The 57,523-nt window shown below is 41.7% G+C and overlaps 1 protein-coding gene, 1 long non-coding RNA gene and 11 other non-coding genes across 14 annotated transcripts; all 13 read left to right on the forward strand.

Moving 5' to 3' along the window:
- Nucleotides 1–8,903: 8,903 nt before the first annotated feature.
- LOC123487076 lies at nt 8,904–9,868 on the forward strand. The gene is made up of 3 exons (XR_006659612.1): nt 8,904–9,042; nt 9,284–9,417; nt 9,833–9,868. It is a non-coding gene; the product is annotated as an uncharacterized LOC123487076 (long non-coding RNA).
- A 29-nt stretch (nt 9,869–9,897) lies between these two features.
- Nucleotides 9,898–12,454, forward strand: LOC123487075. Of its 2 annotated transcripts, XM_045218233.1 has the most exons (4): nt 9,898–9,969; nt 10,066–10,159; nt 10,276–10,375; nt 11,131–12,454. In XM_045218233.1, exons 1-4 carry the CDS (start codon nt 9,929–9,931, stop codon nt 12,369–12,371), a joined length of 1,476 nt encoding a protein of 491 aa, XP_045074168.1. In that variant the 5' UTR covers nt 9,898–9,928; the 3' UTR covers nt 12,372–12,454. The 2 variants fall into 2 exon arrangements, with proteins under 2 accessions (XP_045074168.1, XP_045074169.1); XM_045218234.1 differs by lacking the exon at nt 10,066–10,159 and having other exon boundaries at nt 9,904–9,969.
- Nucleotides 12,455–24,877: 12,423 nt separating this feature from the next.
- Nucleotides 24,878–24,950, forward strand: trnav-cac. Its single transcript has one exon. It is a non-coding gene; the product is annotated as a tRNA-Val (tRNA).
- A 3,173-nt stretch (nt 24,951–28,123) lies between these two features.
- Nucleotides 28,124–28,196, forward strand: trnav-aac. Its single transcript has one exon. It is a non-coding gene; the product is annotated as a tRNA-Val (tRNA).
- Nucleotides 28,197–30,595: 2,399 nt separating this feature from the next.
- trnav-cac lies at nt 30,596–30,668 on the forward strand. The gene has a single exon. It is a non-coding gene; the product is annotated as a tRNA-Val (tRNA).
- Nucleotides 30,669–33,855: 3,187 nt separating this feature from the next.
- Nucleotides 33,856–33,928, forward strand: trnav-aac. Its single transcript has one exon. It is a non-coding gene; the product is annotated as a tRNA-Val (tRNA).
- A 3,529-nt stretch (nt 33,929–37,457) lies between these two features.
- Nucleotides 37,458–37,530, forward strand: trnav-cac. Its single transcript has one exon. It is a non-coding gene; the product is annotated as a tRNA-Val (tRNA).
- A 3,183-nt stretch (nt 37,531–40,713) lies between these two features.
- On the forward strand, nt 40,714–40,786 carry trnav-aac. The gene has a single exon. It is a non-coding gene; the product is annotated as a tRNA-Val (tRNA).
- A 2,395-nt stretch (nt 40,787–43,181) lies between these two features.
- trnav-cac lies at nt 43,182–43,254 on the forward strand. Its single transcript has one exon. It is a non-coding gene; the product is annotated as a tRNA-Val (tRNA).
- Nucleotides 43,255–46,441: 3,187 nt separating this feature from the next.
- On the forward strand, nt 46,442–46,514 carry trnav-aac. The gene has a single exon. It is a non-coding gene; the product is annotated as a tRNA-Val (tRNA).
- A 2,395-nt stretch (nt 46,515–48,909) lies between these two features.
- trnav-cac lies at nt 48,910–48,982 on the forward strand. The gene has a single exon. It is a non-coding gene; the product is annotated as a tRNA-Val (tRNA).
- A 3,185-nt stretch (nt 48,983–52,167) lies between these two features.
- On the forward strand, nt 52,168–52,240 carry trnav-aac. Its single transcript has one exon. It is a non-coding gene; the product is annotated as a tRNA-Val (tRNA).
- Nucleotides 52,241–54,636: 2,396 nt separating this feature from the next.
- On the forward strand, nt 54,637–54,709 carry trnav-cac. The gene has a single exon. It is a non-coding gene; the product is annotated as a tRNA-Val (tRNA).
- The last annotated feature ends 2,814 nt before the right edge of the window (nt 54,710–57,523 follow it).

Consider the following 57,523-nt stretch of genomic DNA (forward strand, 5'->3'; position numbering starts at 1 on the left):
TCCTCCCGTAGGCTGCATCGGTATAGATCGATGAGGGCCCGATCATTCCACCCTGCATCTGCCGCCAGAGTCACGGATTCGGAGCGCGAATTCCTGGGCACTTCTCCTCCCCTGTCGGAGGAAGACCAGACGCTCCCCGCCGCTTTCCCTCCGGGGGATGGTCAAACACCGCCCTGAAGCGGCGGGAGAACTCGGTGTACGTGATGGTCGTGGCGTCGATCTTCCTCCACTCCGCGTTGGCCCACTCCAACGCTTTCCGGCCAGGCAGGAGATCAGGGCGGACACGCTCTCATGCCCTGAAGGTGCCGGGTGCACGGTGGCCAGGTATAGCTCTACCTGGAGCAGGAATCCCTGACACCCAGCCGCTGTCCCGTCGTAAGCCCTCGGGAGAGATAGTCGGACTCCTCGCGGTTCCGGCGCTGGAATGGGCGGGCTGGCCGATGGTGCTGGCAGGGCGGGCGGTGGTGGAGGCGAACCCCAGCCTCGGAGTGTGGTAATCACCTCCTGCAGGGCGTTCCCCATCTGCAGGAGTTGATCTTGCTGGTCCCGAACCTGGGCTTCCAGTCTTGTCTGGGCTGCTTCGGCTCCTGCTGATTCCATGGCTGGTGTATGATTCTGTCAGGGCGTGTGTAGGTGTAGTGTAGGAAATCAAATGCAGGACGCCGACGGTAGGTTCCAAATGCTGTATTTCTGGCCCAACACAGGCAACTGGACAACTAAGCCCAACAGCTAAACTACGCACAAGGCGAAAAGGCAAATGCGCACAAACAGGTGCGACAAACGAAGTGGTGCACGAACAAGTGCAACTGTGCTCCAGCGCAGTGGAGAAAATATGCTCAACCGAGGCAAAACACAACACTGACGAAAAACAATCATACACAACACATGACAAACACAACGAGAAACTTATAGGACACTAATTACGTAAAACAGAAACAGGTGTGACACAAACAGACAAAAGCAAACGAACATGAAACATCTATCGGTGGCAGCTAGAATTCCGGAGACGACGAGCGCCGAAGCCTGCCCGAACAAGGAGGAGAGGCAGCCTCGGCCGAAACCGTGACAGCTTCATGCTATTTTTAGCCAGCTAGCTAGCTAGTTAAACCAATATGTTAGCCAGCCATGTTAGCTTGTTATGCCTGGTATAGCTAGCTAGCACATAATAATATTATTCTGTTCATATTGTCAGGTTCAAGTTATAGCCATGTTTATGGACATTTAGAGTATTTTATGTAGCCTCATGCTATCATCAGGTCACAGTTGTAAATGAGAACTTGTTCTCAACTGGCTTACCTGGTTAAAAATAAAAATAAATGTATGTAGCCTAATGTAGCTAGCTAACATAGACGGGATGGAATTTAAGGATTTTGGGCACTGCCTGTCAGAGGGGCTAGTAGACGCCCATTTTTACTAGCCCGGGTACAACATCTGTGCTATGGGATATTTTAAAAGGCAAAGATTTCACTAACCGGCACATTTTCTACTAGCCAGGTCTGAAAAGTATTAGCTATGGGCTAGCTACATTTTCATCCCTGAGCATATAGCCTGCCTGTGCCTTTCCAAGTGGCGCAGTTACTATTCCACAATGGTTCATGGTCTCAGTGCAGGTGCGCAGACTTTGGATACATGTATTTACATTTACATTTACATTTTAGTCATTTACTTACCAGTAATTGGGTCTTTATCCTGTATGTGTCTCTGTGTGCATTTGGCTTTGGCCATTATCATGGCATAGCAGTACCATGTCTATTCTGTAAACCTCGACAGTCTTCGATATGGACATGTATATTTGTATGTCATGTAAGCCAGTACTCATGGTTATTTATTTATATTCCTCCATCATCATAGAACCAATTTTACACTGTTAGCAGTCAAAACAATGAGTGTGGTTTGGTTGAACTCAGTATCTGTAATAAACCTGTTCTGAAGATATCTTGGACTGGACAGATCTGGCGGCTGAACCGTATATCCACTGGCACCTACACAGTAAATTCCATAGTGTTAAATATGCAGTGTCAAAGTACATTGACTCTTACAGAGTTATTACTACAACAGTTGGAGTAAGATACCGCCCAGTGTTGGTGAAAAAGTACGTTGTTAAAAGACGCAGTGTCAGACGTACTCTGGAAAGCTCCGCCCACCTACGACTCGTCTCAAACGGACCACACATTTTCACGGCGCCATTTTTCTTCATGTGGAATGACTGCGGTAAGTTTCTCCTAAGCGACTATACACACATTATTTGTCATTTTAACAGAAGCAGCATTTAAGAATTACTTTATATCGTTGCTAACAGTGCACTCTAGTTGGTTTTAGGTCTTAAAATGTATAATTTTAAAAAGGCTAACGTTAACATGTTGTGACTGACTTCTGTCCAGTCCATGTGCCAGCAGTATTAAGCTAACGTTAATTAACATTAACTGGCGAACATAACGTTCAAACTAGACAATGTCAGCCCGATTTATTGTAAGTTATGTTAATACAACGTGGAGGGGGATTGTGTACTTCTTGTTAACGTTCAGATATTACAGGAACATAGCAAAGACTAAGGGGAGTTGGCTAAACTAGCTACAGTTAGCTACGTTAGCTTGACTGGCTAACTATGTGCGGGTGGCATGGATTTATTATGTTAACGGCGGGTAGACATTAACCTTGGACACTGCTTAGCGGTGTGCCTTTATTTTTTCCTGGATATTATACAAAATGACTTTCGGGTTTCAAAGCAGCAGCAGTACTGTTAAAATACTTAGCACTATCTTAGCACACACTTATGGTGTAACGTTTAGCTAACATTATTCAATTCAATGTTATTTATATTGTCAAATCATAACAAGAGTTATCTCAAGACACTTTACAGACAGAGTAGGTCTAGACCACACTCTATAATATACCAAGACCCAACAATTGCAGTAATTGTGCGGGCAAAGGCGTAACATTAATGTTACAAGGATGAAAATCAGACGTTATCCTTTTTAATGTGTTTGACAGTAACTTCAATTTAACTGGCCATTTCTGCAAAAGTGCTGATCATTTCTCAGCACTTTGGTGGCTTGAAACAATATTTTTCTTATATTTGAGGAAATACTGCTAAAATAAGACCATCAACTTTTTAACTGTGAGAAATTGTACTGATACTATTTGCAGGGAGCATGCTGCTTAAAGCTAAACTTGGAGATGTCCAAAATTTGTCAGAATAACTGAGCCAAATCTGAAAGACATTTTGATTGCAGGTAAGAATTTGACAATGTTAGTAATAACTGTCTGAATTTAGCTGTTTAAAATTGATATACTGGAATATTCCTAAAATGATGGGACATGTTAAGTTCTCAGGTTTTTGGAACTGGTCCATTTTTGTACGTCTAAATTTCTTCTGTTTTGCCCTTGGTAACTACACTTTAATTGTGGATGCATTGCTTAAGGTATAGTTATGATGCTACAAAAAAAAACATTTTAATCACTTAATAGTGTTTGTGTAACGATCCCGGCTGTCTGAGTCGGGTCCTGTCTGGTGACTAGTTTTTCCTGTTCGTAGTCTCCAGTTTCCCGAGGGTTCGGGAACGCTCCGGGGAGCGCTCTTGTTTTCCGCACCTGCATCCCATCAGCAATCTGCACACCTGGTCCTGATCATCACCCTTCTTAGGCTCTGGCCGAACATCCAGTTCCTGCCGGATCGTTAGCCATGAACAGTAGGTTTTGTCAGAGTATCAGTCCTAGAGCGTCTAGCGTTAGTTTTGTTGTTTTGTACCTTGTTGGGTTTTGGTTTACTTACCTCCGTTTTTTGTCCCATCTGCAGTCACTCGTCCGGAACCTTCACCCTACCTCTGCCTGATGGTCGGCGGCTGCCGAGCCATCACTGGACCAACAACTGCACCCTCAACAACTCATCCACGCCGCCCGCTCTGTCCCTGGATTATTCTGCACCTTTTTTGAATCAGTAATAAACCCTCACCTTCGTTCAACTCTCCTTGTCCTGGTCTGCTTCTGGGTTCTGTCTGAGGGAACCGTGACAGAACGATCCGGCCAGTAATGAACCCAGCGGACCTGGACTCTGTTCGCCATGCCATTACCCAGCAGGAGAAGATGTTGGTCCATCATAGCACGGTACTACAGGAGATCGCGTTGTCAGTTCGGAACCTTTCTTCCGGTCTGACGGAGGTCCAGAACCAACGCCAGTGTCCGGTGGAGGACCCACTACAGTTTCACCCATCTCGCCTGCCGCTTCTGAAGTTGTGTCCCTCCGTGAGCCCAAGGTTCCGACGCCGGATAAGTATGAGGGGAGCTGGGGAAGATGCCGTTCCTTCCTTATGCAGTGTGGATTAGTGTTCGATCTACAGCCCTACTCTTATGCCACAGACAAGGCTAGGATAGCCTTTGTGATTGAGTTGCTGCGTGGTCGAGCGCTGGAGTGGGCTTCAGCCGTTTGGGAACGACAGGATCCCTGCATGGCTTCATACCAGGGGTTCACGGCCGAGATGAGGAAGCTCTTCGACCATTCCGTCCGAGGGAGGGACGCAGCTAGGCGCCTGTTTTCTCTTCACCAAGGAACTCGCAGCGTGGCCGACTTCGTGATCGAGTTCAAGGCGTTGGCTGTGGAGAGTGGGTGGAACGAGGAGTCTTTGCAAGCGGCCTTTTACCAGGGTCTGTCGGAGCAGCTCAAGGATGAGTTGATCTCTTATCCGGAGCCTAGTGACCTGGACAGCTTGGTAGCCTTGTCTATTCGGGTGGATAATCGAGTCCGAGAGCGAAGGAGGGAGAAGCAATGGGGTCCGTCCAATCGATCAGCTTCTCAGTTCCCAGTCGGGTCGGGTGGGGGGACCAGAACACGTCGATCATTCTCCACCACAAAGGATTAGTGGAGAGGACCTCTCTCCCGATTCTGAACCCATGCAAGTGGGGCGGCACGGGTTAACCAAGGAGGAGCGTCAACATAGACGTAAGACCAACTGCTGCCTCTACTGTGGTCGCTCGGGACATTACATCTCCACTTGTTCCCGGCGGTCGTCAAACTGCCCGGCTCGCTAAAGTTGGGAGGACTGTTAGCGAGCCAGTTTCAACCTCTCAGTACCTCTGTCAGACCCCGTTTCCGGCTACCCTTGTGAACAGGAATCAGAGCTTAGCGCTTAACGCTTTTATCGATTCAGGTGCCGATGGAAGCTTTCTTGATGCCGAGTTGGTGGAACAGCTGGGGCTTTCCAAGGAGCAATTGCCGGAAGCCATTGAAGGCGACCACTCTGAGCGGCAGTAGTCTGGCACGTATCACGATGAGGACTGAACCGGTTAAGATGCGGTTGTCGGGAATCATTCTGAGATGATTTCATTCTTCATTCTGCCGTCTTCCCATGTTCCTCTGGTCCTTGGATACCCCTGGCTGAAGGAACACAATCCCACGTTCGATTGGGTGACGGGCAAGGTAACGAGTTGGAGCCTTGATTGTCATGCTAACTGTCTCAAGACTGCCTGCCCCCATTCGGTTCCCAGTCAGGTGATTGAGGCTAAACCCCCAGATTTGTCCCTGGTTCCCGAGACATATCACGATTTGGGGAAGTTTTCAGTAAGCAGAAGGCTCTGTCACTTCCTCCCCACCGACCATATGATTGTGCCATCAACCTGGTCCCTGGAGCTGTCTACCCCAAGGGAAGGTTATACAGTATCTCCCGACCTGAACGTGAGGCGTTGGAGACCTACATCAAGGAGTCCCTAGCTGCTGGTCTCGTTCGTCCTCGTCATCACCCCTGGGGGCAGGATTCTTCTTTGTGGGTAAGAAGGATGGCTCTCTTCGACCGTGTATTGATTATCGGGGGTTGAATGACATCACGGTCAAGAACAAGTATCCCCTGCCCTTGATGAGTTCTGCCTTCGACTCCTTACAGGGTGCTACGGTGTTCACCAAGCTAGACCTACGCAATGCGTATCACCTGGTCCCGGATCAGAGAGGGGGACGAGTGGTTGACGGGGTTTCAATACACCGATGGGTCACTTCGAGTATCAGGTGATGCCGTTTGGACTGACCAATGCTCCAGCGGTATTCCAGAGTATGGTGAACGGCGTCCTGAGAGATATGATCGGTCTCTTTGTGTTTGTTTACCTGGATGACATTCTGATCTTCTCGAAGGAACCTTCCCGACCACGTCCAGCATGTCCGGCAGGTTCTGCAGCGATTGTTGGAGAATCGCCTGTTCGTGAAGGCCGAGAAGTGCGAGTTTCACGCCCACCACGACATCCTTTCTCGGGTACATCATCTCCAGGGAGAGATTAGGATGGACCAGGAGAAGGTTAGAGCGGTTCTGGAATGGGCCCAGCCCGTGCGAGATTGCAGCTCCAGAGATTTTTGGGGTTTGCAATTTCTACCGCAGATTCATCCGGGATTACAGCCGTGTGGCCGCTCCATTAACTGCCTTGACTTCCAGTATCAGGACCTTCAAGTGGAATCCGGAGGCGGATCGTGCGTTTCTGGATTTGAAGAGGCGATTCACCAACGCACCGATTCTCTCTCAACCGGACACGGCCCGTCAGTTCGTCGTTGAAGTGGGACGCGTCTGATGTGGGAGTTGGCGCCATCCTGTCGCAGCGATGCTCCACGGACAGTAAACTCCATCCCTGCGCCTACTACTCTCGTCGCCTTTCGCCTGCGGAGAGGAATTACGATGTGGGTAACCGGGAGCTTCTCGCGGTGAAACTTGCCTTGGAGGAGTGGCGCCACTGGTTGGAGGCGGAGCAACCGTTTATTGTCTGGACTGACCACAAGAATCTTGCTTACGTGCAATCGGCTAAACGTCTCAACTCCCCGTCCAGGCCAGGTGGGCGTTGTTTTTGGGACGATTCAAGTTTTCCCTGACGTTCCGACCTGGATCTAAGAACGGCAAGGCGGGACGCCTTGTCCCGGATGTTCTCAAGACGGAGGAGAGTGGGTCCAAGACCGAGACAATTCTCCCCCGGAACTGCGTCGTGGGAGCAGTTAGTGGAAGATTGAGGAGGAGGTGCTGGCGGCCCTTCGGACTCAGCCCGGTCCCGGTAACGGTCCACCCGGTCGGTTGTTTGTGCCTGAGTCGGTTCGTCCGGCTGTCCTCAAATGGTCCCACGCCAGCAAGATGGCTTGTCACCCTGGCGTGGCTCGGACAATGGCGTTTCTTCGCAGACGTTTTTGGTGGCCTGCCATGGCCGAGGATACTCGGGGGTTTGTTGCTGCCTGTCCAGTGTGTGCGCAGAATAAGAGTACCAATCGGCCCAGCTCTGGACTACTTCACCCCCCTTCCTATTCCCCGGCGACCATGGTCGCATCCGGCCCTGGACTTCGTCACTGGGTTGCCCGCTTCTGAGGGGAACACGGTCGTTCTGACTATCGTGGACAGATTCAGCAAGTTCGCCCACTTTGTGCCAATTGCCAAGCTTCCCTCTGCCTCGGAGACGTCCGAGATCCTGGTTAGGGAGGTTTTCAGGGTCCACGGTTTGCCCAGTGATATCGTTTCCGACCGTGGCCCTCAGTTTACCTCTGCTGTCTGGAAGTCCTTCTGTTTGGCCATTGGAGCTACAGTCAGTCTCACATCTGGTTTTCACCCCCAATCCAATGGTCAGGCGGAGAGAGCCAACCAGAAGATGGAATCCACGCTACGCTGTCTGGTCTCTTCCAACCCCACCTCCTGGGTCTCTCAGTTGCCTTGGGTTGAGTATGCCCACAATACTCTTCCTACATCTGCCACTGGGATGTCTCCCTTCCAGTGCCTGTATGGCTACCAACCTCCCCTGTTTCCTTCTCAGGAGAAGGAGCTCTCAGTGCCTTCTGTTCAGGCCCATATTCGTCGTTGCCACCGGACCTGGCATCGGGCCAGAAAGGCACTCCCCCAGAGTTTCGGACCGGTATCAGCTCCAGGCGAATCGTGCCGGATCCCCGCTCCCACCTATGCCATCGGAGATAGGGTTTGGTTGGCCACACGGGATCTTCCGTTACGGACTGAGTCTAGGGAAGTTGTTACCGAAGTTCATTGGTCCGTTTGTGGTGGAGAAGGTGATCAATCCAGTGGCAGTTCGACTCAAACTACCGAGGACGCTCAGAGTCCATCCCACCTTTCATGTCTCCTGCCTCAAGCCTGTCTTCCTCAGTCCTCTGTTGCCTCCTCCGCCTCCTCCTCCTCCTCCTCGGATGATCGGAGGTGGTCCTGCCTACACGGTGCGTCGCATCATGGATTCCAGACGGCGGGGCCGGGGTTTCCAGTATCTCGTGGACTGGGAGGGGTATGGCCCTGAGGAGAGGAGTTGGATTCCGCGGCGACAGGTCCTAGATGCGGACCTCATCAGTGACTTCTACCGCCTCCATCCTGGCGCTCCGGGAGTCCGCCCGGTGGCGTTCTCGGAGGGGGTACTGTAACGATCCCGGCTGTCTAGTCGGGTCCTGTCTGGTGACTAGTTTTTCCTGTTCGTAGTCTCCAGTTTCCCGAGGGTTCGGGAACGCTCGGGGGAGCGCTCTTGTTTTCCGCACCTGCATCCCATCAGCAATCTGCACACCTGGTCCTGATCATCACCCTTCTTAGGCTCTGGCCGAACATCCAGTTCCTGCCGGATGCGTTAGCCATGAACAGTAGGTTTTGTCAGAGTATCAGTCCTAGAGCGTCTATCGTTAGTTTTGTTGTTTTGTACCTTGTTGGGTTTTGGTTTACTTACCTCCGTTTTTGTCCCATCTGCAGTCACTCGTCCGGAACCTTCACCCTACCTCTGCCTGATGGTCGGCGGCTGCCGAGCCATCACTGGACCAACAACTGCACCCTCAACAACTCATCCACGCCGCCCGCTCTGTCCCTGGATTATTCTGCACCTTTTTTGAATCAGTAATAAACCCTCACCTTCGTTCAACTCTCCTTGTCCTGGTCTGCTTCTGGGTTCTGTCTGAGGGAACCGTGACAGTTTGTTTAAAACCTATTTTATAGGGTAAGGTAGGTGTACACAGTGAAATTATTATATAAATAATGATTTACTTTTGTTTACACAAGCTTTTATCCCTGTTTTTTCTAGCATTTGCAAAGTTTGGTGTCCCAGCTGTAACAGAAGGTGTGAAAATTGTTGACAGTTCAGGGACTGAATTGGATGATGATGTTTTGAGGATATTATAAAGGATCCCTCAACTGGGGTGCTAACCATCAAATATGACTCAGGTTTGTTTCAGTTAATTAGACTAATTAATGAATACGTTATTTCTTTGTTTTATGAAGTTCATGGTGTCTATTAAATAAGTGTCTTAGATTATGAGGGAACTATATATAATTCTTTTTCTTCTAAAAATCATGGTTAGAATCTGTCTCCATGGTGGCCTCTTCTGAGCAATCCCAACCATCATCCCTTGATACCTTGGACTCTGAGGATACAGTCATTATTTCAGATAGCCCCTCCAGAAAACGCCAGAGGCTGGATACAGAAGCCAAGCAAGTAAGACAATTCTGACATTTTAAATTCTGTTCTTGAATCTGTTCTCAGAGAATTAAAATTACATTAATATACATTGTAAATTACATGGTTTCAAAACATTTTGAAGTCCTGATTAGGGATGTCCCGATCAAGTTTTTTAAGCGCCCTATCCGATTAAAAAAGTATCTGCTGATATTGAGTCCTGATCAGATACTTTTATTTATTTATTGATAATACAGTGCACACTTCGAGTACATTCAAGTTATTGTCGCTGTCTGGAGGGAGTTTCTTACCATTATTGGCTTTTTCATTGGATTTTTGTAGCACTTGCAATCTTTGAGATTGGATCGGGACATCCTCTGACATCATATTAGTTTATTTCCAGTTTATTTGCAGTGGACATAACATGCAGAATTGTTATGCATTTTGTTTTAAGTTGGTGGAATCAGCTCTTACCAACAAAACCGGTGGGAACGTATAATAAATGAATACAACCCGAACCAAGTCCTTGACGGATGAAACAAGACGCAAAATGGTGAACATGCTGGCAGCTGACATGACAGAAATGAATGGGTAATTTGTTAATAGTCCTTGTGTTCTCAATCTGTAAATCTAAATCTGAATCTAAGTGAATATGACTGCACAATCCTTTCTTCTTCAATTTTGCAGTACATCTCCACCCAGACAGGTGAAAGAAATGTATGCCAAAGGAATAGTGACCTTATTCCCGTACCTCAGTGACCCATTCTCTAAGAATGGCTATGTGAGTTGCACACAGTAATAGTTGTAATGTTAAATATTATTGGAAGTTTTTGAATCCTACCAGACCATGTTGTTTTCAATGAAGTATCCATTTTTGTTATCCTTTCATCCTTCAAGGAGCATTATTATGATGGCGAGAGTGGAACTGGGTACTTGGCCTGGAGGATTAAAACTATTCAGAGAGGCACCGCCAAAGACAGGCGATCATCATTCGGAGGTAATACTGGAAAATGTATGGAACAAAACAGTTGCTAGATCAATAATTGCATTTGTTGCACTATTTCTCAGACATATAGTATAATGTGTAACTACATCCTTCAATTCTGCTAGCTCCCTCCCTCTTAGCAAATTTAAAGAAAATATGCATCAGAGACCTACAAAGGACTGTGACATAAGGGGGGTTGCCTCGACACTGACTGGTCGAGGCAACCCCTGGCAAACTGGCCTTGCAAACTTTAGGGTGATTTAAACCAGTAGATGGCATTTTCATACATTTTCAACCCACAAACTGCAGATTTCATAAATTGTGAAGAAATAATGTCAATATTAACACCAGCATTGATGCAGGGCTCCACACTAACTTTTTGTCTTGGTTGCACTTGTGCGTCTAACTTTTATTTAGGTGCACCAGCACAAAATGTAGGTGCACCCAAATTTTTTCCTTGCGTCGCCATTAACGCCACAATTTCAAGGTCACCTTTTATCACGCTCCATATACATTCATATATATCATGTAACCACCCCCCCCCCTTTGCTGTCCTCTGCCCCTCAGATGGCCAACACCTGTAATTTGGCCTTCTTCCCATTTGGCCTTGGCTAAACCAGCTTGCCACACTCCCTAGCATCAAACATATCATTCATATCATTTAGTTTACAGCTCAAAAGTATATTTTACAGTGGAGTACTTCCTTTAAAAAGTTAGCCAGGCTACTAAAACTTTTGACATGATTGAAATTTTCCCGTGTTGTGTAGAATCAGCCAAAGGATCAACTGGTGAAGACATGTCTGGAGGACCGACTGTCAGACGAGAATCCCAGTTTGTTCCAGAGACTGCCCTGACTGATGATGAGTGCAACAAAGCAATCTCACTGATGAAACATTCTGCTGATGCAGACACAATCAAGAAGAAAATGGAACTGACGTTTGTGTATCGCCGCAAAATGATCCTCGACCCCCAGCAGTCAAGCAACATACTGTCTGAGTTTCCACGTTTTAAAGACGTCAAAAGCTTGGTAATTATGTTATTCCTAAATGCTGAACAACTGGCTGGTAGAATACATGCTTTTGACTATGGATACAATCAGCAGCGAAACCGTCCACCTAGAGTAAAGTTGTTTGATGGAAGTAATGATTTGGGGTTGAATGCTATACAGTCTTGGTGCTTATTACGTAATATGCCTTTGCTATTTGGTGATTTAATACAGTCAGATGACCAGCACTGGCATCTTCTACTTTTGCTTCTACACATTGTTAACATTGTATTTTCCCCAGTCCTTACAGAAGGCATGACCATTTACCTCAAACATTTAATCATTGATCATCATCAGCTCTTCAAGCAGTTGTTTCCTGCAATCAATCTCTTACCAAAGCATCACTTCATGATTCATTACCCTCGTAATATAAAAAACATCGGCCCAGTTCTGCACATGTGGTGCATGCGTTATGAAGCTAAACATAATTTTTTTAAGAAGCAATTAAAAAGCTTTAAAAATGTAACAAAAACATTAGCCAAAAAGCACCAAAGTTGTATGGCAATGTATCGAGAGTCCTTTAGCAAGGAAAGATTAACTTTAGGTTCGGGGAAGATGGTAACACTTAGTGAGCTCAAAGAAGGTCCCGAGATTGCTTTAAAATGTGGGTCTGTATTGTCTACCAGTGTGTTTTCTGCCAAGTGGATCAAACATCATGGTACAGAGTACCGCCGTGACTTCATTATCTGTACTGAGGTAGCATTTGAGATGCCTGTATTTTGTAAAATCAAAATTATTGCTGTGAAAGATGACTGTGTATTGCTCTGTGGAAAACTGATGGAAACAGTGTGTTTTGATTACCATTACTATGCCTTTAAGGTCAGGATGCATCCAGACAGGGTTCAAAAGGTGATCAACATTACTGAACTGTGTTACTTTAAACCTTTTGATGTTCAAATGAAGTATGGAACGACAGATTCCTCCTTGTATGTTGTTCCCTATTGCCATTTTATGGAAACCTAAGGTCAATGTTTTAAAAAGGGATTTGTATTCTTAATATATTTTAGCCTGACATAGTTGAGCTGTTAATAAAAATTTGAAATGCATTATTTTGTGGTAAGTTGTGATTTTTACTCACTTAATGGAGTATTTGGTGTAATTTGACACAAAAAAAGTGTAAAATGAATACTGCTGAGATTTATTTCCGTGACACTATACGGTGTTAGAATTTGACTCTATTTGAGCTTGTTTTTCACTGCAAGATAGTCAATTATCAACACAATAGTGTGTAACATCAACACTTATCAGAGTTATTTTAACCTTGAGTGTCAACTCCATGCAGTGTTAAACTGGACTGGAATCAAACTCAATCAGAGTTGATTTGTTATTTTAGAAGAGTAAATGATTAACTCTTCCAAGGGTAATATTTACACTCTCCAGTGTTATTTAACCTTTAGTGTAAAATTAAAATAACACTATTCAGTGTAAGCGAGTGTTAAATTTTTACTCTATTTAGAGTTAATTTAACTCTAAAATGTTAACACTATGAAAAGAGTCAAATTAACACTATTTCAGGGTGGGACCATATACACTCAGAAATAGTGTTAAATTTAACTCTTTAAGTGTTACTTTAACACTTCAAAATTTACTGTGTATAGCTCTCTACCAATGCCCCGTTCTAGGGATCAGTCTTTAGTATTTGTTTAAACTATTAATACAACTAAAGTGGATTTTATAGTGTTAAGTTGCGTCAATTCAAATCTGGTATAAGAACAAAAAGAGGTCAATACATGTCTTCTAAAATAGACTAGTATTTTAATTAATGCAAACACTTGAATGGTAAATATGATGTTCGTATATACGGGCCCACTGAAAAACCACGCAGGGCAGTCAGAGAACTGAGCCACTGTTATAAGTTCTTCTTTAAATACTCTGACAGAGATAGTTCCTGCTCCAAGCAGGCCTATCAGAGTAGAGACTGAGCGTGGTTTAGACTTACTCAGCCTATCGTTGGCGCACAGGCTGGTCCCAGCCCCTTGGCGCTTCACTGTTGTCAGGCATTAGTTGTTATCTCCACAACTTGTCTCGAGTCAGCAACCTCAGACATAGTCTGTTCCTCTCCACTGTAGCAGAACACATGTCCTTGAGCGGTTTAACAAAGAGGCAGTGTGTGTGTATGTGAGTCACAAGTCTTATCTCATCCTACCCCCTAACGGTTCCCCCCATTAATCACAGCTTGTTATATTAAACAATCTATATCAGTACAGTACAAACCTATGTTTAATCATTAATGTATTCTTTCTAAGCTAGGCATCACATCTAGTATTAAGAAAATAGACCCCCACAATCCCCCTTTTCACACCCGCTGGGTGTGAACCCCAAAATAAGAAATTTCAGGGAAATTTAGGATTCCCCCTTTTGACACCCACTAGGGTGTCACTCACTAAAATACAGTCACACTTTTATTAATAGGCAATGTTGAATAAAAATAAAAACCCTCAGTCCTTCCATCTACAACTAACTTGTACTAGGTTGGCTACCAGCCACCCAGGAACTTCAAACCTTCACATAAGGAAAGACAAACATTCACAATAGTTAAAATGGATTTATAAAACATAAAAACACAAACAGGGATAGTTTATCTAAACCAACTAGGGCTTTAGAGATACTCCCATCAGGACTGGTATTGTTAGGGATAAACGTACAACAATGGCTTACCATTCTATAGACACCACCCCTTTCTGCCTGATCTAGAGCCAACCTCTTTTTACTAAGTCATAAGAGTGAGATGGCAGATAATTGTTCAAAGATCCCTTCCGTTGCATCCCTAGTCCTGCCAATAAATCGTTGTTGGTCGTAATAGATATAATTAATCCAATCCACAATTTTGCCTGTCACCCACCAAAAGAACGTGGTAGTAAACCCTTCCCCTAATTGTTTCATAGCTCGGTATCCATCCGATACCCCCCTTGGTATCCCAATCGCATCCATCTAAATAGGGCTATTCTCCTTCTTGTTAAAACTCCTACATCTGTTTAATCCTTGGTTCCTGGTGACTAATTCTAACTAGCTGAACCAGTAGAACCAGGGCGCACGTATCTAGCCACCCTTTTGGAATTCTCTGCCTTACACTGCCTTTACTGGCACACGCCCACCACACATCGGTTACAGGGGCTGTAAGGTTTAGAATTCTCTCCTGTGCTTCCGAACTTAAATCTCCAATTGATAATTGGTGATGTCTTTGTTTCTCTTTACCCCCCATCTGGATGTTCAGTCCCCCTCGGTCTCATATCCCCATCCCCAAGTGTATTTAAACACCTGAGTCTAGGAACAATCCGCTGTGGGGGCCGAACACGAATATAAAGGGATTTTATAATCCCAAGCTGCTTATTGACATGTACCCCACCCGTTGGCTACGTCCCTAACCCTTATTTTGAATCTGACAGTCTGCCCTTCTCTGACTCCCATTTTGTAGGCCACTCGTCCTTGACGGTCAGTATGTCGGGTCGCTTCTCTTCTCTTTTACTTCTTAACAATGGTAAGGGCATAGCGTAATTGGTGGTGGATCTTGACATATCAAGACCATTGCCGAGACTATGATGCAACCCAAGTTATCCATATTCCCAAAAACCGCCAAACCTCTCCTGTCCTCAGTCTTTCTGCTTGGTACTACCCCATACTCACACCCTGAGAACACACTACAGTGATGATAGGTCGGGGTAGGAGATCTTCATTAACAGAGGTGATCCCCAGACCCTATTGGTCCAGTTCTTCTCTCTAACTCTGCATGTGTTCAGTGGTGCTTGCATGTGTTCTTACCTTTTTGCAGTGGGTAACGTGGACCCAGGTTGCTCTTTCTGCTATTCTAATGGCAAAGGCAGTGACCAATATAACCTGATAGGGCCCTTCCCAACAGGCCTGCTTCCAGTTTTTCTTCTTTAGGGACTGGATGCTCACCAGTCACCTGGTTAGATAGAGTGCGTCACCTTCTCCTTTAGTTCACCTGTGGGGCACAAAACCTCTGACATACGGGTGTGGTTAATAAACTATCTTCACACGTGTTGAGCTCTCAATTTCTATTTCTGACTGCATTCTCTTTCTAGACTGTATCTAAAAAATAGTTTTTGTTTTTTTAAAAGTATTTTGTCATCTCCTTCGTATATATTTATTATTTAATCCTACCGTCTCCTACCATCCCCCTTTTGACACATGTTTTGCCCATGTGTCAATATTACCACCTACCTAAACAATCACTTAGGTAATATTGGTAATTTATCATCCAATTGCCATCCCTTCTTTTTAAATACTGCCTAACTTCACTACTGCTCCCCCTAGCCCTGGGCAACATTCCAATGAGATAAACTAATATATTTCTCCTGGTTATACATTTTGTTAACCTTCAATTACCATCAGTAATCTAAAGATGGTAGTACACACAAAACATGATACAGATATCCCCAGTCCTAACCCATCAATAATTGTTTGTATCAATCTAATTCCTCATAACTAATCCATAAAACCACTCAAAATTCCTCGAGTATACAATGATTATTTAATTGATTACCCTAAATCTGCTACATGTGATCTCATCTCAAATGATCCATTATCAATTATTTGATCAACCCCTTAGGAAAATCTGTCTCCCCTTCTATTGTTCCTGTCCCCCCTGTAAATGTCATATTTCATTTTTTTTGCCAATACAATCACGGTTACATCAAATGTTCCCTCCTTTGGCCATTTAGTTACTATCTTTCTGGTCCTTTTTCTCATTTGTTAGAGATATTACCAATATCTTCACTATTTTCTGGGAACCTCCTCTTCATGATTGCTACTGGTGATCCTGCCATCTCTACTTCTGGTGTGGTCTAATGTCTATATTAGGGTGTAAGGTAAATTATTCCTGTTGTCTTTTTCAGCTAAACGTTTTATATCCCTCAGTTAATGGTATTTTCTCCTAATATATCTTCATACTCTTCTTCTTTCCCTAAATGAGATTTAATCCCTTGCCTTTCCTCTACTATCCTTCTATCATTACTGGATCAATGATAATAACTGTAATAACTATTAATAATAATTGTAATAACTATTTCACATTAAATTGTGCCTTTTTCTGATAATGTTATAATTGTAGCCTATTGCATTACTTTAGTTTAAAATATAAGTTTGTTTATTTAACAAATCTAGAACCCACTATAGGTTGGTGCTATTCCCTCAGCATAATAGCTAAAGCTACTTGCATCCCCTGGTCCCTGTAACGAAAATAAATTATCGTTCTAGAATTCACCAACTATTTGCATACACCACTGGTGTTAAGCAACCTATCGAATAAAGTAATAACAATTAGAATTTATTAAAGCACTGCCTTCCATTCAAGTATTTAGACCTCTACTTGAAATCTTACAGCTCAATCTAACTCACCGGACTGTCGCTATTTTTTTTCCCGCTAACCAGAGCCATAAATTATTCTCCTTTGTCCTCAACTCAATTTTCACAGCTCTATCGCCATTTCAGTTCGCTATTCAATTTCTTTAACTGTTCTCTCTGATTAGGCCCTAATTAATAAAACAAATACTTGCTATCGTTGATAAGCATACATTTAATGATATTCCTATCATTTGAACTATCTCTCACCCCTCCCCTTGCTCCTTCCTACTGTTACGTGAATTATTTAACAAACTATTTTAGTGTCTCTGTGCGTCTCCCAAAAAGTTGTAAGTCTTTTGGGATTTAAGTAACGGCCAGAGTCCCGGTCTGCATAGTCAGAGATATTTATTCATTGAGAATTCTGCCATCACAATTTCAGAGTCCATCTTTTATACTCATACGTCATACAAAAAAATCCCTCCCCTCTGTAGGCGGGCTGTAGTTTTCCACTCTAAAACTGCTCTACTGACCATCAGTTCACACACACACACACATATACACACATGCATACACACATACACACACACACACACACACACACACACACATACACACACACACACACACACACATACCCTACTCCCTGCATTACTCAGTTATTGCCGTTCTCACAATATTCTGCACCATGTTTTCATAACAGTTTCTCCCCTCCCTAAATTGGGAGGCCTCTTTATCTTAGTTTCTCAGTTGTCTTTGTTGTCTGGCCTAACTCTTACTCACATTGCTAAATAGTGGCTCAATGCCATAGCCTTTACTGGTCCTACACTCACACATTTCTAACACATTATACACAGTTTCAGGGTGTAATAATTAGTCATTAATAATTCATCTATCACCTACACAACGGGGGAGGCGCGTGGACCTTGTAACATATTTTCATAGACCTTTCTAGAATACTTCTACTTAAGCTATCTAATTCAACCTTTCACATTTCTCAATCCACGTAGTAATCTAGGTCTATAGCCCCAATGCGAAACCTTTACCCACTGTCCCTACCTGTGTTCGAACCAGGGACCCTCTACATACATTGCCAGTCACCCCACACATTCCGCGATCCTTTCAAAGTAAATACTTCCAGTTCATAGAGCAAGTGACATCACCAAATGAAAACCGCACTAGCGCTCACCTCATTCTAAGGTTGCTGGGGCCTCTTTCATTCCCGTAGATTAGGTAAGGCTATCAGTGGGTACTGGCCCCCTCCTACTCTCTCATCTCCTAACTCATAATGACTCCCTCCTGAGCTCAGGTCCTAAACATTTGATTCAACTTATAAATCCAGGTATTTCATTTCAATTTCCCAGATCAATATTGTGTGGCGTTAAATATAAAATATTTATATATTAGGGAATCTTAATCACATCAAGCCAATATCATGTTGTGTTGAACATCCAATGTTAAGTTGAATAATATATCAAATTTCAACTTAATTTCTTCTTTAAAACCAGTATAATGTTATTTCAAACACCAACGTTACAGTTTAATTATATCAGTTCAATACATTTCAATTTAGTTATATTGACTATTCATTATCTTTACCTCTATTTTCAATCTCAACCTCACCTACTATCCTCCTCCCTATCTAAAAAATACTCAGCTGAACCTAGCCGTACCCTCGTAGTTACGGACCTTGCCGGTGTAATTCTTCGAACCTAGCCGTACCCTCGTAGTTACCGACCTTGCCGATAGCAATTACTAATTCAATTATTCCCTGTATCTTCGAACCTAGCTGTACCCTCGTAGTTACGGACCTTGCCAGTGGAAAAATACTCTATGGTACCATGGTTTAACATCACATTCACCAAAGGTTTGCATGTCACAATATGGGGCTTATCTACTCATAATAATTCGTATAATAATTCATAATTTAGTTCACTTACATCAAACAGGTGTTTCACAAAATTAATTTGGATAAAGCTAATGTGCAGAACTTTAGTTATATAACAATAGGTGTCTGCTTACCTGTTTTTAGTTGTCCGGACTCTTTGTGAAACACACCGTCCAATGACAGAGATGTCCAATGGGCCGGACAATACCCAGCGAAGTCCCTTCTACCAGATCACGTCGGCGGTCACCAATTGTTAAGTTGCGTCAATTCAAATCTGGTATAGGAACAAAAAGAGGTCAATACACGTCTTCTAAAATAGACTAGTATTTTAATTAATGCAAACACTTGAATGGTAAATATGATGTTCGTATATACGGGCCCACTGAAAAACCACGCAGGGCAGTCAGAGAACTGAGCCATTGTTATAAGTTCTTCTTTAAATACTCTGACAGAGATAGTTCCTGCTCCAAGCAGGCCTATCAGAGTAGAGACTGAGCGTGGTTTAGACTTACTCAGCCTATCGTTGGCGCACAGGCTGGTCCCAGTCCCTTGGCGCTTCACTGTTGCCAGGCATTAGTTGTTATCTCCACAACTTGTCTCGAGTCAGCAACCTCAGACATAGTCTGTTCCTCTCCACTGTAGCAGAACACATGTCCTTGAGTGGTTTAACAAAGAGGCAGTGTGTGTGTATGTGAGTCACAAGTCTTATCTCATCCTACCCCCTAACGGTTCCCCACATTAATCACAGCTTGTTATATTAAACAATCTATATCAGTACAGTACAAACCTATTATGTTTAATCATTCATGTATTCTTTCTAAGCTAGGCATCACATCTAGTTATAAGAAAATAGATCCCCACAATAGTATGGTTATAGTATGAGGTATGATAATTATTATTATTAGCAGGGCTTGACATGAACTTTTTTAGCCACTTGTCCTTCAGGCAAGTAGGACTGATGTTTTACTGAGTTACAGTTCATATAAGGAAATCAGTCAATTTAAATAAATTCCTTAGGCCCTAATCTATGGATTTCACATGACTGGGCAGGGGTGCAACCACTGGGGAGCCAGGCCTAGCCAATCAGAATGAGTTACAAGTGGTTTGCGATTGTGAGGCCGGTTGGAAGTATTGCCAAATTCGAAAAAAATGAAGTTGAAGGCGGCTAATGGTAGAGAAATTAACATTAAATTCTCTGGCAACAGCTCTGGTGGACATTCCTGCAGTCAGCATGCCAATAGCACGCTCCCTCAAAACTTGAGACATCTGTGGTATTGTGTTGTGGCCTTTTATTGTCCCCAGCACAAGGTGCACCTGTGTAATGATCATGCTGTTTAATCAGCTTCTTGATATGCCACACCTGTCAAGTGGATGGATTATCTTGGCAAAGGAGAAATGTTCACTAATAAGGATGTGAACAAAGTTATGCACATAATTTGAGAGAAATAAGCTTTTTGTGCAAATGAAAATATTCTGGGATCTTTTATTTCAGTTCATGAAACATGGGACCAACATTTTTCATGTTGCGTTTATATTTTTGTTCAGTATAATTTTCTGCGCTTGCCCATAGACTTGTTCCACGGAGGGCCGAGTGTCTGTGTCACGCCCTGACCTTAGAGATCACCTGTATTCTCTGTTTGGTTAGATCAGGGTGTGATTTGGATATAATCTAGTTTATCTATTTCTATATTTGGCCGGGTGTGGTTCCCAATCAGAGGCAGCTGTCGATCGTTGTCTCTGATTGGGGATCATACTTAGGCAGCCATTTTGCCTACCTATGTTGTGGGATCTTGTTTCTGTTTGGCTTGTTGGATGTTTAGCCTCTTGAACTTCACGTTCTGTTGGAGTTTGTTATTTTGTTTTGAGTTTATAATAATAAACGACCATGTACGAATACCACGCTGCACCTTGGTCCGATCCTTTACTCAACGAACGTGACAGTCTGTGGGTTTTCGCTCCTTGTACACTGTAAAACCAGATAAGTTCTGGCTGCTCAAACACTTTGAGGAAACCGATTACCTCAAAAAAATTTTGTTAAATTAAGAAACTTAAATAGCTAAAGTGAGCAGTACTACCTTCATATGAATAATACAAATGCAGTATTTTTTTGTAAGGTATGCTTAAATTTAACGCCCCCACTAAGCCACCCTCCAATAATTTCCCAGTGCGCCATGGCTCTTCGATTGAATGGTAGAGTTACCACCCATGACTGTATTTGTTAGTGATAGAGATATGGTTGTTGAATTTGTTCATTTTTAGTCCTGTGACCTTCACCAAGTGAGTTCCTAGACAAATATTATCATTATATTTAAACCATTACATACACTACATTGCCAAAAGTAGGTGGACACCTGCTCATCAAACATCTCATTCCAAAATCATGGGCATTAATATGCAGTTGGTCCCCACTTTGCTGCTATAACAGCCTCCACTCTTCTGGGAAGGCTTTCCACTAGATGTTGGAACATTGCTGCGAGGACTTGCTTCCATTCAGCCACAAGCGCATTAGTGAGGTCAGGCACGGATGTTGGGCGATTAGGCCAGGCTCGCAGTCGGCGTTCTGATTTTTTTCCCAAATGTGTTCGATGGGGTTGAGGTCAGGGCTCTGTGCAGGCCAGTCAAGTTCTTCCACACTGATCTCAACAAACCATTTCTGTATGGACCTCGCTTTGTGCACGGGGGCATTGTCATGTTGAAACAGGAAAAGGGCTTCCCCAAACTTTTACCACAAAGTTTGAAGCACAGAATCTCCTAGAATTTCATTGTATGCTGTAGCGTTAAGATTTTTCTTCACTGGAGCTAAGGGGCCTAGCCCGAACCATGAAAAACAGCCCCAGACCATTATTCCTCCTCCACCAAACTTCACAGTTGGCACTATGAATTGGGCAGGTAGCGTTCTCCTGGCATTTGCCAAACCCAGATTAGTCCGTCGGGCTGCCAGATGGTGAAGCGTGATTCATCACTCTAGAGAACGCGTTTCTACTGCTCCAGAGTCCAATGGAGGCGAGCTTTACACCACTCCAGCCGACGCTTGGCAATGCGCATTGTGATTTAGGCTTGTGTTGCTGCTGCTTGGCCATGGAAACCCATTTCATGAAGTTCCAGACGAACAGTTATTGTGCTGACGTTGCTTCCAGAGGCAGTTAGGAACTCGATAGTGAGTGTTGCAACCGAGGACAGACGATTTTTGTGTGCTGCGCGCTTCAGCACTTGGCGGTCCCGTTCTGTGAGCTTGTGTGGCCTACCACTTCGCGGCTGAGCCGCTGTTGCACTTAGACGTTTCCACTTCACAATAACAGCACTTACAGTTGACCGGGGCAGCTCTGGCAGGGCAGAAATTTGACAAACTGACTTGTTGGAAAGGTGGCATCCTATGACGGTGCCACGTTGAAAGTCACTAAGCTCTTCAGTAAGGCCATTCTTCTGCCAATGTTTGTCTATGGAGATTGCATGGCTGTGTGCAAGATTTTGTAGACCTGTCAGCAATGGATGTGGCTGAAATAGCCGAATCCACTAATTTGAAGGGGTGTCCACATACTTTTGTATATATAGTGTATGTTGGCAACCGTTTTCTAAAAGCAATAAGGCCCTCGAACCCATGAATTATCAAGAATAACAACCTCCTAAGGGCTGTTTCCCTGGCCTTTGGCTTCACCATCGGGCCTAACAACAGTCCTTATACACGATAATTCCCAGGTTCTCAAGCCTTATTGCTTAATTAATGGACTAAGCTATTTCTGACTTCATTAGGTTCGGAGAGCACTAAATGCCCCACCCAGCCAAAATGACACCCCGACTATTCCCTTTGTTCAGTTTCCGTAGTGTAGTGGTTGTCATGTTCGCCTAACACGCGAAAAGTCCCCGGTTCGAGACCGGGCAGAAACACATTTTAAAAAATGAGACAGTAGGCCAATGACTGAAATTACAGTAAAAATCTAGTATTCTCTTAGGGCCCGATCCCGATTTAGGAATTTATGCCTTTCCTATGCACTTCTCAGTATTTGGTATTCAGACTGACCTTTTTCAGTCACGTAACGCACTGCAGGTGTGGCTCGCTTGGGCGCTCTGAATAAATTCCATTAAACCGCTGAAAACTCTCCCACTTGCTGGTCATCAGATTTTCTCTTGGCGTTTTCCTTCAATGGGTTTTTCAGTACATTTATCTTAAGCCATTCCTTTAAATAGGGTGTACCTTTAATTTGAATTTTGTTGACATACTCAATAGAAGACATTCAGAGAACGGGGTCAGATAATAGGGATCAATGAAGGAAAGCCATCTATGCATATTCATCTCCGTTTAGCACCAACTGGTAGATTTCAAAATACTTTGACCTTGTAGATTATTTAGGCATATTCACATTTTAGGGTTAGGAAAGTAAGTATGAATAATGAAAAATGGTTTGGAGAGCCTTTACGCACAACATATATTGATGAATAAAAAATACAGTGGTTTGATTCGTCCTGAAAGTTGTCATATTCAAGTTCAAACCATAATAAATGTATGTGGGAATTACTGACGTAGCTCCCGATAGTGGCTAAAATGTAACATGATAGAAATGGTAAAATAAAACTGTGAAAAGCCGGGCATATAATCAAAACATTTTAAAGCGCATACATCAACTCGGCAGGTTCAGCCCCTACAGAAGCCTATAGATTGGGTCTCCAAATTTCATCTATGCAAATTATGATGGCACACAATTAAAATTCCTTTCTAACCAGCTAATCAAATCATATCAAATGGTATTTGTCACATACACATGTTTAGCAGATGTTATTGCGGGTGTAGCGAAATGCTTGTGTTTCTAGCTCTAACAGTGCAGTGATATCTAACAATTCACAACAATATAAAAGTAAAAGAATGGAATTAAGAAATATATAAATAAATCAAATCCAATCAAAATCAGTATGAAAAAAAAATGTATGCACTCACTAAGTGTATGTTGCTCTGGATAAGAGTGTCTGCTAAATGACTAAAATGTAAATGTAAAAATGTAAATATTAGGACGAGCATTGTCGGAGTGGCATAGACTAAAATACAGTAGAATAGAATACAGTATATACATATGAGATGAGTAAAGCAAAAATATGTAAACATTATTAAAGTGACTAGTGTTCATTATTAAAGTGGCCAGTGATTTCAAATCTATGTGTATAGGGCAGCAGCCTCTAAGATGCAGGGTTACGTAACCGGGTGGGAGCCACCTGCACAGCTATTTATATCCAATTTAACTGTGGAAAAGGGGCCGCAATACATGTCATGTTGATATGAATTTCAGTTTGCTTCCATATGGCTGGTTTCACATTCGTCACCAGGGATCAAAAGGAAAAACTATCTAAAACAATTGCTATGTGTATTTGCAATCCCCTTCTCCAAACGGATAACTCATTTATCTAGCTCTTATCAATAGCTCTTATCAATTTATAAATTACAGTGCATGGAGAATGCTGTTATTTCTATTGGATAAAAGAAAGTAGATGCTTTTTCCACTTGGAACCGGCATGTTCGCTCAACCTTATTGATGGTTTCCTTACGCGTAAAGGTGTTGGAATTATGACGGAATTAAGTCAAGGTCAGAATACAGCGAATCTGTAGACAAACCTCCGCCACAACTTCATTTATTTGAGCTCCACGTCAAATGAATAGTGGGTGAATAGCAGGCTATTCTCATGCTCAGATTCGAAAATGCTAATGAGCATCAAAGTAGACATCATGCAAAACTACAAATCCCTGCAAGCTCCTGCACTTCATATCTAGCTGACACATTTGCTAACAGGTATTGTGTCAATTTAAAACTTGTACAAGACAGTTCACAGAATTGTCAATTTAAAGAAATGTAGCCAATTGAGTCATTACTTCATTTAGCTAACATTAGATAGTTAATCCAGAGATTCTTACCTTTGCCTCAATTTGGCAGTCTTGTCCAGATCATCATGGCAATTGTAGTTCTTTATGATAGCCACATTAGCAGCTAATTAGCGTTTCATTTTGGGGGGGTAAATACAGGCGAATATATTTATAAAAGTAACTTTGTCCTAGAGAGATTTACACGGTTACCATGCCAGGGTAAGCCTACAAGAAACACAGCCCTTATTTTAAGTGTTTCTAAAATCACCTATGGGGAAAATGAATGGTGGAAAAACAATTGGAACCATTTCCCTGTTCGACCGCTAGTTTTTATGGATGTTATTACTCTTACTATGGTACTCCAGTTGGAATATTATGGGTGGTAGACTTGTAGGCATTCCTAATGATTTCCATGACTTCGATCCTTTTCTGTCTGTTTCTGTAGTGTAGTGGTTATCACGTTCGCCTCACACGCGAAAGGTCCCCGGTTCAAAACCGGGCGGAAACACATTTTATTGAAACAGGTATGTTGATAACTGAAAAAAAACTAAACAAATACATAGGCCTACAGCATACATAAATAGACACGTCTTGGACATTTCTTTCAATAACCAGAGGCAATGCAATGTTATAAAACCGGTAGTTTGGATCCTGGCTGCTAATTGGTTGATAGCTGTGAGTTAAAGCACCACAATCTCCGCATTCTCCGGGTAGTGCCTGTTAACGGTGCCATTAGATGTATAAATGCGCATCCACTGTCCCACAGCCCAGCCAGTCAATTTATTAACTTAATCTCCCCTGGAAAAAAGCGTCTAGACCAATGGTATTCAAACCTTTTCAGCAGGGACCCCATTTTTTCCTCCAGAATTGGTAGACTTTTTTTCTCGTGATCCCACCCCAAATACAACTTTAAAATCGGTAAAATCAACAAATAACATTTAATTTTTTTCTAATTCTTTCTCAAACATTTCTATATTGTCTGATACAATAATCTGTACTCATAATTTTTTTATCCTAAAAAATAAATATATATAACCCCACTGTAGTTCCCGCTGACTTTAAATACCACTGGTCTAGACAATATTTCCCAATGCTACTAGGCTAGCATATGGTTTGCAACAGTTGGGGTTTGTCTAAACCAGGGTTGTCAAACCCTGTTCCTGGAGAGCTACCCTCCTGTAGGTTTTCGCTCCAACCCCAGGTGTTACTAACCTGATTCATCTTATCAACCTGCTAATTATTAGAATCAGGTGTGCTAGATTAGGGTTGGAGCAAAAACCTACAGGACGGTAGCCTCCAGGAACAGGGTTGGGCAGTCCTGGTCTAAACCTCTGCTGTCTGCCTCTCTGACCTGTGGAAAAATGTTGCTGATTTTTGGTGATCTCCACCCTGCAATGCGTATGAACGTGACCGAGACTGACAGCTTCTCTGAGCCAGGCAAATTCATCTATCAAGGTCATTATAATGGATATATCCAAAGAAATGGCAATAGAATCCAAGGTAAAACCAATGAAAGTACACATCGTTTTCTGTCATTTCAGCTGCTAAATGTGATTGTGTGTTTAGATTTAGTTGGCTGGCTAGCAAAGGAGAAGGAGCTAGCCTGCATAGCTACAGTGCATTCGCAAAGTATTCAGAACCCTTCCTTTTTTCCACATTTTGTTACGTTACAGCCTTATTCTAAAATGGATTAAATAAAAATAAAAAATCTACACACGATACGCTATAATGACAACGCAATCATTTAATAAAAAAAAAAATGTATTTATAAAAACACAAAACAGAAATACCTTATTTACATAAGTATTCAGACCATTTGCTATGAGGCTCGAAGTGGAGCTCAGGAGCATCATTTTTCCATTGCTCATCCTTGAAATGTTTCTACAACTTGATTGGAGTCCACCTGTGGTAAATTAAATTGATTGGACATGATTTGGAAAGGCACACACCTGTCTGTCTATATAGGTCCCACAGTTGACAGTGCATGTCAGAGCATAAACCAAGCCATGAGGTCGAAGGAATTGTCCGTAGAGTTCCGAGACAGGATTGTGTCAAGGCACAGATCTGGGGAAGGGTACCAAAAAATATCTGCAGCATTGAAGGTCCCCAAGAACACAGTGGCTTCCATCATTCTGAAATGGAAGAAGTTTGGAAACCACCAAGACTCTTCCTAGAGCTGGCCGCCCAGCCAAACTGAGCAATCGGTGGAGAAGGGCCTTGGTCAGGAAGGTGACCAAGAACCCGATGGTCACTCTGACAGATCTCCAGAGTTTCTCTGTGGAAATGGGAGAACCTTCCAGAAGGACAACCATCTCTGCAGCACGCCACCAATCAGGACTTTATGGTAGAGTGGCCAGACGGAAGCCACTCCTCAGTAAAAGGCACATGACAGCCCGCTTGGAGTTTGCCAAAAGGCACCTAAAGGACTCTCAGACCATGACAAACAAGATTCTCTTGTCTGATGAAACCAAGATTAAACTCTTTGGCCTGAATGCCAAGTGTCAGGTCTGTAGGAAACCTGGCACCACCCCTATGGTGAATCATGGTGGTGGCAGCATCATGCTGTGGGGATGTTTTTCAGCGGCAGGGACTGAGAGACTAGTCAGGATCGTGGGAAAGATGAACGGAGCAAAGTACAGAGAAATCCTTGATGAAAACCTTCTCCAGAGCGCTCAGGACCTCAGACTGGGGCAAAGGTTCACCTTCCAACAGGACAACGTCCCTAAGCACACAGCCAAGACAACTCAGGAGTGTCTTCGGGACAAGTCTCTGAATGTCCTTCAGTGGCCCAGCCAGAGCCCGGATTTGATCCCGATCGAACATCTCTGGAGAGACCTGAAAATAGCTGTGCAGCAACGCTCCCCATCCAATCTGACAGAGTTTGAGATAATCTGCAGAGAGGAATGGGAGAAACTCCCCAAATACAGGTATGCCAAGCTTGTAGCATCATACCCAAGAAGAATCGAGGCTGTAATCGCTGCCAAAGGTGCTTCAACAAAGTACTGAGTAAAGGGTCTGAATACTTATGTAAATATGATTTTTTCAGTTTTTTATTTTGAATGAATTAGCAAAAAATTCTAAAAACCTGTTTTGGATTTGTCATTATGGGATATTGTGTGTAGATTGATGAGGGAAAAAAACTATTTAATAAGGCTGTAACGTAACAAAATGTGGACAAAGGGGTCTGAATACTTTCCGAATGCACTGTAAATGGTAATGATTTGTTTAGCATAGCAACCATTGAAAATACAATGGTTAGAACGAACTATAAGCCCATTTGGCTAACAACTTCAAAATCTCAGAACTAACAACTGCCGTTTGCCCGGACTATATTGTATGGTGGAAGGATGAAATTAAATTAATTTACTCAATAACGTTTTTATGAAAACATGTCGTTAATCTTTTTAAAAATATGTTGGCAACCATTTTTTTAAAAGCAATAAGGCCCTCAAACCCGGGAATGATCTAGAATAACAATGTCCTAAGAGCTGTTTCCCCGGCCCTTGGCTTCCCCTCAGGCCTAAGAACAGCCCTTATTCAGGAGTTATTCACACGATAATTCCGGGTTCTCAAGCCTTATTGCTTAATTAATGGACTAATTAATTTCTGACTTCATTAGGTTCTGAGAGCACTAAATGTCGCACCCAGGAAAACTCACACCCTGAGTATTCGACTAATTAGGTTTCCGTAGTGTAGTGGTTATCACGTTCGCCTAACACGCGAAAGGTCCCCGGTTCGAGACCGGGCGGAAACACATTTTAACAAATTAGACAGTAAGCCAATGACAGAAAATACAGTAAAAATCGAGTATTCACTTAGGGCCCGATCCTGATTTAGGAATTTGTGCCTTTCCTTTGCATTTTCAGTATTTGGTATTCAGACTGTCCTTTTTCAGTCACATAACGCACTCTGCAGGTGTGCTCGCTTGGGCGCTCTGAATAAACTCAATTAAACCGCTGAAAACTCTCCTACTTGCTGGTCAACAGATTTTCTCTTGGAGTTTTCCTTCAATGGGTTTTTCAGTACATTTATCTTAAGCCATCCCTTTAAATAGGGTGTAACTTTAATTTGAATTTTGTTGACATACTCAATAGAAGACATTCAGAGAACGGGGTCAGATAATAGGGATCAATGAAGGAAAGCCATCTATGCATATTCGTCCCCGTTTTAGCACCAACTGGTAGATTTCAAAATACTTTGACCTTGTAGATTATTTAGGCATATTCACATTTTAGGGGTTAGGAAAGTAAGTATGAATAATGAAAAATGGTTTGGAGAGCCTTTACGCACAACATATATTGATGAATAAAAAATACAGTGGTTTGATTCGTCCTGAAAGTTGTCATATTCAAGTTCAAACCATAATAAATGTATGTGGGAATTACTGACGTGGCTCCCGGTAGTGGCTAAAATGTAACATGATAGAAATGGTAAAATAAAACTGTGAAAAGCCGGGCATATAATCAAAACATTTTAAAGCGCATACATCAACTCGGCAGGTTCAGCCCTACAGAAGCCTATAGATTGGGTCTCCAAATTTCATCTATGCAAATTATGATGGCACACAATTAAAATTCCTTTCTAACCAGCTAATCAAATCATATCAAATGGTATTGGTCACATACACATGTTTAGCAGATGTTATTGCGGGTGTAGCGGAAATGCTTGTGTTTCTAGCTCTAACAGTGCAGTGATATCTAACAATTCACAACAATATAAAAGTAAAAGAATGGAATTAAGAAATATATAAATAAATCAAATCAAATCAAAATCAGTATGAAAAAAAAATGTATGCACTCACTAAGTGTATGTTGTTCTGGATAAGAGTGTCTGCTAAATGACTAAAATGTAAATGTAAAAATGTAAATATTAGGACGAGCATTGTCGGAGGTGGCATAGACTAAAATACAGTAGAATAGAATACAGTATATACATATGAGATGAGTAAAGCAAAAATATGTAAACATTATTAAAGTGACTAGTGTTCCATTATTAAAGTGGCCAGTGATTTCAAATCTATGTGTATAGGGCAGCAGCCTCTAAGGTGCAGGGTTATGTAACCGGGTGGGAGCCGCCTGCACAGCTATTTATATCCAATTTAACTGTGGAAAAGGGGCCGCAATACATGTCATGTTGATATGAATTTCAGTTTGCTTCCATATGGCTGGTTTCACATTCGTCACCAGTTATCATAAGGAAAAACTATCTAAAACAATTGCTATGTGTATTTGCAATCCCCTTCTCCAAACGGATAACTCATTTATCTAGCTCTTATCAATAGCTCTTATCAATTTATAAATTACAGTGCATGGAGAATGCTGTTATTTCTATTGGATAAAAGAAAGTAGATGCTTTTTCCACTTGGAACCGGCATGTTCGCTCAACCTTATGGATGGTTTCCTTACGCGTAAAGGTGTTGGAATTATGACGGAATTAAGTCAAGGTCAGAATACAGCGAATCTGTAGACAAACCTCTGCCACAACTTCATTTATTTGAGCTCCACGTCAAATGAATAGTGGGTGAATAGCAGGCTATTCTCATGCTCAGATTCGAAAATGCTAATGAGCATCAAAGTAGACATCATGCAAAACTACAAATCCCTGCAAGCTCCTGCACTTCATATCTAGCTGACACATTTGCTAACAGGTATTGTGTCAATTTAAAACTTGTACAAGACAGTTCACAGAATTGTCAATTTAAAGAAATGTAGCCAATTGAGTCATTACTTCATTTAGCTAACATTAGATAGTTAATCCAGAGATTCTTACCTTTGCCTCAATTCGGCAGTCTTGTCCAGATCATCATGGCAATTGTAGTTCTTTATGATAGCCACATTAGCAGCTAATTAGCGTTTCATTTTGGGGGGTAAATACAGGCGAATATATTTATAAAAGTAACTTTGTCCTAGAGAGATTTACACGGTTACCATGCCAGGGTAAGCCTACAAGAAACACAGCCCTTATTTTAAGTGTTTCTAAAATCACCTATGGGGGAAAATGAATGGTGGAAAAACAATTGGAACCATTTCCCTGTTCGACCGCTAGTTTTTATGGATGTTATTACTCTTACTATGGTACTCCAGTTGGAATATTATGGGTGGTAGACTTGTAGGCATTCCTAATGATTTCCATGACTTCGATCCTTTTCTGTCTGTTTCCGTAGTGTAGTGGTTATCACGTTCGCCTCACACGCGAAAGGTCCCCGGTTCGAAACCGGGCGGAAACATGTTTTATTGAAACAGGTATGTTGATAACTGAAAAAAACTAAACAAATAGATAGGCCTACAGCATACATAAATAGACACGTCTTGGACATTTCTTTCAATAACCAGAGGCAATGCAATGTTATAAAACCGGTAGTTTGGATCCTGGCTGCTAATTGGTTGATAGCAGGGAGTTAAAGCACCACAATCCCCGCATTCTCCGGGTAGGGCCTGTTAACGGTGCCATTAGATGTATAAATGCGCATCCACTGTCCCACAGCCCAGCCAGTCAATTTATTAACTTAATCTCCCCCTGGAAAAAAGCGTCTAGGCCAATGGTATTCAAACCTTTTCAGCAGGGACCCCATTTTTTCCTCCAGAATTGGTAGACTTTTTTCTCGTGATCCCACCCCAAATACAACTTTAAAATCGGGTAAAATCAACAAATAACATTTAATTACTCAATACAATTATTTTTTTCTAATTCTTTCTCAAACATTTCTATATTGTCTCATACAATAATCTGTACTCATAATTTTTTTATCCTAAAAAATAAATATATATAACCCCACTGTAGTTCCCGCTGACTTTAAATACCACTGGTCTAGACAATATTTCCCAATGCTACTAGGCTAGCATATGGTTTGCAACAGTTGGGGTTTGTCTAAACCAGGGTTGTCAAACCCTGTTCCTGGAGAGCTACCCTCCTGTGGGTTTTCGCTCCAACCCCAGGTGTTACTAACCTGATTCATCTTATCAACCTGCTAATTATTAGAATCAGGTGTGCTAGATTAGGGTTGGAGCAAAAACCTACAGGACGGTAGCTCTCCAGGAACAGGGTTGGGCAGTCCTGGTCTAAACCTTGCTGTCTGCCTCTCTGACCTGTGGAAAAATGTTGCTGATTTTTGGTGATCTCCACCCTGCAATGTGTATGAACGTGACGAGACTGACAGCTTCTCTGAGCCAGGCAAATTCATCTATCAAGGTCATTATAATGGATATATCCAAAGAAATGGCAATAGAATCCAAGGTAAAACCAATGAAAGTACACATCGTTTTCTGTCATTTCAGCTGCTAAATGTGATTGTGTGTTTAGATTTAGTTGGCTGGCTAGCAAAGGAGAAGGAGCTAGCCTGCATAGCTACAGTGCATTCGCAAAGTATTCAGACCCCTTCCCTTTTTTCCACATTTTGTTACGTTACAGCCTTATTCTAAAATGGATTAAATAAAAATAAAAAATCTACACACGATACGCTATAATGACAACGCAATCATTTAATAAAAAAAAAATGTATTTATAAAAACACAAAACAGAAATACCTTATTTACATAAGTATTCAGACCCTTTGCTATGAGGCTCGAAGTGGAGCTCAGGAGCATCATTTTTCCATTGCTCATCCTTGAGATGTTTCTACAACTTGATTGGAGTCCACCTGTGGTAAATTAAATTGATTGGACATGATTTGGAAAGGCACACACCTGTCTGTCTATATAGGTCCCACAGTTGACAGTGCATGTCAGAGCATAAACCAAGCCATGAGGTCGAAGGAATTGTCCGTAGAGTTCCGAGACAGGATTGTGTCAAGGCACAGATCTGGGGAAGGGTACCAAAAATATCTGCAGCATTGAAGGTCCCCAAGAACACAGTGGCTTCCATCATTCTGAAATGGAAGAAGTTTGGAACCACCAAGACTCTTCCTAGAGCTGGCCGCCCAGCCAAACTGAGCAATCGGTGGAGAAGGGCCTTGGTCAGGAAGGTGACCAAGAACCCGATGGTCACTCTGACAGATCTCCAGAGTTTCTCTGTGGAAATGGGAGAACCTTCCAGAAGGACAACCATCTCTGCAGCACGCCACCAATCAGGACTTTATGGTAGAGTGGCCAGACGGAAGCCACTCCTCAGTAAAAGGCACATGACAGCCCGCTTGGAGTTTGCCAAAAGGCACCTAAAGGACTCTCAGACCATGACAAACAAGATTCTCTTGTCTGATGAAACCAAGATTAAACTCTTTGGCCTGAATGCCAAGTGTCAGGTCTGTAGGAAACCTGGCACCACCCCTATGGTGAATCATGGTGGTGGCAGCATCATGCTGTGGGGATGTTTTTTCAGCGGCAGGGACTGAGAGACTAGTCAGGATCGTGGGAAAGATGAACAGAGCAAAGTACAGAGAAATCCTTGATGAAAACCTTCTCCAGAGCGCTCAGGACCTCAGACTGGGGCAAAGGTTCACCTTCCAACAGGACAACGTCCCTAAGCACACAGCCAAGACAACTCAGGAGTGTCTTCGGGACAAGTCTCTGAATGTCCTTCAGTGGCCCAGCCAGAGCCCGGATTTGATCCCGATCGAACATCTCTGGAGAGACCTGAAAATAGCTGTGCAGCAACGCTCCCCATCCAATCTGACAGAGTTTGAGATAATCTGCAGAGAGGAATGGGAGAAACTCCCCAAATACAGGTATGCCAAGCTTGTAGCATCATACCCAAGAAGAATCGAGGCTGTAATCGCTGCCAAAGGTGCTTCAACAAAGTACTGAGTAAAGGGTCTGAATACTTATGTAAATATGATTTTTCAGTTTTTTATTTTGAATGAATTAGCAAAAAATTCTAAAAACCTGTTTTGGATTTGTCATTATGGGATATTGTGTGTAGATTGATGAGGGAAAAAAACTATTTAATAAGGCTGTAACGTAACAAAATGTGGACAAAGGGGGTCTGAATACTTTCCGAATGCACTGTAAATGGTAATGATTTGTTTAGCATAGCAACCATTGAAAATACAATGGTTAGAACGAACTATAAGCCCATTTGGCTAACAACTTCAAAATCTCAGAACTAACAACTGCCGTTTGCCCGGACTATATTGTATGGTGGAAGGATGAAATTAAATTAATTTACTCAATAACGTTTTTATGAAAACATGTCGTTAATCTTTTTAAAAATATGTTGGCAACCATTTTTCTAAAAGCAATAAGGCCCTCAAACCCGGGAATGATCTAGAATAACAATGTCCTAAGAGCTGTTTCCCCGGCCCTTGGCTTCCCCTCAGGCCTAAGAACAGCCCTTATTCAGGAGTTATTCACACGATAATTCCGGGTTTTCAAGCCTTATTGCTTAATTAATGGACTAATTAATTTCTGACTTCATTAGGTTCTGAGAGCACTAAATGTCGCACCCAGGAAAACTCACACCCTGAGTATTCGACTAATTAGGTTTCCGTAGTGTAGTGGTTATCACGTTCGCCTAACACGCGAAAGGTCCCCGGTTCGAGACCGGGCGGAAACACATTTTAACAAATTAGACAGTAAGCCAATGACAGAAAATACAGTAAAAAATCGAGTATTCACTTAGGGCCCGATCCTGATTTAGGAATTTGTGCCTTTCCTTTGCATTTTCAGTATTTGGTATTCAGACTGTCCTTTTTCAGTCACATAACGCACTCTGCAGGTGTGCTCGCTTGGGCGCTCTGAATAAACTCAATTAAACCGCTGAAAACTCTCCTACTTGCTGGTCAACAGATTTTCTCTTGGAGTTTTCCTTCAATGGGTTTTTCAGTACATTTATCTTAAGCCATCCCTTTAAATAGGGTGTAACTTTAATTTGAATTTTGTTGACATACTCAATAGAAGACATTCAGAGAACGGGGTCAGATAATAGGGATCAATGAAGGAAAGCCATCTATGCATATTCGTCTCCGTTTTAGCACCAACTGGTAGATTTCAAAATACTTTGACCTTTGTAGATTATTTAGGCATATTCACATTTTAGGGTTAGGAAAGTAAGTATGAATAATGAAAAATGGTTTGGAGAGCCTTTACGCACAACATATATTGATGAATAAAAAATACAGTGGTTTGATTCGTCCTGAAAGTTGTCATATTCAAGTTCAAACCATAATAAATGTATGTGGGAATTACTGACGTGGCTCCCGGTAGTGGCTAAAATGTAACATGATAGAAATGGTAAAATAAAACTGTGAAAAGCCGGGCATATAATCAAAACATTTTAAAGCGCATACATCAACTCGGCAGGTTCAGCCCTACAGAAGCCTATAGATTGGGTCTCCAAATTTCATCTATGCAAATTATGATGGCACACAATTAAAATTCCTTTCTAACCAGCTAATCAAATCATATCAAATGGTATTGGTCACATACACATGTTTAGCAGATGTTATTGCGGGTGTAGCGAAATGCTTGTGTTTCTAGCTCTAACAGTGCAGTGATATCTAACAATTCACAACAATATAAAAGTAAAAGAATGGAATTAAGAAATATATAAATAAATCAAATCAAATCAAAATCAGTATGAAAAAAAAATGTATGCACTCACTAAGTGTATGTTGTTCTGGATAAGAGTGTCTGCTAAATGACTAAAATGTAAATGTAAAAATGTAAATATTAGGACGAGCATTGTCGGAGGTGGCATAGACTAAAATACAGTAGAATAGAATACAGTATATACATATGAGATGAGTAAAGCAAAAATATGTAAACATTATTAAAGTGACTAGTGTTCCATTATTAAAGTGGCCAGTGATTTCAAATCTATGTGTATAGGGCAGCAGCCTCTAAGGTGCAGGGTTATGTAACCGGGTGGGAGCCGCCTGCACAGCTATTTATATCCAATTTAACTGTGGAAAAGGGGGCCGCAATAAATGTCATGTTGATATGAATTTCAGTTTGCTTCCATATGGCTGGTTTCACATTCGTCACCAGGGATCATAAGGAAAAACTATCTAAAACAATTGCTATGTGTATTTGCAATCCCCTTCTCCAAACGGATAACTCATTTATCTAGCTCTTATCAATAGCTCTTATCAATTTATAAATTACAGTGCATGGAGAATGCTGTTATTTCTATTGGATAAAAGAAAGTAGATGCTTTTTCCACTTGGAACCGGCATGTTCGCTCAACCTTATGGATGGTATCCTTACGCGTAAAGGTGTTGGAATTATGACGGGAATTAAGTCAAGGTCAGAATACAGCGAATCTGTAGACAAACCTCTGCCACAACTTCATTTATTTGAGCTCCACGTCAAATGAATAGTGGGTGAATAGCAGGCTATTCTCATGCTCAGATTCGAAAATGCTAATGAGCATCAAAGTAGACATCATGCAAAACTACAAATCCCTGCAAGCTCCTGCACTTCATATCAAATCAAATCAAATTGTATTGGTCACATGCGCCGAATACAACAGGTGCAGACATTACAGTGAAATGCTTACTTACAGCCCTTAACCAACAGTGCATTTATTTTAAACAAAAAAGTAAGAGAATAAAACAACAACAAAAAAAAGTGTTGAGAAAAAAGAGCAGAAGTAAAATAAAGTGACAGTAGGGAGGCTATATATACAGGGGGTACCGTTGCAGAGTCAATGTGCGGGGGCACCGGCTAGTTGAGGTAGTTGAGGTAATATGTACATGTGGGTAGAGTTAAAGTGACTATGCATAAATACTTAACAGAGTAGCAGCAGCGTAAAAAGGATGGGGTGGGGGGCAGTGCAAATAGTCCGGGTAGCCATGATTAGCTGTTCAGAGTCTTATGGCTTGGGGGTAGAAGCTGTTGAGAAGTATTTTGGACCTAGACTTGGCACTCCGGTACCGCTTGCCGTGCGGTAGCAGAGAGAACAGTCTATGACTAGGGTGGCTGGAGTCTTTGACAATTTTGAGGGCCTTCCTCTGACACCGCCTGGTATAGAGGTCCTGGATGGCAGGAAGCTTTGCCCCTGTGATGTACTGGGCCGTACGCACTACCCTCTGTAGTGCCTTGCGGTCGGAGGCCAAGCAGTTGCCATACCAGGCGGTGATGCAACCAGTCAGGATGTCTCGATGGTGCAGCTGTAGAATTTTTTGAGGCTCTGAGGACCCATGCCAAATCTTTTTAGTCTCCTGAGGGGGAATAGGCTTTGTCGTGCCTCTTCACGACTGTCTTGGTGTGTTTGGACCATGATAGTTCGTTGGTGATGTGGACACCAAGGAACTTGAAGCTCTCAACCTTTTCCACTACAGCCCCGTCGATGAGAATGGGGGCGTGCTCAGTCCTCTTTTTTTTCCTGTAGTCCACAATCATCTCCTTTGTCTTGGTTACGTTGAGGAGAGGTTGTTGTCCTGGCACCACACAGCCAGATCTCTGACCTCCTCCCCTATAGGCTGTCTCATCGTTGTCGGTGATCAGGCCTACCACTGTTGTGTCGTCGGCAAACTTAATGATGGTGTTGGAGTCGTGCCTGGCCATGCAGTCATGGGTGAACAGAGAGTACAGGAGGGGACTGAGCACGCATATCTAGCTGACACATTTGCTAACAGGTATTGTGTCAATTTAAAACTTGTACAAGACAGTTCACAGAATTGTCAATTTAAAGAAATGTAGCCAATTGAGTCATTACTTCATTTAGCTAACATTAGATAGTTAATCCAGAGATTCTTACCTTTGCCTCAATTCGGCAGTCTTGTCCAGATCATCATGGCAATTGTAGTTCTTTATGATAGCCACATTAGCAGCTAATTAGCGTTTCATTTTGGGGGGTAAATACAGGCGAATATATTTATAAAAGTAACTTTGTCCTAAGAGATTTACACGGTTACCATGCCAGGGTAAGCCTACAAGAAACACAGCCCTTATTTTAAGTGTTTCTAAAATCACCTATGGGGAAAATGAATGGTGGAAAAACAATTGGAACCATTTCCCTGTTCGACCGCTAGTTTTTATGGATGTTATTACTCTTACTATGGTACTCCAGTTGGAATATTATGGGTGGTAGACTTGTAGGCATTCCTAATGATTTCCATGACTTCGATCCTTTTCTGTCTGTTTCCGTAGTGTAGTGGTTATCACGTTCGCCTCACACGCGAAAGGTCCCCGGTTCGAAACCGGGCGGAAACATGTTTTATTGAAACAGGTATGTTGATAACTGAAAAAAACTAAACAAATAGATAGGCCTACAGCATACATAAATAGACACGTCTTGGACATTTCTTTCAATAACCAGAGGCAATGCAATGTTATAAAACCGGTAGTTTGGATCCTGGCTGCTAATTGGTTGATAGCAGGGAGTTAAAGCACCACAATCCCCGCATTCTCCGGGTAGGGCCTGTTAACGGTGCCATTAGATGTATAAATGCGCATCCACTGTCCCACAGCCCAGCCAGTCAATTTATTAACTTAATCTCCCCTGGAAAAAAGCGTCTAGGCCAATGGTATTCAAACCTTTTCAGCAGGGACCCCATTTTTCCTCCAGAATTGGTAGACTTTTTTTCTCGTGATCCCACCCCAAATACAACATTAAAATCGGTAAAATCAACAAATAACATTTAATTACTCAATACAATTATTTTTTTCTAATTCTTTCTCAAACATTTCTATATTGTCTCATACAATAATCTGTACTCATAATTTTTTTATCCTAAAAAATAAATATATATAACCCCACTGTAGTTCCCGCTGACTTTAAATACCACTGGTCTAGACAATATTTCCCAATGCTACTAGGCTAGCATATGGTTTGCAACAGTTGGGGTTTGTCTAAACCAGGGTTGTCAAACCCTGTTCCTGGAGAGCTACCCTCCTGTAGGTTTTCGCTCCAACCCCAGGTGTTACTAACCTGATTCATCTTATCAACCTGCTAATTATTAGAATCAGGTGTGCTAGATTAGGGTTGGAGCAAAAACCTACAGGACGGTAGCTCTCCAGGAACAGGGTTGGGCAGTCCTGGTCTAAACCTTGCTGTCTGCCTCTCTGACCTGTGGAAAAATGTTGCTGATTTTTGGTGATCTCCACCCTGCAATGCGTATGAACGTGATCGAGACTGACAGCTTCTCTGAGCCAGGCAAATTCATCTATCAAGGTCATTATAATGGATATATCCAAAGAAATGGCAATAGAATCCAAGGTAAAACCAATGAAAGTACACATCGTTTTCTGTCATTTCAGCTGCTAAATGTGATTGTGTGTTTAGATTTAGTTGGCTGGCTAGCAAAGGAGAAGGAGCTAGCCTGCATAGCTACAGTGCATTCGCAAAGTATTCAGACCCCTTCCTTTTTTCCACATTTTGTTACGTTAGCCTTATTCTAAAATGGATTAAATAAAAATAAAAAATCTACACACGATACGCTATAATGACAACGCAATCATTTAATAAAAAAAAAAATGTATTTATAAAAACACAAAACAGAAATACCTTATTTACATAAGTATTCAGACCCTTTGCTATGAGGCTCGAAGTGGAGCTCAGGAGCATCATTTTTCCATTGCTCATCCTTGAGATGTTTCTACAACTTGATTGGAGTCCACCTGTGGTAAATTAAATTGATTGGACATGATTTGGAAAGGCACACACCTGTCTGTCTATATAGGTCCCACAGTTGACAGTGCATGTCAGAGCATAAACCAAGCCATGAGGTCGAAGGAATTGTCCGTAGAGTTCGAGACAGGATTGTGTCAAGGCACAGATCTGGGGAAGGGTACCAAAAAATATCTGCAGCATTGAAGGTCCCCAAGAACACAGTGGCTTCCATCATTCTGAAATGGAAGAAGTTTGGAACCACCAAGACTCTTCCTAGAGCTGGCCGCCCAGCCAAACTGAGCAATCGGTGGAGAAGGGCCTTGGTCAGGAAGGTGACCAAGAACCCGATGGTCACTCTGACAGATCTCCAGAGTTTCTCTGTGGAAATGGGAGAACCTTCCAGAAGGACAACCATCTCTGCAGCACGCCACCAATCAGGACTTTATGGTAGAGTGGCCAGACGGAAGCCACTCCTCAGTAAAAGGCACATGACAGCCCGGCTTGGAGTTTGCCAAAAGGCACCTAAAGGACTCTCAGACCATGACAAACAAGATTCTCTTGTCTGATGAAACCAAGATTAAACTCTTTGGCCTGAATGCCAAGTGTCAGGTCTGTAGGAAACCTGGCACCACCCCTATGGTGAATCATGGTGGTGGCAGCATCATGCTGTGGGGATGTTTTTCAGCGGCAGGGACTGAGAGACTAGTCAGGATCGTGGGAAAGATGAACAGAGCAAAGTACAGAGAAATCCTTGATGAAAACCTTCTCCAGAGCGCTCAGGACCTCAGACTGGGGCAAAGGTTCACCTTCCAACAGGACAACGTCCCTAAGCACACAGCCAAGACAACTCAGGAGTGTCTTCGGGACAAGTCTCTGAATGTCCTTCAGTGGCCCAGCCAGAGCCCGATTTGATCCCGATCGAACATCTCTGGAGAGACCTGAAAATAGCTGTGCAGCAACGCTCCCCATCCAATCTGACAGAGTTTGAGATAATCTGCAGAGAGGAATGGGAGAAACTCCCCCAAATACAGGTATGCCAAGCTTGTAGCATCATACCCAAGAAGAATCGAGGCTGTAATCGCTGCCAAAGGTGCTTCAACAAAGTACTGAGTAAAGGGTCTGAATACTTATGTAAATATGATTTTTCAGTTTTTTATTTTGAATGAATTAGCAAAAAATTCTAAAAACCTGTTTTGGATTTGTCATTATGGGATATTGTGTGTAGATTGATGAGGGAAAAAAACTATTTAATAAGGCTGTAACGTAACAAAATGTGGACAAAGGGGGTCTGAATACTTTCCGAATGCACTGTAAATGGTAATGATTTGTTTAGCATAGCAACCATTGAAAATACAATGGTTAGAACGAACTATAAGCCCATTTGGCTAACAACTTCAAAATCTCAGAACTAACAACTGCCGTTTGCCCGGACTATATTGTATGGTGGAAGGATGAAATTAAATTAATTTACTCAATAACGTTTTTATGAAAACATGTCGTTAATCTTTAAAAAAATATGTTGGCAACCATTTTCTAAAAGCAATAAGGCCCTCAAACCCGGGAATGATCTAGAATAACAATGTCCTAAGAGCTGTTTCCCCGGCCCTTGGCTTCCCCTCAGGCCTAAGAACAGCCCTTATTCAGGAGTTATTACACGATAATTCCCGGGTTCTCAAGCCTTATTGCTTAATTAATGGACTAAGTAATTTCTGACTTCATTAGGTTCTGAGAGCACTAAATGTCGCACCCATGAAAACTCACACCCTGAGTATTCGACTAATTAGGTTTCCGTAGTGTAGTGGTTATCACGTTCGCCTAACACGCGAAAGGTCCCCGGTTCGAGACCGGGCGGAAACACATTTTAACAAATTAGACAGTAAGCCAATGACAGAAAATACAGTAAAAATCGAGTATTCACTTAGGGCCCGATCCTGATTTAGGAATTTGTGCCTTTTCTTTGCATTTTCAGTATTTGGTATTCAGACTGTCCTTTTTCAGTCACATAACGCACTCTGCAGGTGTGCTCGCTTGGGCGCTCTGAATAAACTCAATTAAACCGCTGAAAACTCTCCTACTTGCTGGTCAACAGATTTTCTCTTGGAGTTTTCCTTCAATGGGTTTTTTCAGTACATTTATCTTAAGCCATCCCTTTAAATAGGGTGTAACTTTAATTTGAATTTTGTTGACATACTCAATAGAAGACATTCAGAGAACGGGGTCAGATAATAGGGATCAATGAAGGAAAGCCATCTATGCATATTCGTCTCCGTTTTAGCACCAACTGGTAGATTTCAAAATACTTTGACCTTGTAGATTATTTAGGCATATTCACATTTTAGGGTTAGGAAAGTAAGTATGAATAATGAAAAATGGTTTGGAGAGCCTTTACGCACAACATATATTGATGAATAAAAAATACAGTGGTTTGATTCGTCCTGAAAGTTGTCATATTCAAGTTCAAACCATAATAAATGTATGTGGGAATTACTGACGTGGCTCCCGGTAGTGGCTAAAATGTAACATGATAGAAATGGTAAAATAAAACTGTGAAAAGCCGGGCATATAATCAAAACATTTTAAAGCGCATACATCAACTCGGCAGGTTCAGCCCTACAGAAGCCTATAGATTGGGTCTCCAAATTTCATCTATGCAAATTATGATGGCACACAATTAAAATTCCTTTCTAACCAGCTAATCAAATCATATCAAATGGTATTGGTCACATACACATGTTTAGCAGATGTTATTGCGGGTGTAGCGAAATGCTTGTGTTTCTAGCTCTAACAGTGCAGTGATATCTAACAATTCACAACAATATAAAAGTAAAAGAATGGAATTAAGAAATATATAAATAAATCAAATCAAATCAAAATCAGTATGAAAAAAAAGTATGCACTCACTAAGTGTATGTTGCTCTGGATAAGAGTGTCTGCTAAATGACTAAAATGTAAATGTAAAAATGTAAATATTAGGACGAGCATTGTCGGAGGTGGCATAGACTAAAATACAGTAGAATAGAATACAGTATATACATATGAGATGAGTAAAGCAAAAATATGTAAACATTATTAAAGTGACTAGTGTTCCATTATTAAAGTGGCCAGTGATTTCAAATCTATGTGTATAGGGCAGCAGCCTCTAAGGTGCAGGGTTATGTAACCGGGTGGGAGCCGCCTGCACAGCTATTTATATCCAATTTAACTGTGGAAAAGGGGCCGCAATACATGTCATGTTGATATGAATTTCAGTTTGCTTCCATATGGCTGGTTTCACATTCGTCACCAGTTATCATAAGGAAAAACTATCTAAAACAATTGCTATGTGTATTTGCAATCCCCTTCTCCAAACGGATAACTCATTTATCTAGCTCTTATCAATAGCTCTTATCAATTTATAAATTACAGTGCATGGAGAATGCTGTTATTTCTATTGGATAAAAGAAAGTAGATGCTTTTTCCACTTGGAACCGGCATGTTCGCTCAACCTTATGGATGGTTTCCTTACGCGTAAAGGTGTTGGAATTATGACGGAATTAAGTCAAGGTCAGAATACAGCGAATCTGTAGACAAACCTCTGCCACAACTTCATTTATTTGAGCTCCACGTCAAATGAATAGTGGGTGAATAGCAGGCTATTCTCATGCTCAGATTCGAAAATGCTAATGAGCATCAAAGTAGACATCATGCAAAACTACAAATCCCTGCAAGCTCCTGCACTTCATATCTAGCTGACACATTTGCTAACAGGTATTGTGTCAATTTAAAACTTGTACAAGACAGTTCACAGAATTGTCAATTTAAAGAAATGTAGCCAATTGAGTCATTACTTCATTTAGCTAACATTAGATAGTTAATCCAGAGATTCTTACCTTTGCCTCAATTCGGCAGTCTTGTCCAGATCATCATGGCAATTGTAGTTCTTTATGATAGCCACATTAGCAGCTAATTAGCGTTTCATTTTGGGGGGTAAATACAGGCGAATATATTTATAAAAGTAACTTTGTCCTAGAGAGATTTACACGGTTACCATGCCAGGGTAAGCCTACAAGAAACACAGCCCTTATTTTAAGTGTTTCTAAAATCACCTATGGGGAAAATGAATGGTGGAAAAACAATTGGAACCATTTCCCTGTTCGACCGCTAGTTTTTATGGATGTTATTACTCTTACTATGGTACTCCAGTTGGAATATTATGGGTGGTAGACTTGTAGGCATTCCTAATGATTTCCATGACTTCGATCCTTTTCTGTCTGTTTCCGTAGTGTAGTGGTTATCACGTTCGCCTCACACGCGAAAGGTCCCCGGTTCGAAACCGGGCGGAAACATGTTTTATTGAAACAGGTATGTTGATAACTGAAAAAAACTAAACAAATAGATAGGCCTACAGCATACATAAATAGACACGTCTTGGACATTTCTTTCAATAACCAGAGGCAATGCAATGTTATAAAACCGGTAGTTTGGATCCTGGCTGCTAATTGGTTGATAGCAGGGAGTTAAAGCACCACAATCCCCGCATTCTCCGGGTAGGGCCTGTTAACGGTGCCATTAGATGTATAAATGCGCATCCACTGTCCCACAGCCCAGCCAGTCAATTTATTAACTTAATCTCCCCTGGAAAAAAGCGTCTAGGCCAATGGTATTCAAACCTTTTCAGCAGGGACCCCATTTTTTCCTCCAGAATTGGTAGACTTTTTTTCTCGTGATCCCACCCCAAATACAACATTAAAATCGGTAAAATCAACAAATAACATTTAATTACTCAATACAATTATTTTTTTCTAATTCTTTCTCAAACATTTCTATATTGTCTCATACAATAATCTGTACTCATAATTTTTTTATCCTAAAAAATAAATATATATAACCCCACTGTAGTTCCCGCTGACTTTAAATACCACTGGTCTAGACAATATTTCCCAATGCTACTAGGCTAGCATATGGTTTGCAACAGTTGGGGTTTGTCTAAACCAGGGTTGTCAAACCCTGTTCCTGGAGAGCTACCCTCCTGTAGGTTTTCGCTCCAACCCCAGGTGTTACTAACCTGATTCATCTTATCAACCTGCTAATTATTAGAATCAGGTGTGCTAGATTAGGGTTGGAGCAAAAACCTACAGGACGGTAGCTCTCCAGGAACAGGGTTGGGCAGTCCTGGTCTAAACCTTGCTGTCTGCCTCTCTGACCTGTGGAAAAATGTTGCTGATTTTTGGTGATCTCCACCCTGCAATGCGTATGAACGTGACGAGACTGACAGCTTCTCTGAGCCAGGCAAATTCATCTATCAAGGTCATTATAATGGATATATCCAAAGAAATGGCAATAGAATCCAAGGTAAAACCAATGAAAGTACACATCGTTTTCTGTCATTTCAGCTGCTAAATGTGATTGTGTGTTTAGATTTAGTTGGCTGGCTAGCAAAGGAGAAGGAGCTAGCCTGCATAGCTACAGTGCATTCGCAAAGTATTCAGACCCCTTCCTTTTTTCCACATTTTGTTACGTTACAGCCTTATTCTAAAATGTATTAAATAAAAATAAAAAAATCTACACACGATACGCTATAATGACAACGCAATCATTTAATAAAAAAAAAAATGTATTTATAAAAACACAAAACAGAAATACCTTATTTACATAAGTATTCAGACCCTTTGCTATGAGGCTCGAAGTGGAGCTCAGGAGCATCATTTTTCCATTGCTCATCCTTGAGATGTTTCTACAACTTGATTGGAGTCCACCTGTGGTAAATTAAATTGATTGGACATGATTTGGAAAGGCACACACCTGTCTGTCATATAGGTCCCACAGTTGACAGTGCATGTCAGAGCATAAACCAAGCCATGAGGTCGAAGGAATTGTCCGTAGAGTTCCGAGACAGGATTGTGTCAAGGCACAGATCTGGGGAAGGGTACCAAAAAATATCTGCAGCATTGAAGGTCCCCAAGAACACAGTGGCTTCCATCATTCTGAAATGGAAGAAGTTTGGAACCACCAAGACTCTTCCTAGAGCTGGCCGCCCAGCCAAACTGAGCAATCGGTGGAGAAGGGCCTTGGTCAGGAAGGTGACCAAGAACCCGATGGTCACTCTGACAGATCTCCAGAGTTTCTCTGTGGAAATGGGAGAACCTTCCAGAAGGACAACCATCTCTGCAGCACGCCACCAATCAGGACTTTATGGTAGAGTGGCCAGACGGAAGCCACTCCTCAGTAAAAGGCACATGACAGCCCGCTTGGAGTTTGCCAAAAGGCACCTAAAGGACTCTCAGACCATGACAAACAAGATTCTCTTGTCTGATGAAACCAAGATTAAACTCTTTGGCCTGAATGCCAAGTGTCAGGTCTGTAGGAAACCTGGCACCACCCCTATGGTGAATCATGGTGGTGGCAGCATCATGCTGTGGGGATGTTTTTCAGCGGCAGGGACTGAGAGACTAGTCAGGATCGTGGGAAAGATGAACGGAGCAAAGTACAGAGAAATCCTTGATGAAAACCTTCTCCAGAGCGCTCAGGACCTCAGACTGGGGCAAAGGTTCACCTTCCAACAGGACAACGTCCCTAAGCACACAGCCAAGACAACTCAGGAGTGTCTTCGGGACAAGTCTCTGAATGTCCTTCAGTGGCCCAGCCAGAGCCCGGATTTGATCCCGATCGAACATCTCTGGAGAGACCTGAAAATAGCTGTGCAGCAACGCTCCCCATCCAATCTGACAGAGTTTGAGATAATCTGCAGAGAGGAATGGGAGAAACTCCCCAAATACAGGTATGCCAAGCTTGTAGCATCATACCCAAGAAGAATCGAGGCTGTAATCGCTGCCAAAGGTGCTTCAACAAAGTACTGAGTAAAGGGTCTGAATACTTATGTAAATATGATTTTTCAGTTTTTTATTTTGAATGAATTAGCAAAAAATTCTAAAAACCTGTTTTGGATTTGTCATTATGGGATATTGTGTGTAGATTGATGAGGGAAAAAAAACTATTTAATAAGGCTGTAACGTAACAAAATGTGGACAAAGGGGTCTGAATACTTTCCGAATGCACTGTAAATGGTAATGATTTGTTTAGCATAGCAACCATTGAAAATACAATGGTTAGAACGAACTATAAGCCCATTTGGCTAACAACTTCAAAATCTCAGAACTAACAACTGCCGTTTGCCCGGACTATATTGTATGGTGGAAGGATGAAATTAAATTAATTTACTCAATAACGTTTTTATGAAAACATGTCGTTAATCTTTTAAAAATATGTTGGCAACCATTTTTTCTAAAAGCAATAAGGCCCTCAAACCCGGGAATGATCTAGAATAACAATGTCCTAAGAGCTGTTTCCCCGGCCCTTGGCTTCCCCTCAGGCCTAAGAACAGCCCTTATTCAGGAGTTATTCACACGATAATTCCCGGGTTCTCAAGCCTTATTGCTTAATTAATGGACTAAGTAATTTCTGACTTCATTAGGTTCTGAGAGCACTAAATGTCGCACCCAGGAAAACTCACACCCTGAGTATTCGACTAATTAGGTTTCCGTAGTGTAGTGGTTATCACGTTCGCCTAACACGCGAAAGGTCCCCGGTTCGAGACCGGGCGGAAACACATTTTAACAAATTAGACAGTAAGCCAATGACAGAAAATACAGTAAAAATCGAGTATTCACTTAGGGCCCGATCCTGATTTAGGAATTTGTGCCTTTCCTTTGCATTTTCAGTATTTGGTATTCAGACTGTCCTTTTTCAGTCACATAACGCACTCTGCAGGTGTGCTCGCTTGGGCGCTCTGAATAAACTCAATTAAACCGCTGAAAACTCTCCTACTTGCTGGTCAACAGATTTTCTCTTGGAGTTTTCCTTCAATGGGTTTTTCAGTACATTTATCTTAAGCCATCCCTTTAAATAGGGTGTAACTTTAATTTGAATTTTGTTGACATACTCAATAGAAGACATTCAGAGAACGGGGTCAGATAATAGGGATCAATGAAGGAAAGCCATCTATGCATATTCGTCTCCGTTTTAGCACCAACTGGTAGATTTCAAAATACTTTGACCTTGTAGATTATTTAGGCATATTCACATTTTAGGGTTAGGAAAGTAAGTATGAATAATGAAAAATGGTTTGGAGAGCCTTTACGCACAACATATATTGATGAATAAAAAATACAGTGGTTTGGTTCGTCCTGAAAGTTGTCATATTCAAGTTCAAACCATAATAAATGTATGTGGGAATTACTGACGTGGCTCCCGGTAGTGGCTAAAATGTAACATGATAGAAATGGTAAAATAAAACTGTGAAAAGCCGGGCATATAATCAAAACATTTTAAAGCGCATACATCAACTCGGCAGGTTCAGCCCTACAGAAGCCTATAGATTGGGTCTCCAAATTTCATCTATGCAAATTATGATGGCACACAATTAAAATTCCTTTCTAACCAGCTAATCAAATCATATCAAATGGTATTGGTCACATACACATGTTTAGCAGATGTTATTGCGGGTGTAGCGAAATGCTTGTGTTTCTAGCTCTAACAGTGCAGTGATATCTAACAATTCACAACAATATAAAAGTAAAAGAATGGAATTAAGAAATATATAAATAAATCAAATCAAATCAAAATCAGTATGAAAAAAAATGTATGCACTCACTAAGTGTATGTTGCTCTGGATAAGAGTGTCTGCTAAATGACTAAAATGTAAATGTAAAAATGTAAATATTAGGACGAGCATTGTCGGAGGTGGCATAGACTAAAATACAGTAGAATAGAATACAGTATATACATATGAGATGAGTAAAGCAAAAATATGTAAACATTATTAAAGTGACTAGTGTTCCATTATTAAAGTGGCCAGTGATTTCAAATCTATGTGTATAGGGCAGCAGCCTCTAAGGTGCAGGGTTATGTAACCGGGTGGGAGCCGCCTGCACAGCTATTTATATCCAATTTAACTGTGGAAAAGGGGCCGCAATACATGTCATGTTGATATGAATTTCAGTTTGCTTCCATATGGCTGGTTTCACATTCGTCACCAGTTATCATAAGGAAAAACTATCTAAAACAATTGCTATGTGTATTTGCAATCCCCTTCTCCAAACGGATAACTCATTTATCTAGCTCTTATCAATAGCTCTTATCAATTTATAAATTACAGTGCATGGAGAATGCTGTTATTTCTATTGGATAAAAGAAAGTAGATGCTTTTTCCACTTGGAACCGGCATGTTCGCTCAACCTTATGGATGGTTTCCTTACGCATAAAGGTGTTGGAATTATGACGGAATTAAGTCAAGGTCAGAATACAGCGAATCTGTAGACAAACCTCTGCCACAACTTCATTTATTTGAGCTCCACGTCAAATGAATAGTGGGTGAATAGCAGGCTATTCTCATGCTCAGATTCGAAAATGCTAATGAGCATCAAAGTAGACATCATGCAAAACTACAAATCCCTGCAAGCTCCTGCACTTCATATCTAGCTGACACATTTGCTAACAGGTATTGTGTCAATTTAAAACTTGTACAAGACAGTTCACAGAATTGTCAATTTAAAGAAATGTAGCCAATTGAGTCATTACTTCATTTAGCTAACATTAGATAGTTAATCCAGAGATTCTTACCTTTGCCTCAATTCGGCAGTCTTGTCCAGATCATCATGGCAATTGTAGTTCTTTATGATAGCCACATTAGCAGCTAATTAGCGTTTCATTTTGGGGGGTAAATACAGGCGAATATATTTATAAAAGTAACTTTGTCCTAGAGAGATTTACACGGTTACCATGCCAGGGTAAGCCTACAAGAAACACAGCCCTTATTTTAAGTGTTTCTAAAATCACCTATGGGGAAAATGAATGGTGGAAAAACAATTGGAACCATTTCCCTGTTCGACCGCTAGTTTTTATGGATGTTATTACTCTTACTATGGTACTCCAGTTGGAATATTATGGGTGGTAGACTTGTAGGCATTCCTAATGATTTCCATGACTTCGATCCTTTTCTGTCTGTTTCCGTAGTGTAGTGGTTATCACGTTCGCCTCACACGCGAAAGGTCCCCGGTTCGAAACCGGGCGGAAACATGTTTTATTGAAACAGGTATGTTGATAACTGAAAAAAAACTAAACAAATAGATAGGCCTACAGCATACATAAATAGACACGTCTTGGACATTTCTTTCAATAACCAGAGGCAATGCAATGTTATAAAACCGGTAGTTTGGATCCTGGCTGCTAATTGGTTGATAGCAGGGAGTTAAAGCACCACAATCCCCGCATTCTCCGGGTAGGGCCTGTTAACGGTGCCATTAGATGTATAAATGCGCATCCACTGTCCCACAGCCCAGCCAGTCAATTTATTAACTTAATCTCCCCTGGAAAAAAGCGTCTAGGCCAATGGTATTCAAACCTTTTCAGCAGGGACCCCATTTTTTTTTTTTTTTTTGGTAGACTTTTTTTCTCGTGATCCCACCCCAAATACAACTTTAAAATCGGTAAAATCAACAAATAACATTTAATTACTCAATACAATTATTTTTTTCTAATTCTTTCTCAAACATTTCTATATTGTCTCATACAATAATCTGTACTCATAATTTTTTTATCCTAAAAAATAAATATATATAACCCCACTGTAGTTCCCGCTGACTTTAAATACCACTGGTCTAGACAATATTTCCCAATGCTACTAGGCTAGCATATGGTTTGCAACAGTTGGGGTTTGTCTAAACCAGGGTTGTCAAACCCTGTTCCTGAGAGCTACCCTCCTGTAGGTTTTCGCTCCAACCCCAGGTGTTACTAACCTGATTCATCTTATCAACCTGCTAATTATTAGAATCAGGTGTGCTAGATTAGGGTTGGAGCAAAAACCTACAGGACGGTAGCTCTCCAGGAACAGGGTTGGGCAGTCCTGGTCTAAACCTTGCTGTCTGCCTCTCTGACCTGTGGAAAAATGTTGCTGATTTTTGGTGATCTCCACCCTGCAATGCGTATGAACGTGACGAGACTGACAGCTTCTCTGAGCCAGGCAAATTCATCTATCAAGGTCATTATAATGGATATATCCAAAGAAATGGCAATAGAATCCAAGGTAAAACCAATGAAAGTACACATCGTTTTCTGTCATTTCAGCTGCTAAATGTGATTGTGTGTTTAGATTTAGTTGGCTGGCTAGCAAAGGAGAAGGAGCTAGCCTGCATAGCTACAGTGCATTCGCAAAGTATTCAGACCCCTTCCTTTTTTCCACATTTTGTTACGTTACAGCCTTATTCTAAAATGGATTAAATAAAAATAAAAAATCTACACACGATACGCTATAATGACAACGCAATCATTTAATAAAAAAAAAAATGTATTTATAAAAACACAAAACAGAAATACCTTATTTACATAAGTATTCAGACCCTTTGCTATGAGGCTCGAAGTGGAGCTCAGGAGCATCATTTTTCCATTGCTCATCCTTGAGATGTTTCTACAACTTGATTGGAGTCCACCTGTGGTAAATTAAATTGATTGGACATGATTTGGAAAGGCACACACCTGTCTGTCTATATAGGTCCCACAGTTGACAGTGCATGTCAGAGCATAAACCAAGCCATGAGGTCGAAGGAATTGTCCGTAGAGTTCCGAGACAGGATTGTGTCAAGGCACAGATCTGGGGAAGGGTACCAAAAAATATCTGCAGCATTGAAGGTCCCCAAGAACACAGTGGCTTCCATCATTCTGAAATGGAAGAAGTTTGGAACCACCAAGACTCTTCCTAGAGCTGGCCGCCCAGCCAAACTGAGCAATCGGTGGAGAAGGGCCTTGGTCAGGAAGGTGACCAAGAACCCGATGGTCACTCTGACAGATCTCCAGAGTTTCTCTGTGGAAATGGGAGAACCTTCCAGAAGGACAACCATCTCTGCAGCACGCCACCAATCAGGACTTTATGGTAGAGTGGCCAGACGGAAGCCACTCCTCAGTAAAAGGCACATGACAGCCCGCTTGGAGTTTGCCAAAAGGCACCTAAAGGACTCTCAGACCATGACAAACAAGATTCTCTTGTCTGATGAAACCAAGATTAAACTCTTTGGCCTGAATGCCAAGTGTCAGGTCTGTAGGAAACCTGGCACCACCCCTATGGTGAATCATGGTGGTGGCAGCATCATGCTGTGGGGATGTTTTTCAGCGGCAGGGACTGAGAGACTAGTCAGGATCGTGGGAAAGATGAACGGAGCAAAGTACAGAGAAATCCTTGATGAAAACCTTCTCCAGAGCGCTCAGGACCTCAGACTGGGGCAAAGGTTCACCTTCCAACAGGACAACGTCCCTAAGCACACAGCCAAGACAACTCAGGAGTGTCTTCGGGACAAGTCTCTGAATGTCCTTCAGTGGCCCAGCCAGAGCCCGGATTTGATCCCGATCGAACATCTCTGGAGAGACCTGAAAATAGCTGTGCAGCAACGCTCCCCATCCAATCTGACAGAGTTTGAGATAATCTGCAGAGAGGAATGGGAGAAACTCCCCAAATACAGGTATGCCAAGCTTGTAGCATCATACCCAAGAAGAATCGAGGCTGTAATCGCTGCCAAAGGTGCTTCAACAAAGTACTGAGTAAAGGGTCTGAATACTTATGTAAATATGATTTTTCAGTTTTTATTTTGAATGAATTAGCAAAAATTCTAAAAACCTGTTTTGGATTTGTCATTATGGGATATTGTGTGTAGATTGATGAGGGAAAAAAACTATTTAATAAGGCTGTAACGTAACAAAATGTGGACAAAGGGGGTCTGAATACTTTCCGAATGCACTGTAAATGGTAATGATTTGTTTAGCATAGCAACCATTGAAAATACAATGGTTAGAACGAACTATAAGCCCATTTGGCTAACAACTTCAAAATCTCAGAACTAACAACTGCCGTTTGCCCGGACTATATTGTATGGTGGAAGGATGAAATTAAATTAATTTACTCAATAACGTTTTTATGAAAACATGTCGTTAATCTTTTTAAAAAATATGTTGGCAACCATTTTCTAAAAGCAATAAGGCCCTCAAACCCGGGAATGATCTAGAATAACAATGTCCTAAGAGCTGTTTCCCCGGCCCTTGGCTTCCCCTCAGGCCTAAGAACAGCCCTTATTCAGGAGTTATTCACACGATAATTCCCGGGTTCTCAAGCCTTATTGCTTAATTAATGGACTAAGTAATTTCTGACTTCATTAGGTTCTGAGAGCACTAAATGTCGCACCCAGGAAAACTCACACCCTGAGTATTCGACTAATTAGGTTTCCGTAGTGTAGTGGTTATCACGTTCGCCTAACACGCGAAAGGTCCCCGGTTCGAGACCGGGCGGAAACACATTTTAACAAATTAGACAGTAAGCCAATGACAGAAAATACAGTAAAAATCGAGTATTCACTTAGGGCCCGATCCTGATTTAGGAATTTGTGCCTTTTCTTTGCATTTTCAGTATTTGGTATTCAGACTGTCCTTTTTCAGTCACATAACGCACTCTGCAGGTGTGCTCGCTTGGGCGCTCTGAATAAACTCAATTAAACCGCTGAAAACTCTCCTACTTGCTGGTCAACAGATTTTCTCTTGGAGTTTTCCTTCAATGGGTTTTTCAGTACATTTATCTTAAGCCATCCCTTTAAATAGGGTGTAACTTTAATTTGAATTTTGTTGACATACTCAATAGAAGACATTCAGAGAACGGGGTCAGATAATAGGGATCAATGAAGGAAAGCCATCTATGCATATTCGTCTCCGTTTTAGCACCAACTGGTAGATTTCAAAATACTTTGACCTTGTAGATTATTTAGGCATATTCACATTTTAGGGTTAGGAAAGTAAGTATGAATAATGAAAAATGGTTTGGAGAGCCTTTACGCACAACATATATTGATGAATAAAAAATACAGTGGTTTGATTCGTCCTGAAAGTTGTCATATTCAAGTTCAAACCATAATAAATGTATGTGGGAATTACTGACGTGGCTCCCGGTAGTGGCTAAAATGTAACATGATAGAAATGGTAAAATAAAACTGTGAAAAGCCGGGCATATAATCAAAACATTTTAAAGCGCATACATCAACTCGGCAGGTTCAGCCCTACAGAAGCCTATAGATTGGGTCTCCACATTTCATCTATGCAAATTATGATGGCACACAATTAAAATTCCTTTCTAACCAGCTAATCAAATCATATCAAATGGTATTGGTCACATACACATGTTTAGCAGATGTTATTGCGGGTGTAGCGAAATGCTTGTGTTTCTAGCTCTAACAGTGCAGTGATATCTAACAATTCACAACAATATAAAAGTAAAAGAATGGAATTAAGAAATATATAAATAAATCAAATCAAATCAAAATCAGTATGAAAAAAAAAGTATGCACTCACTAAGTGTATGTTGCTCTGGATAAGAGTGTCTGCTAAATGACTAAAATGTAAATGTAAAAATGTAAATATTAGGACGAGCATTGTCGGAGGTGGCATAGACTAAAATACAGTAGAATAGAATACAGTATATACATATGAGATGAGTAAAGCAAAAATATGTAAACATTATTAAAGTGACTAGTGTTCCATTATTAAAGTGGCCAGTGATTTCAAATCTATGTGTATAGGGCAGCAGCCTCTAAGGTGCAGGGTTATGTAACCGGGTGGGAGCCGCCTGCAAAGCTATTTATATCCAATTTAACTGTGGAAAAGGGGCCGCAATACATGTCATGTTGATATGAATTTCAGTTTGCTTCCATATGGCTGGTTTCACATTCGTCACCAGTTATCATAAGGAAAAACTATCTAAAACAATTGCTATGTGTATTTGCAATCCCCTTCTCCAAACGGATAACTCATTTATCTAGCTCTTATCAATAGCTCTTATCAATTTATAAATTACAGTGCATGGAGAATGCTGTTATTTCTATTGGATAAAAGAAAGTAGATGCTTTTTCCACTTGGAACCGGCATGTTCGCTCAACCTTATGGATGGTTTCCTTACGCGTAAAGGTGTTGGAATTATGACGGAATTAAGTCAAGGTCAGAATACAGCGAATCTGTAGACAAACCTCTGCCACAACTTCATTTATTTGCGCTCCACGTCAAATGAATAGTGGGTGAATAGCAGGCTATTCTCATGCTCAGATTCGAAAATGCTAATGAGCATCAAAGTAGACATCATGCAAAACTACAAATCCCCTGCAAGCTCCTGCACTTCATATCTAGCTGACACATTTGCTAACAGGTATTGTGTCAATTTAAAACTTGTACAAGACAGTTCACAGAATTGTCAATTTAAAGAAATGTAGCCAATTGAGTCATTACTTCATTTAGCTAACATTAGATAGTTAATCCAGAGATTCTTACCTTTGCCTCAATTCGGCAGTCTTGTCCAGATCATCATGGCAATTGTAGTTCTTTATGATAGCCACATTAGCAGCTAATTAGCGTTTCATTTTGGGGGGTAAATACAGGCGAATATATTTATAAAAGTAACTTTGTCCTAGAGAGATTTACACGGTTACCATGCCAGGGTAAGCCTACAAGAAACACAGCCCTTATTTTAAGTGTTTCTAAAATCACCTATGGGGAAAATGAATGGTGGAAAAACAATTGGAACCATTTCCCTGTTCGACCGCTAGTTTTTATGGATGTTATTACTCTTACTATGGTACTCCAGTTGGAATATTATGGGTGGTAGACTTGTAGGCATTCCTAATGATTTCCATGACTTCGATCCTTTTCTGTCTGTTTCCGTAGTGTAGTGGTTATCACGTTCGCCTCACACGCGAAAGGTCCCCGGTTCGAAACCGGGCGGAAACATGTTTTATTGAAACAGGTATGTTGATAACTGAAAAAAACTAAACAAATAGATAGGCCTACAGCATACATAAATAGACACGTCTTGGACATTTCTTTCAATAACCAGAGGCAATGCAATGTTATAAAACCGGTAGTTTGGATCCTGGCTGCTAATTGGTTGATAGCAGGGAGTTAAAGCACCACAATCCCCGCATTCTCCGGGTAGGGCCTGTTAACGGTGCCATTAGATGTATAAATGCGCATCCACTGTCCCACAGCCCAGCCAGTCAATTTATTAACTTAATCTCCCCTGGAAAAAAGCGTCTAGGCCAATGGTATTCAAACCTTTTCAGCAGGGACCCCATTTTTTCCTCCAGAATTGGTAGACTTTTTTTCTCGTGATCCCACCCCAAATACAACTTTAAAATCGGTAAAATCAACAAATAACATTTAATTACTCAATACAATTATTTTTTTCTAATTCTTTCTCAAACATTTCTATATTGTCTCATACAATAATCTGTACTCATAATTTTTTTATCCTAAAAAATAAATATATATAACCCCACTGTAGTTCCCGCTGACTTTAAATACCACTGGTCTAGACAATATTTCCCAATGCTACTAGGCTAGCATATGGTTTGCAACAGTTGGGGTTTGTCTAAACCAGGGTTGTCAAACCCTGTTCCTGGAGAGCTACCCTCCTGTAGGTTTTCGCTCCAACCCCAGGTGTTACTAACCTGATTCATCTTATCAACCTGCTAATTATTAGAATCAGGTGTGCTAGATTAGGGTTGGAGCAAAAACCTACAGGACGGTAGCTCTCCAGGAACAGGGGTTGGGCAGTCCTGGTCTAAACCTTGCTGTCTGCCTCTCTGACCTGTGGAAAAATGTTGCTGATTTTTGGTGATCTCCACCCTGCAATGCGTATGAACGTGACGAGACTGACAGCTTCTCTGAGCCAGGCAAATTCATCTATCAAGGTCATTATAATGGATATATCCAAAGAAATGGCAATAGAATCCAAGGTAAAACCAATGAAAGTACACATCGTTTTCTGTCATTTCAGCTGCTAAATGTGATTGTGTGTTTAGATTTAGTTGGCTGGCTAGCAAAGGAGAAGGAGCTAGCCTGCATAGCTACAGTGCATTCGCAAAGTATTCAGACCCCTTCCTTTTTCCACATTTTGTTACGTTACAGCCTTATTCTAAAATGGATTAAATAAAAATAAAAAATCTACACACGATACGCTATAATGACAACGCAATCATTTAATAAAAAAAAAATGTATTTATAAAAACACAAAACAGAAATACCTTATTTACATAAGTATTCAGACCCTTTGCTATGAGGCTCGAAGTGGAGCTCAGGAGCATCATTTTTCCATTGCTCATCCTTGAGATGTTTCTACAACTTGATTGGAGTCCACCTGTGGTAAATTAAATTGATTGGACATGATTTGGAAAGGCACACACCTGTCTGTCTATATAGGTCCCACAGTTGACAGTGCATGTCAGAGCATAAACCAAGCCATGAGGTCGAAGGAATTGTCCGTAGAGTTCCGAGACAGGATTGTGTCAAGGCACAGATCTGGGGAAGGGTACCAAAAATATCTGCAGCATTGAAGGTCCCCAAGAACACAGTGGCTTCCATCATTCTGAAATGGAAGAAGTTTGGAACCACCAAGACTCTTCCTAGAGCTGGCCGCCCAGCCAAACTGAGCAATCGGTGGAGAAGGGCCTTGGTCAGGAAGGTGACCAAGAACCCGATGGTCACTCTGACAGATCTCCAGAGTTTCTCTGTGGAAATGGGAGAACCTTCCAGAAGGACAACCATCTCTGCAGCACGCCACCAATCAGGACTTTATGGTAGAGTGGCCAGACGGAAGCCACTCCTCAGTAAAAGGCACATGACAGCCCGCTTGGAGTTTGCCAAAAGGCACCTAAAGGACTCTCAGACCATGACAAACAAGATTCTCTTGTCTGATGAAACCAAGATTAAACTCTTTGGCCTGAATGCCAAGTGTCAGGTCTGTAGGAAACCTGGCACCACCCCTATGGTGAATCATGGTGGTGGAAGCATCATGCTGTGGGGATGTTTTTCAGCGGCAGGGACTGAGAGACTAGTCAGGATCGTGGGAAAGATGAACAGAGCAAAGTACAGAGAAATCCTTGATGAAAACCTTCTCCAGAGCGCTCAGGACCTCAGACTGGGGCAAAGGTTCACCTTCCAACAGGACAACGTCCCTAAGCACACAGCCAAGACAACTCAGGAGTGTCTTCGGGACAAGTCTCTGAATGTCCTTCAGTGGCCCAGCCAGAGCCCGGATTTGATCCCGATCGAACATCTCTGGAGAGACCTGAAAATAGCTGTGCAGCAACGCTCCCCATCCAATCTGACAGAGTTTGAGATAATCTGCAGAGAGGAATGGGAGAAACTCCCCAAATACAGGTATGCCAAGCTTGTAGCATCATACCCAAGAAGAATCGAGGCTGTAATCGCTGCCAGAGGTGCTTCAACAAAGTACTGAGTAAAGGGTCTGAATACTTATGTAAATATGATTTTTCAGTTTTTTATTTTGAGTGAATTAGCAAAAAATTCTAAAAACCTGTTTTGGATTTGTCATTATGGGATATTGTGTGTAGATTGATGAGGGAAAAAAACTATTTAATAAGGCTGTAACGTAACAAAATGTGGACAAAGGGGTCTGAATACTTTCCGAATGCACTGTAAATGGTAATGATTTGTTTAGCATAGCAACCATTGAAAATACAATGGTTAGAACGAACTATAAGCCCATTTGGCTAACAACTTCAAAATCTCAGAACTAACAAC

This window comes from Coregonus clupeaformis, unplaced genomic scaffold (assembly GCF_020615455.1).
Source record: "Coregonus clupeaformis isolate EN_2021a unplaced genomic scaffold, ASM2061545v1 scaf1449, whole genome shotgun sequence".
NCBI classification, from domain to species: Eukaryota; Metazoa; Chordata; class Actinopteri; order Salmoniformes; family Salmonidae; genus Coregonus; species Coregonus clupeaformis.

Excerpts from the sequence above, each read along its gene's own strand:
- LOC123487075 (XM_045218233.1), top strand. The coding sequence starts at position 9,929 with ATGGTGAACATGCTGGCAGCTGACATGACAGAAATGAATGG. Across the intron at positions 9,970-10,065 it reads GACATGACAGAAATGAATGG|TACATCTCCACCCAGACAGG; the intron begins GTAATTTGTTAA and ends TCAATTTTGCAG. Across the intron at positions 10,160-10,275 it reads CATTCTCTAAGAATGGCTAT|GAGCATTATTATGATGGCGA; the intron begins GTGAGTTGCACA and ends TCATCCTTCAAG.